Below are 60,948 nucleotides of genomic sequence, written 5' to 3' on the forward strand. Positions count from 1 at the left end.
ATCCCACAAGGAGGATCTCAACCGCAGATCCTACAGCAGGGATCACAAACGCAAATCCCACAAGGAGGAGGATCCCAAGCTCAAATCCCTCAACAAGGATCCCAAAGTCACATCCCAAAAGGAGGAGGATCCCAAAGGCAGATCCCACATGGATCCCAAACTCAGATCCCACAAGGAACATCCCAAAGTCGATCCCATGGACCAGCCTCCGCCCTATAACCGCCCCGATGGATGCGTGTGTATGAACTCGTGCGAGTGCAGAGAGGGAAACATGGGATAATTTAAACTTTTATCACTTTTTAATGATTATTTGAACTGCCGGGAAAGGCAGGGCTGCTCTTTGTTACCCAACGCCAAGACCAGGTCAACTCCTCCTCCAGATCCCTGCAGGTCCCAAAAGGAGGAGGATCCCAAAGTCACATTCCAAAAGGAGGAGGATCCCAAAGGCAGATCCCACAAGGAGGCAGATCCCAAAGTCATATCCCACAAGGAGGAGGATCCCAAAGTCACATTCCAAAAGGAGGAGGATCCCAAAGGCAGATCCCACAAGGAGGCAGATCCCAAAGTCACATCCCAAAAGGAGGAGGATCCCAAAGGCAGATCCCACATGGATCCTAAACTCAGATCCCACAAGGAACATCCCAAAGTTGATCCCATGGACCGGCCTCTGCCCTATAACCGCCCTGATGGATGCGTGTGTGTGAACCCGTGCGAGTGCAGAGAGGGAAACACGGGATAATTTAAACTTTTATCACTTTTTAATGATTATTTGAACTGCCGGGAAAGGCGGGGCTGCTCTTTGTTACCCAACGCCAAGACCAGGTCAACTCCTCCTCCAGATCCCTGCAGGTCCCATAGGGAGGAGGATCCCAAAGTCACATTCCACAAGGCGGATCCCAAAGGCAGATCCCACAAGGAAGAGCATCCCAAAGGCAGATCCTACAAGGAAGAGGATCCCAAGCTCAAATCCCACAAGGACGATCCTGAAGGCAAATCCCACAAGGAGGATCCCAAAGGCAGATCCCACAAGGAGGAGGATCCCATGAGGAGGAGGATACCAAAGGCAGATCCTACAAGGAAGAGGTACCCAAATTCAAATCCCACAAGGAGGATCCCAAAGGCAAATCCTACAAGGAAGAGGATCCCACGAGGAGGAGGATCCTTGGGCAGATCTCACAAGGAGGATCCCAAACTCAAACCCTCAAGGAGAAGGATCCAAAAGTCACATCCTACGTGGAGGAGGATCCCAAACCCAGATCCCACAAGGAGGAGGATTCCAAACTCAAATCCCACTCGGAGGATTCCAACTGCAGATCCTACAAGGAAGAGTATCCCAAAGGTAGATCCCACCAGGAGGATCCCCAACGCAGATCTCACAAGGAGAATCCCAAACCCAGATCCCTCAAGGAGGAGGATCCCAAACGCAAACCGCACAAGGAGGAGGATCCCAAACCCAGATCTCTCAAGGAGAAAGATCCCAAATGCAAATTCCATAGGAGAAGGATTCCAACCGCAGATCCTACAAGGAAGAGGATCCCAAAGGTAGATCCCACCAGGAGGATCCTAAACCCAGATCCCTCAAGGAGGAGGATCCCAAACGCAAACCGCACAAGGAGGAGGATCCCAAACCCAGATCTCTCAAGGATCCCAAACGCAGATCCCTCAAGGGTCAGGATCCCAAACTCAAATCCCACAAGGAGGATCCCATACGCAGATGCCTCAAGGATCCCAAACGCAGATCCCTCATGGAGGATCCCAAACTCAAATCCCACACGGAGGATCCCAAACGCGATCCCACGGACCAGCTGCCGCCCTATAACCGCCCCGATGGACGCGTGTGTGTGTTTGGGGTGTGAACTCGTGCGCGTGCAGGGAGGGAAACGCGATAATTTTCATTTTTATAACTTTTTACCCTGATCTGAGCGGCGGGGACGGGCGCGTGCCGGTTATTTCTGTCCAATAATTGGAATTTTGGTCATTTGTAACGCTGATCCGAACCGCAGGGAGAGAGGGGGCGCTCGTTATTTATGCCTAATAATTTGAATTTTTATCATTTTTAATGCTGATTTTGACCATGGGGTCAGACGGGGTGCTCGTTATTTCTGGCCAATAATTGGAATTTTGATCATTTCTACACCAATTTCAACCACGGGGACAGGCAGATGCTGGTTATTCCACCCAATAATTTGAATTTTGATAATTTCTATGCTGGTTTGAGCGGTGGGGACAGGCAAGGTGCTCATTACTTACAACTAATAATTTGAATTTTTATCATTTTTACGCCAATTTTAACCACGGGGGCAGATGGGTACTGGTTATTCCACACAATAATCAGAATTTTTTATCATTTTTTGCCAATTTTAATCATGGGGACAGGCAGATGCTGGTTATTCCACCCAATAATTTGAATTTTGATAATTTTTCACAAATTTTAAGCACGAGGACAGGCGTATGCTGGTTATTCCACCCAATAATTTGAATTTTGCTCATTTTTCACAGATTTTAAGCACGAGGACAGGCGTATGCTGGTTATTCCACCCAATAATTTGAATTTTTATCATTTTTTGCCAATTTTAATCATGGGGACAGGCGGGTACTGGTTATTTCACCCAACAATTTGAATTTTGCTCATTTTTCACAAATTTTAACCACGAGGACAGGGGCATGCTGGTTCTTCCAGCCAATAATTTGAATTTTCATCATTTTTTGCCAATTTTAATCGTGGGGACAGGCAGATACTGGATATTCCACCCAATAATTTGATTTTTTATCATTTTTACCCCCATTTTAACCGCGGGGACAGGACATTTGCGGTGGGGACACCGCGAGGCTCCGCTCAGCACAAAGCCGGGAAGAGGAGGCTGGAAAGGGAATTTTTTTTGGGGGGATTTGGCTGAGATGGATCCTTGTTTCATCTTTAATCACGCCGAGCTCGGCCCCATTTGTCATGTTTACTCTCCCGTACAAAGGATGGACCTTATGTCTGCTATTACCCCGACAGCCGCGCTCCTTTAATAAATGAGCCTCAGTTTCTTCCAGACCAACTGGATTTTCTCCACCAACCCCTTTTTCTTTCTTTTTTTTCCTCCTCTTTTTTTTCCCCCCTCTTTTTTTTCTTTTTTTTTCCTCCTTTTCCCCCCCTCCTTTCCCCCCATTTTTAATTTTTTTTTCATTTTTCCTTGTTTATATTTTTTCTTATTTTTCTTCGTTTTTCTTGGTTTATATTCTTTTTGTCCCCTCTCTTTCCCCCTTCCCCTCCCTTTCTTTAATTTTTTTTCTATTTTTCCCTTATTTTCTCTTTTTATTCTTTGTTTTTCTTTGGGTTTTTTCTCTTTTTTCCCCCTTTTCTTCAATTTTTTCATTTTCTTTATCAATTTTCTTCCCCCTCCTCTCTTTCCCCTTTTTCCCTGTTTTAAATCCTTTTTTCCCTTTTTTCCTTTTTCTCCTTGCTTTTCTTTCTTTATTTTATTTTTCCATTTTCTTTTTCAGTTTTCTTCCCTCTCCTCCTTCCCCTCTTCTCTTTCCCTTTTCTCCCCCTTTTTAAAAATATTTTTTCAATTTTTTCCTTTTTTCTTTCTTTTTTTTAATCAATTTTTTTCTCTCTGTTTTTCTTTCTTCATTTTCCTTTTTTTCTCTTTGTTTTTCTTTCTTCATTTTCCTTTTTTTTTCTCTCTTTCCCCCTCCCTTTTTTCTCCTTCTAAAATCAGTTTTCTCCCCTCTCCTCCTTCCCCTCCTCTCTTTCTTCCCAACCACGAAGTTTCTGCCCCTTCGTCCCAAAGAGACTGCATTGGAGAGACAAAAAAAAATTGAAAAACGCCCAAAACTCAACAAATAAACCCAAATTCTCCTCTGGGGAGTTGGGAGCTCTGCGATACCGAGAGGGAAAAAATGTTAAAAAAAATGAGAATTGGGTCAAGGAGGTGTTGGACAAAGAAATGAAAAAAATGGAGAGGGATCAGACCTTTTATTTTGGATTTATTTTGGATTTTTTGGGGTTTTTTTTTAAACCCAGCAGGTTCATTGTGACGGGGGAGGGTGGGGAGGGAGAGGGGAACTGGGGGGGTTTAGGGTCGGAACTGGGCTGAACTGGGAGCGCCCCCGAAGCTCCTCCCTGCCCCAATTTGGGGCTGAAAATGTGAATTTCGGGCCCGGGGGGGGAGGGGTGGCCCCGACCCCCACCTCCCCCCTCCCTTTGTCCGGATTTACCTGGAAATTCCCAAAAAAAAAAACCCAAAACCACGACTCAGAAATAAATTTTCCATCGCCAACCTGCCCCTGTGTGGTTTGTTCCGGGGGGGGGGCAGGCTGGATTTGGGTTATTTAATGGGAAAAATAAATATATTTCTTTCAAGCCGTGATTTAATCGGTTCATTTCGATTTTTTTATTCTTATTTTCGGGTTTTTTTTTGTTGTCGGCGGCGCAGCCCGCAGCCCCCTAATGAAAACAAAAGATGTTTGAGCAGCTTTAAGTAGTGCTAAGCCTGGGATATTATGATTTATTTGTTCAAAACCCACATTAATTCTCTTTTTTCCCAACCCCATTCAAAACAGGGGCGCTCATTAACGCTTTGCTGCCTTGGATTTCTCCGGAGATCTTTTTGCATTTCTTTATTTCTGGGGGTTTTTTTAATTATTTTTTTTAAATCCCTCCTTCTCGGCGGTAATTAATGCATTAATGAGTCTAATTTTGGCACAGATGTTTCTGGGTGGGTTTTTTTGTTTTTTTTTTTTTTTTTGGGGGTGTATTTTGATTTTCCAAAAGGAGCTCCTGCGATAGCTCATGGCCTGACAAGCAAATAGATAATCAAGAAGACAAATGGCTCCTTTTGTGAGCCGCAGCTCTTGTATTAATTTTCATTTTCTTTTCTTTTTTTTTTCGGGTAGGAAAGTAGCGAGGAAAAAAAAAAGAGAGAGGGGAAAAAAAAGAGAGAAAAAAAAGAGAGGGAAAAAAAGGGAGAAAAAATGAGAGGGGAAAAAGAGGAAAAAAAGAGGAGTAAAAAGAGAAAAAAAAAGAAAAAAGAGAGAAAAAAGAGAAAAAATATAGGAAAAAGGGAGAAGAAAAGAGAGGGGAAAAACACAGAGAGGAAAACAGAGAGAGAAAAACAAAGAGAGAAAAACAAAGAGAGAAAAAAGAGAGAAAAAAGAGAGGGGAAAAGAGAGAGAAAAAAGAAAGGAAAAAAGGGAGAAAAATGAGAGGGGGGAAAAAAGAGAGGGGAAAAAGAGAGAGAAAAAATGAGAGAGAAAAAAGAGGAAAAAAGAGGGAAAAAAAGATAGAGAGAAAAAAAGAAAAACAGGGAAAAAAAGGAAAAAAATAGAGAGAAAAAAAGAAAAATAGGTGAAAAAATGAGAGAAAAAGAAAAAAATCATAATGAAAATAAGGGCGCGGTTGTGGGGTAGGAATGGGGAGAAAAAAGCAAATTATTGGGATGATTGTCCTCCAGGGGGGGAGCAGCTGAAGGGGGGAATGTTCGCCTCTAAAATAATGGTGATGACGGCAATAAAATGATATTAAATGTGAATTTAAGTGCAAGTGTAAATGTGTGTGTAAGTGTAGGTATAAATATCAAGTGTAATTAGGAATATAAATATGGAAAGGTGTAGATGTAAAATAGAGCTATGCGTAAATGTAGAGATGTGAGTATGGGAATAAAGAATAATAAAAGGAGAAATAGAAATATTAAAAATAAAAGGGAAAATAAAAATAAAATATTAAAGGATAGAAGTGAATGCAGAAATGGAAATAAAAATATGAAAATAAAAATAAAAAATAAAAGGGAAAATAGAAATACCAGCAAAAATAAAAATAGAAAATTAAAATTTAAAAAATAAAAATAAAAATAAAAATAAAAAATGAAAATTTAAAAATTAGAAAATAAAAAATAAAAATAAAAATAAAAAATGAAAATTTAAAAATTAGAAAATAAAAATAAAAATAAAAATAAATAAAAATTAAGAATAACATTTTAAAAATTTTGAAGGGGCTTTGCTGGTTTGTTCGATATTCAGGGAATCCTCCAGAAATCCCACACTGGACCCAAATTTGGCCCCGCGTTCTCCCGAGACAAAGGCAGGGCTGGGAGCGTTTCAAACCCGCGCAGTCTGCAGGAGCTCCCCCCGCTCCGCGTGTGACTCAAATCGCATCTCCTGTTCAAACCAAACCCTGCTGGGCTTTCTTTTTATTTTAATTTCCCCCCTTTTTAATACTTTAAAATAAAAAATATTCCCGCGGTCACATGGTCTGGGCTCCGCACTGTGCGATGGAGAAAAAAAAAAATCGGATTTTTGGCCGGATTTTTGTTTAATTCTCGCGGTTTTAGAGGTGGCGACAGGGAAATCGCGAGTTTCTGCTTTAAATCGATTTCTTTTCTCGGCGAGGGCTGTAGTTTGTTCTGGCTCCTGGAGGTTTGGGGAGGTTCCTTTGGTCCTTGTCGCGTTTTTACTCCGCCGTTCCTCCCTTTGATCTGCTGCGCTTGGGCAGAGGGTGTGATTTTCGAGAGCGGGCTCCTAAGAATGGCCAAAAATGGGTGTTTTAAAGCAAAAAAAAAAAAAAAAAAAAAAAAAAAATTTAAAAAGAGGCATATGCTGGCAGGAATGCGGGGTCTGTGGGGGCAAATCCGAGCTGGGGGAGCGTGAATGGGATGGAAGGGGGAGAAAAGGAGATTTCTATAGGACCTCAAAGTTCACAGCCATTAGGAGCGGACAGAAGGCAAGAAAAATGCGGGAATTATACAGAAAAATCATTAATCACTTCTTTTCTTGAAATACTTATCCCTTTTCCCCATTGTTATTCAACAGCAAATCTCCGCAGACCGTCTGGCGGCAAAAAACACCCGGAGAACTCCAGGAAACCTTCAGGGGCAACGATGGTCATTAGAATTAATAATAACAATATTCAGAATATGGCTAAGAATAAAACCCCGAGCCCGAAAGGTGAAAGATTCTCTTTTTTTTGGGGGGGAGAAAAACCAAATTTGCCGCAGCCCCCCCGCCCCTTCCCCCAGAGTTTGGAAGAAACCACCCCAAGCGTGAGGGCGTTGGAAAAAGGATTTGGGAGCGAAGCAGGTAACGGAGCTGCTCTCTTGGCATGCCTTCGGGGTGGGGGTGCCGCCAGAAATTGGGGTGAAATTCAGAGAAAAAAGCAGTTAAAAAAAAAAAAATAGAGGAAAGAGAAACTCCCCGCGAGTTTTCCTTTTTTCCTCGGTTTTTGGGGCGGGTCTTGCTGGTGAGAGGGGTTTGGGGTTGGTTTTTTTTTTTTAATTCCGCCTCGATTTGGGGCTGGGCGTGGTTGGGCTTTTGCTGCGGGAGCTCGGCGTGCTGGTTCCGGGTGGAATTTGGGGGGTTTATGTTTAAAAGTCGGTTTTTTTTCCCGGTTTTTCCGGAGTTAAATCTCTCACGGGACGCTTTGGGGAGGGTGTGGTGGAGCGGCTGCTGGGTGTCCCAGGAAATGGGAATATTCCCTGTTCAAATTGTCCCGGGAAATGTGAGTATTTCCAGTTTAAACTGTCCCAGGAAATGGGAATATTCCCGGTTTAAACTGTCCCAGGAACTGAGAACATTCCCGGTTTAAATTGCCCCGGGAAATGTGAGTATTCCTGTTTTAAACTGTCCCAGGAAATGGGAATATTCCCGGTTTAATCTGTCCCAGGAGCTGAGAACATTCCCGGTTTAGGCCTCTCCCAGGAATATTCCTGTTTTTAGGCCGTCCCACGAACTCTGAATATTCCCGGTTTAAAAATGTCCCAGGAACTGGGAGCCTTCCTGGTTTAGGCCTGTCCCAAGAACATTCCCAGTTTAAGCCTCTCCCAGGAACGTTCCCGGTTTAAACCATCCCAGGAACATTCCCAGTTTAAGGCCTTCCCAGGAATATTCCCGGTTTAAGCCTCTCCCAAGAACATTCCCAGTTTAAACCATTCCAGGAACTCTGAACATTCCCGGTTTAAGCCTGTCCCAGGAACTCTGAATATTGCCGATTTAAACTGTCCCAGGAACATTCCCAGTTTAAGCTCTTAAGAACATTCCCAGTTTAAGCCCATCCCAGGAACATTCCCAGTTTAATCTCTCCCAGGAATATTCCCAGTTTAAACCCATCCCAGGACCATTCCCAGTTTAATCTCTCAGGATATTCCCGTTTTTAGGCCGTCCCAGGACCATTGCCGGTTTAAGCTCTCAGGACCATTCCCAGTCTAAACCCGTCCCAGGACCATTCCCGGTTTAAGCTCTCAGGAACATTCCCAGTTTAAACCCGTCCCAGGAACATTCCCAGTTTAAACCCGTCCCAGGACCATTCCTGGTTTAAGCTCTCAGGACCATTCCCTGTTTAAACCATCCCAGAACCATTGCCGGTTTAAGCTCTCAGGAACATTCCCAGTTTAAACCCGTCCCAGGACCATTCCTGGTTTAAGCTCTCAGGACCATTCCCAGTTTAAACCCGTCCCAGGACCATTCCTGGTTTAAGCTCTCAGGACCATTCCCTGTTTAAACCATCCCAGAACCATTGCCGGTTTAAGCTCTCAGGAACATTCCCAGTTTAAACCATCCCAGGACCATTCCCAGTTTAAGCTCTCAGGACCATTCCCCAGTTTAAACCCGTCCCAGGACCATTCCTGGTTTAAGCTCTCAGGACCATTCCCAGTCTAAGCCCGTCCCAGGAACATTCCCGGTTTAAGCTCTCAGGACCATTCCCAGTTTAAACCATCCCAGGACCATTCCCAGTTTAAGCTCTCAGGAACATTCCCAGTTTAAACCATCCCAGGACCATTCCCGGTTTAAGCTCTCAGGAACATTCCCAGTTTAAACCATCCCAGGACCATTCCCAGTTTAAGCTCTCAGGACCATTCCCAGTTTAAACCATCCCAGGACCATTCCCAGTTTAAGCTCTCAGGACCATTCCCAGTTTAAACCCGTCCCAGGACCATTCCCAGTCTAACCCACCCCATACCCGCAGTCAGCCGGCTTTAGACCGTGCCGGGGCTGTTTAATCCCGGGATTTTCGCTGTCCCGGTGCCGCCAGCGATGCGGGAATTTCTCTGGGAAAGCCGGGGGACAGCGGGGGGACAAACGCGGGCTGGGCCGGGCCGGGGTCACGCAGAGGACACCTCTTCTGGCCGATTAGCCGGCTTTTACAGCCCGCGAGTGACCTCGCAAACCCCTTGACCTCCCCGAGGCCGAGGCCGGACATTGTGCTCATCCCCCCGCCCAGCAAAACCTGGAGAATCCGCCAAAAAAACGGGGGGGAAAAGATCGGGCAAGTTGATTTATTTCTGCTTTCTCACGGTTTAAGCGTTCTGGGCCTGACGGTGTTGCTCGTGCGGTTTGGGTGTGTAAAAATCGGGTTTTTTTGCGCCTTGTTTGGAGTTGGGAGAGGGATTTTGGGCGATGGGGGCGGATTTGGAGCTGCAAATTTAATTTTTTTTTTTTTTTGGGAGGGGAAAAAAGAAAGCCAAAGGCAAAGCCCAAGCGGAGTGGAGCAGCCGCGGCCTGGTCTGGGTTGAGCTCTGCGCTGATTTTCAGAAATTCCTTTGTTTGGAGAATCCCCCTCCTCCTCCTCCTCCTCCTCCTCCTCCTCCTCCTCCTCCTGCGCCTCCTCCCGCTCCCAGGGCGCTCCGGAGCAGCGCGGGGATCCCCGCGGGACCCGGGAACCTCGGGGAGCCTCTCCCGGTCACCCCAAAATCTCCCCGAGCCCATCCGCTGAGCCCTTTGTTATCCCTGCCCAAAAACGGGGAAAAAAACAACCAAAAATCCCCGGACTGGGTAAAAAACCCAACCAAAAATGGCAAAATTGGGGCATAATAATGGCCCCAAAGATCGCCAAAAAAATCCCCTCAAAAATCCCTCCAAAGGTCCCCAAAACTTGACCAAAAAAAACCCACCCAAATATCCCCCAAATTGGAGCAAAAACTCCACCCAAAGATGGCAAAATTGGAGCAAAAAATCCCCTCAAAAATGCCCCCAAAGATCCCCAAAATCGGAGGAAAAAATCCCTCAAAGATGGCAAAATTCGACAAAGAAATTCCCCCAAAGATCCCCAAAGTGGAACAAAAACCCCCTCAAAATCCCCAAATTGGACAAAAAAAATGCCCCAAAGTTCCCTAAAATGGACAAAAAAACCCCAAATTGGACCAAAAATACCCCAAAAATGCCCAAACTGAACCAAAGATCCCCAAAATGGACCAAAAATTCCCATTAATCCCCGAAGTGGATCAGAAATCCCCAAAAAAATCCCCAAATTGGAGTAAGTATCCCCCCAGAAATCCCCAAATTGGACGAAACATCCCCAAAATGGACCAAAAATTCCCATTGATCCCCTAAGTGGATCAGAAATCCCCCAAAAAATCCCCAAATTGGAGCAAATATCCCCCCAAAAATCCACAAATTGGAGCAAATATCCCCCCAAAAATCCCCAAATTTCCCCCAAACATTCCCGAATTGGACCAAAAATCCCCAACTGATCCCCAAATTGGACCAAAAATGCCCCCAAAAATCCCCAAATTGAACCAAAGATCCCCAACCGGACCAAAAATCCCCCCAAAAATCCCCAAATTGGACCAAAAATCCCCGAATTTAACCAAAAAATTGGGACTGCATGCTGAAACCGCGGAGCTCACCCCCCAGCGGTCCGCAGGGGCTGCAGGGACGCGGTGAAAAATACAGAAAAATTCAATATATTCGCCTCCCGCTCTTCCTGCGCGGACCTGCGGGCGCGGGGGAGGCTCCGCCTGGCGCGGGGGGCTCGGGGACAGCGGCGGGGAGGGGGTGGCGGTGTCCCGGAGCGGCTCCGAGTCCCTTGAAAGGCGCTCGGGGAGTTTCTCAGCGCCGCTGACAGATTTATGAGGCGCGATGAGGAGGGCGCGTCTCCATCCCTAAATCAATCTCGCTCTCGCGCTGTGCAAACGCGCATTTTATCTTCACAAAGACGACGCCTTTGATCGCCGCAGCCCCGAGTTTGTGGCCGCGTTTCCGACCCTTTGAAGGGCTGGATTTTTTTTTTAAAAACCAAACAAAACCAAACAAAAATCGCCAAATCTAAAATTAGTTTTTTGGTTGTTTTTTTTTTTTTTTTTGTTTTTTTTTGTTTTTTTTTGTTTTTTTTTCCCCCATGAAACAAACCCAAAAAAGGCCGGCGGAGGGGAAGGCTCGGGGTTTCCCCGCTCCGTTTGCTGCCTGGGATGGGTCTGCTCCCTTTTGGTGCTGTTCTTTTTTTTCTTTTATCTTTTCTCTTTTTAAATGTGTTAAAAAAGGACCAAAAAAAAAAAAAAAAACAACACGAAGTTTTTCTGAAGTGAAAGTTGCGGCTTCTGAATTGAGCCGAAGTTCTCCTAAAATTCCCTCTCCTCCCCCGCGGAATTTCCGCTCCTGGAGCCCCCCCGGCCCCGGGAACTCTTTTCAATCGGATTTTTTATCCCTCCCAGCCCCGCACTCGATAAAATCGATGCAGAAGTCACCGGGGGCTTTTGAAAGCCGAGCGTTTCCCGGCCCGACCACTTCTCCTTCCAGCGAGCGCCAAAATTCCGCTTTTTTAGGCTTTTAATTCTTTTTTTTTTACCTTTAATTCCAGCTCCCTCCAGGCTTTATCCCGGCAGGGATTTGGGATCGGGGAATTTGGGGTTCTCTGGGCCGGGACCCCGAGGCTCTCGAGGCTTTTGGGCTCTGCTCGGTGCCAATTTTTGGGGGGATGCCTTCCAAAAATTGGTCCCCAAACTGGAACAAAGATCCCCAAAGTGGACGAAAAATCCCCCCAGAATCCCCAAATTGGACCCAAAATCCCCAAACTGGACGAAAAAATCCCCCTAAAATCTCCAAATTGGACCAAAAATCCCCAAACTGGACGAAAAATCCCCCACTGATCCCTAAATTGGACCAAAAATCCCCCTCAAAGATCACCAAATTGGACCAAAAATCCCCCTAAGAATCCACCAAACTGGACCAAAATTCCCCAAATTGGACCAAAAATCCCCCCCAAAATCCCCAAATTGGACCAAAATTCCCCAAATTGGACCAAAAATCCCCCCCCAAATCCTAAATTGGACCAAAAATCCCCAAATTGGACCAAAAAAATCCCCCCAAGAACCCCAAATTGGACTAAAAATCCCCCAAAAATCCCCAAACTGGACCAAAAAATCGGCATTTCTTGAGGAAACCTCAATGGGTTTCCCGCGGGCGCGGGCAGCGCACCCGGCTCCAGCTCCGCGGCTGCTCCGCGGCTGCTCCGCGGCCTTTCCCAGCGCTTTCCTTTGTTGCTCTCTCTCCCTCTCTGTGTCTCTCTGTCTTTTTTTTTTTTTTTATATTATTATTTATTTATTTCCCAAGATCCTCGCACTTGGCAGCTCTCCTCAGGCTCAAAATTGGATTTTTTCCCGTCTTTCTCCCCCCCGCCCGTTCTCTCCCTCTCTAACGCAATCGAGTCCGGCCCAACAATAACAGCGGCCTGGGAGTCAGGGGGGGCTGAGAGCTTTTAAAAATAGGAATAGAAATATTCTCAGCTGCTCTGGGGGTCTGGAACAGTGGTGCCATTCAGGGCGAGATTTGTGATCAAAATCTCGGCGTGGCGGAGGGAAAAAGAAAAAGCCGAAAATCGGGGGAAATCGGGATTTCCTCCGGCTGAGCCCAGGTCCAACAAAGCCAGCTTCCAGGAGGGGTTTAGGGAAGGGTTTGAGCGCTCTCAGGGTGGGGAAATCACCCCAAAATCGCGCTGTTTGACAGAGAATTGGGCGCCCCTCGCCACGGAGAAGGGTCCGCGGCCGCGTTGGGTCGGAAACTTCTTTTAAAAAGAAGAAGAAAAAAAAAAAAGCTGTTCCGGTGGAAGGTCACAGTGGTCCTTTGAGTGCGGAACGGAGAGACCCCCTTCCCCCTTCCCCATCACGTGATTCATTAAATAATTAATGCCGAGGTTGCAGAATAGATATGTATTCGTCAGGAAAATCGCAGCCGTGGTCTCCCCGTGTCTGACGTGAAATTCAACTGTCCTTTAAAAAACAGAGAGGAGAGGGAAGGCAAAGAGAGAGAGGGGAGAGGGGAAAAAAAATAAAAGGGGAGAGAAAAGAGCGAGAGGGAGAGAGAGAAAGAGGGGGAGAGAGAGGAGGAGAGAGGGAGAGGAGTCGGCAATAAAACAATTCTCAGGAAGCGCCAAGCCGCGCCGAGGGCTGGATTATTGTAAGTAGCAGGGGCTTCCCGGCTCCTAGCGCGTCTGTGTGTCCATGTAAATTTATTGTTTGTTATTAATGTTATTGTCGTAAAATGTGACAAATCGCCGTCTTCATTTCCTCCCATTCCTCTTCGCGCGGGGCTCTGTGTGTTTATACCCACCGAGGCATTTCATTGATATTTTTAGGAATATTCTCCCTCCTCGCAGCCTCTCTCTCTCTTCCCCCTCTCTCTTTTTTTTTTTTTTTTCTTTTCCCTTCTTCCCCCCTTTCTTGATTTATTACAATAAACATGTCAGCGGCGGCGCGGCTGCCATTGTGCGCGTGTTCGGGAGAGAGAGTTGTGTTGTTTATGGCGGTGGCCGAGATAAATCATTTTCCGGGGCGAAAATGATGCGCGGGCGCCGGTGTTTCAGAGCGAGGAGCTCTCCCCTTGCCCCGCTCCCCGGAGCTGATGATTTCAGCCGATTTACACTAATAGATCAGCCGCTAATATGAAAGCTCTGTAGCTGGGGGTCTTAAATTACGGCATCTGTGATTGCCAATTAAAGAAAGATTTGTATAAATTTGGGGAGAAGCGGGAACGCCTCATTGGCGTGTAAACCTCGGGAAAGAGCGCGACCTTAAAATCAAAATTACAGCGCGGCCGCGTCCCTTTATCACTCATTTTCTCCCCGCTTCCCTCCCGCGCAGCTGCTCCGGCGATTTTTACCCCCCAGAATATTGAATTTCCGGGGTGAAAAATGGAAATAAAACGAAATAATTTAATTGTACATTTATTTTTTTTTTTTTAACACCAAAGCGGGGCTGCGCTTTGATATGGTTTGAGGGGGCTCTGCCTCAGCCCGTGGAGCCCAGAACAAAGGGGATCCGGGGCGCTGCCGAGTGACCCCAGGTTGTCCCCAAAACCCCTGGCAAGGACAGCGAGGGGTCAGCGCCTTGTGGGGCATTCCCGGAGCTTTTCCAGGGATTTTTTTTTTTTTTTTTAGGCTCTCCGCTGGAGAGGCACGCGGGGAGGTTGAGGATCAAAGTTGGAGAAAGCGCCGCGAGGGTCGCATTTCCCTCCAGGAGCCTGGCCTGGGCTTCACCTCGGCAAAGAGCGAATTGCGAGGGGGAAAAGCGCCCAAAAATGGCTTTAAAAGCAGCAAAACGCGGCCGGGGCAGCTGCTCCTCGCTGCCAAACGCCGCCGGTGCCGCGGGGAAAAACCTCTGCCGGGCGGGGCAGCGGCGCCCGGGGCTCTGGGGACGGGATTTGCGTCCCGAAAGGAGCAGCGCACCCCCCGCGCATCCCCCGCGCATCCCCCGCGGGTGAGGAGGCAGCGCTGCCCTCCCCTCCGGCCGCTCAGGAGTGTTGAGAGGGAAGGGAGGAAGTGCGAGCTCGTGTTTTTATGGGTTTTTTGGGTGTTTTTTTTTTTTTTTTTAATATTTTACAAGCTCCGACATGCGAGGAGTCAATAAAAGTGACAACAGGAGCAAAGATTAAATGCTCGCAGCGGATTCTCGGGTGAGAATTCACCGCTTTTCCTCCCCCCCAGCCCGCCCCTCTGCTCGGCAGCGCCCGGCCGGGGATATTTAACTCTGTCTGCCAGAGTAAACCTTTATGTAGCAGAATTAGAGGAGCTCAGCGACTTTCATTAAATATTCAGGGAGATCCAGGGACGGTGACTGAGCCAGAAATACGGCATCACTCTCTGTCAAAGCCCCGTATTAATATGAGTTGTCGGCTTTCAGTGGAGGCAGATCCCCTTCCCACTCCCCTCCCTTATTTTATTTTATTTTATTTTATTTTATTTTATTTTATTTTATATTTTATTTTATTTTTTATATTTTATTTTATATTTTATTTTATTTAAAATAATAATAATGACAATATTTTTTTTTTCTCCTCCCGGTTTGGGACTGTGAGCGTGAGAAATCGATCCTGGGAGGGGGACCCAGACCAGAGCCCCCCGACCTTTAAATCGATGGCGGGGTCTGATTTGACCCCGGCGGGGTTTGATCTGTGCCAGTGCCGCCCCTCAAGAATGGGATGTCCCGGGGGGGCGCGGCCCGGGGGCTGCGGGGTCGCGGTGGCCGAGCCCTCGCGCTGGGGCCACTGCCCCGAGGGGACCCCGGACCCCCAAATGACCCCAGACCCACTGCCCGCCCTGATTCAGGAGCTCAGAGCCGGGGGGAGAACCCCGCGCTTCCAGCGGGACCCCCAGAGCCGGGGGGACACCCCAGAACGGGGGGAGCAGCCCAAAACTCCAGGGAAAACCTGGAGCCTCGCAGAGACCCCAGACCCAAAACGGGACCCGGAACCGGGAGGTGACCCCAGACCCAAAAAGGGACCCGGAGCTGGGAGGGGACCCCGAACTGGGAGGGGACCCCAGACCCAGAACGGGACCCGGAACCGGGAGGGACCCCAGACCCAAAAAGGGACCCGGAGCTGGGAGGGGACCCCGAACTGGGAGGGGACCCCAGACCCAAAAAGGGACCCGGAGCTGGGAGGGGACCCCGAACTGGGAGGGGACCCCAGACCCAAAAAGGGACCCGGAGCTGGGAGTGGACCCAGAACCGGGAGGGGACCCCAGACCCCGAACAGGGAGGGGACCCCAGACCCAGAGTCACAAGGGGACCCCAGACCCAGAGCCGGGAGGGGACCCCAGACCCCGAACCAGGAGGGGACCCCAGGTCCAGAGCCGGGAGGGGACCCCAGACCCAGAGTCACAAGGGGACCCCAGAGCCGGGAGGGGACCCCAGACCCAGAGTCACAAGGGGACCCCAGAGCCGGGAGGGGACCCCAGAGGCAAAGTGGCCGCAGGGGCTGTGGAAGGCAGAGCCCCCGGTCCTGCCCCTTCGGGACGGGAGGGGCTGGGCTGCCACAAAACCTCCCCAGAAGATTTTTTGGGGATTTTTTTTTTTTTTTTTTTTTTTTTTTTTTTTTTGGCAGCGCCTGGTTATTCCTCAGACCCTCAGGGCTCTGCCTCCCTCCTTCCCACCAGCTCCAAAATCCCACATTTTCCGCGCTGGTGCCGCCAGGGACGGGACCTGGTTTGGGTCGGGGGGTTCCGGAGCAGCGGCTCCGGCCCCACGCGGCCTCTCCCCGCTGCCGTCCCCTCTCAGCATCTCCTCTCCTTCCCCAAACCCCCTCCCTCACCATTTTTTTTCTTGATTAACTCACTAAAAACGACTTTTCCCCCCAGCAGCAGCCCCGCACGGCCGATAAAACTCTCGGGAGGCGGCGGGGGGGGGATAATTGGCTATTTCGAGTGGCTCGAGCGAGCGGAATTTCATTGATTCCTGGGCAATCAGCCCTTTCTCCTCGCCTGTCATCTCCTCGGAAGGTCCTGGTCCATCAGCGCCGCGTTCATCACCGCGCGGCCCCAGAAGAAATCTCCCTCCCCTTTCCCCTCCCGGGCCGATCTTTTCCCGGAGAGGAAGCGATTAACGCCGTAAATACGAGTCAACAGCGCCTTAATTCAGAATTTATTGCGGGCGGCAGGGGAGGCTTATTTCACATCAAAGCCTCGCGGAGGCGCGGGGAGAGGAGAGGAGCGAAAAAAACACCAAAAGAAAAGAAAAAAAAAAAAAGAAAAAAAGAAAAAAAGAGGATAAGGCGGAAATGTGAGGTTTAGGCGCGGGGCAGGAGCTGCTCCCACGCGTTTGTGATGTGGTTTGAGGAGTCTGATGAGTCTGATGAGTTTTTGATGAGTTTTGAGCCTCTCGGCATCACCGCGGGCTCGCGGAGCCGGGATCAGCCAGGCCCGGGGCCGCCTGGGTTTAGTTTGGTTTTTTTTTTTTTGATTTTTTATTTTGAAAACCCGAGGCCAACACGAGTCGCAGGCGGCCGAGACAAAAGGGAAGAGCTCGGTGGCTTCGCAGCCAAACAGCGAAAAGTTTGGCAGCGGGGAGGGTTTTGCTTTGAAGTTTTCTCTTTTTTTTTTTTTTAATTTTTTTTTTCTTTTGGCCGTGCGGGGAGGAGGGAAAGGAGAGGGACACGAATGAAATAAAAGGCAACAAGGGCGTTTCAACACTTCCCTGCTCGCAAGCATCCCGAGATGAAAAGCGAGGCTATAAATCAGAGGCGAGGGTGGCGATTTGCCTCCTTTTCTTTTTCTTTTTTCTTTATTTATTATTTTCTTTCCCATATCCTTTTTTTTTTTTTTTTTTTTTTTTTTTTTTTAGCGTAGATATGACGGGAGGGGTTAAGGAGAGATCCCCGCTCGTTGCTCCCGCGTCTCCTTTCGGGTGTGAAATTCAGCGGGGATTTCTCGGCGCCGCGCTCGCAGCTCGGGGGAGAAGCCGGGCGAACTTCGGGGGGAATTCTGGAATGGGAATCCGGGACGGGGCCCCTCCCTCCAACCCCAGCACCTGGAGGCTTTGGGGTGCCTTTTGTTAGGATGGGGGAGGTCCCGCCCCGCAATTCCCGGCGGGTTTAGGGGAGCAGCATCGCCCAGACCTGAATTCCCTCTCCAGGCGCTGAGCTCAGCTCTGGGCTCAAAATAACCCCAAAATAACCCCAAAATAACCCCAAAATAACCTCAAAATAACCCCAACATAACCTCAGAATAACCCCAAAATAACCCCAAAATAACCTCAACATAACCTCAAAATAACCTCAAAATATCCCCAAAATAACCTCAACATAACCTCCAAATAACCTCAAAATAACTCCAAAATAATCTCAAAATAACCTCAAAATAACCCCAAAAAAACCTCAACATAACCTCAAAATAACCTGAAAATAACCCCAAAATAACCTCAACATAACCTCAAAATAACCTCAAAATAACCCCAAAATAACCTCAACATAACCTCAAAATAACCCCAAAATAACCCCAAAATAACCTCAAAATAACCCCAAAATAACCCCAAAATAACCTCAACATAACCTGAAAATAACCTGAAAATAACCCCAAAATAACCCCAAAATAACCTCAAAATAACCTCAAAATAACCCCAAAATAACCTCAACATAACCTCAAAATAACCTGAAAATAACCCCAAAATAACCCCAAAATAACCTCAAAATAACCCCAAAATAACCTCAACATAACCTCAAAATAACCTCAAAATAACCCCAAAATAACCTCAACATAACCTCAAAATAACCTGAAAATAACCCCAAAATAACCTCAAAATAACTCCAAAATAACCTCAAAATAACCTCAAAATAACCCCAAAATAACCTCAGAATAACCCAAAAATAACGCAAAAAACCTCAAAATAACCACAAAATAACCTCAACATAACCTCAAAATAACTTCAAAATAACCCCAAAATAACCTCAAAATAACTCCAAAATAATCTCAAAAGAACCTCAAAATAACCCCAAAAATAACCCCAAAATAACCTCAAAATAACCTCAAAATAACCCCAAAATAACCTCAAAATAACCTCAAAATAACATTAAAAACCCTCCAAATAACCTCAACATAGCCACAAAAATAACCCCAAAATGACCCTAAATAACCTCAAAATAACCCCAAAATAATTTCAAAATAACCTCAACATAACATAAAAAACCCTAAAAATAACCTCAAAATAACCCCAAAATAACCTCAACATAACCCAAAATAACCCCAAAATGACCTCCAAATAACCCCAAAGTAACCTCAGAATAACCCCAAAATAACCTCAACATAACCTCAACATAACCACAAAATAACCTCAAAATAACCTCAAAATAACCCCAAAAATAACCTCAAAATAACCTAAAAATAACCCCAAAAATAACCCCAAAATAACCCCAAAATAACCCCAAAAATAACCCCAAAATAACCCCAAAATAACCTCCAAATAACCCCAAAATAACCTCAAAATAACCTCCAAATAACCCCAAAATAACCTCAAAAGAACATTAAAAACCCTCAAAATAACCTCCAAATAACCCCAAAATAACCCCGGCATACCCTCGGCGATCTGCTCTGGGGCTACCGGCCCCTCTCCCCCTCTCTCGTCCCCCAAAATTCCCCAAAATCCCTGGAAAAGGCGCGGGTGAAGCGCGGGGAGCTCAAAAACCCTGCGCGAACTCGAGTCCCTCCCTCCCTCCCTCCCCTCCCCTCCCCTCCCCTTCCTCCCCGCCTTTCCCGCTCTCCTTGGGGTTTTTATTTTTATTTATTTATTTTTATTTTTATTTTTATTTTTATTTTTATTTTTATTTTTATTTTTATTTTTTCATTTTCATTTTCATTTTCATTTTCATTTTTTTCATTTTCATTTTCATTTTTTTTATTTTCATTTTCATTTTCATTTTCATTTTCATTTTTTTTATTTTCATTTTCATTTTTTTCATTTTCATTTTCATTTTCATTTTCATTTTCATTTTCATTTTCATTTTAATTTTTTCTCTTTTTCCCCGAGCCATGTGGAATCGATTTCCAGGGAAAAGCAGAATTCCCCCCGGCCGCTCGCTCCTGCAGCGTTTTGTGTCCTCGACGCGAGAAAAAACTGCCCACAGGTCCCGAGTGGGGAAGGGTTTTTGGGGACTTTCCCCCCTTTTTTTTTTTTTTTATTTTTACTTTCCCCCTTTTTTTGTTTTTTTTTGGGGGGGTTTCCCCCATTTTTTTGGGGGGGGGGAATTTTTCCCCATTTTTTGGGAGTTTTCCCCTTTTTTTGGGGTTTTTTTGGGGGTTTCCCCCATTTTTGGTTTTTTTTTTTCGGAGTTTTCCCCCCTTTTTTGGGTTTATTGGGAGTTTCCCCCCCATTTTTGGTTTTTTTTTGGAGAGTTTTTTTCCCCCTTTTTGGGGAGTTATCCCCCACCCCTTTTTTTCTGGCAGTTTTTTTCCCTATTTTTTGGGAGTTTTTCCCCATTTTTGGGTTTTTGGGAGTTTTTTCACAATTTTTTGGGAGTTTCCCCCCCCTTTTTTGGGAGTTTTCCCTGCCATTTTTGGGGTTTTTTTCCCCATTTTTTTGGGTTTTTTAAGAATTTTCCCCCCCAATTTTGGGAATTCTTTTCCCCAATTTTTGGGGTTTTTGGGGAGTTTTTTCCCCATTTTTTGGGAGTTTTTTCCCCATTTTTTGGAATTTCTGGGAGTTTTTTCCCCATTTTTTGGGAGTTTTTTCCCCATTTTTTGGAATTTTTGGGAATTTTTTCCCCATTTTTGGGGAGTTTTCCCAGCTCGCCCTCTTTTCCCCCAGCTCGCCCCTCTGGGCTCGCTCTCTCCAGAAGGGCTCCTCATCGTCGCCGCAATTTGAATATTTTTCGCTTTTTTTTTTTTCCTTCCATTTTTTTCCCTCCGCCTCCAGCCCGTTCTCTTTGAACAGAACGAGTCCAAAAAAAAAAAAAAAAAACAAAACCCAAAAAACCCCCAAAACCCCAAAAATTAAAAAAAAAAACCAAACCCAAAGGAAACCCAAAGCATCTTTGAGAGGGGAGGGAAAAAAAATAAATAAAAATCCCAACCCGACCGAGATCCAGCGGGGCTGAAATAAATCCGATTTTTCTTGATTTTCCTGCTCCAGCGAGGAATCCTCTCCACCCCGAGGCGGCTTTTCCCCCTTCTCCTCGGATTCCCGGAGTCGCGCAGGTAAGAAGTTCCAAAAAAAGAAATTCATTAACGCGCGAGCTGCAATTAATCTCTCCCAAAGGCTTCACCAGGTGCCTCAAATTAACCCTGGTGCCCCCGGGGAAGCTGAAAAGGAGCAAAAAAATAACCCAGAACGCGATTTTTTCCCCAAAAAAAGTTTGTTTTTTTTTTTTTTTTTCCCCCCGAGACACATTTGTTAAAGATTTCGCACCTTCTGTGTGGTTTGAAAAAAATTTATTTTATTTTATTTTATTTTATTTTATTTTATTTTATTTTATTTTATTTTATTTTATTTTTTATTATTTTATTTTATTTTATTATTATATTATTATCTTTATTATTACTAATAATTTTAATTATTATTTTTGTCTTATTATTAATTTTATTATTTTATTATTATTTTACTTTTTCTTCTTCTTCTTCTCCTTCTTCTTAGTAGTATTATTATTATTACTATTAATTTTATTTTATTTTATTTTATTTTATTTTATTTTATTTTATTTTATTTTATTTTTCGAAAACTGCTCGGCCTCCCCGCTTGGGAATGATCCCCATTCGCCTCCAGCCAAACTTGAATTTTTATTTGAGTTTAATTGGATTTTTTGATTGGATTTTTGATCTTGATTTTGAACTCGACTCTTTCTTTGATCATTAATTAATTGATTAATTAATTGATTGATGGATTTTTAACCCGAGCTGCTGGCGAATGAAACCCGCGGAGAAACCCGCAGGCGCGCAGCGGCCGGGATTGAGTTGATTTCGCGCGGTCCGGTGGCAGGAAATCGACATTGAGGGGAGGATCTGGGGATCTGGGGATCTGGGGATGTGGATTTTGGGATTTCATGCCCCAAAATTCTGGTCCCTAAATCCTGGGGCTCCCCCAAAAATATTTGGGGATTTTTGGGCGTCCCAAAATTCTGGGGACCCCAAAAAATCCTGGGATTTTGTGCCCCAAAGTCCTGCGGCCACCAAAAAAATATGGGATTTTTGGGGGGGTCCCAAAATCCGGGGAATTCCCCTAAAATATTTTGGGACTTTTGGGTGTCTCCAAATCCTCTAAAAAATCCCGGGATTTTTCAGTGTCCCAAAATTCTCATCCCCCCCAAAAAATCACGGCATTTTTGGGTGCCCCACGTGCCCCATCCGCAGGTGCTTTTGGTTTGATTTTGATTTTTGGGCCGTTTTTTATGATTTTATTTCGATTTTGTGGCGGTTTTTTTTGGTTTTATTTTGATTTTTGTGACCTTTTTTAAAGTTTTATTTTGATTTTGCGACCTTTTCTTAAGTTTGATTTTGATTTTGTGACTTTTTAAAAATTTTGATTTTTGCGGGGGTTTTTTTTAGTCTTATTTTGATTTCGTGACGGTTTCATTAGTTTGATTTGGGATTTGGGATTTGGGGTCGGAGCTCGGGTCAGGATCCGGCCCCAAAGGGAGCCCAAAGCCTAAAGGGAGCCCCCAGTCAGGGAATCCCAAATCCGGGAATCCCAAACCCAGGAACCCCAAATCTGGAAACCCAAATTTGGGAACCCTAAAGGGAATCACAAACCCAGAACCCCAAATCTGGGAATCCCAAATCCAGGAATCTCAAATCTGGGAACCCCAAATCTGGAATCCCAAATCTGGAATCCCAAACCCTAAAGGGGACCCCAAACCCAGGAACCCCAAAGCCTAGAGGGAGCCCCCAAAGCCTAGAGGGAGCCCCAAATCTGGAATCCCAAACCCAGAACCCCAAATCTGGGAATCCCAAACCCTAAAGGGAACCCCAAACCCAGGAACCCCATATCTGGAATCCCAAATCTGGGTACCCTAAAGGGAATCCCAAACCCAGGAACCCCAGTTCTGGAATCCCAAATCTGGGAACCCCAAATCTGGAATACCAAACCCTAAAGGGAACCCCTAATCTGGAATCCCAAATCTGGAATCCCAAACTCGGTAGCCCCAAATCTGGGAGCCCCAAACCCTCAAGGGAACCCCAAATCTGAAATCCCGAATCTGGGAACCCTAAAGAGAACCCCAAACCCGGGAACCCCAAATCTGGGAATGCCAAACTCGGGAACCCCAAATCCGGAATCCCAAATCTGCAAACCCTAAATCTGGGAATCCAAAATCCGAGAACCCCAAACCCGGGAATCCAAACCCAGAATCCCAAATCTGGAACCCCAAACTCGGGAATCCCAAATGTGGGAATCCCAAACCCAAATCCGGAATCCCAAATCCGGAATCCCAAACCCGGAATTCCAGACCCGGAATCCCAAATCTCCAAAGCTCCCAAATATCCAAAATCTCCCAAAGCTCCCAAAGCTCTAAAGCTCCCAAATCTCCAAAACTCCCAGAGCTTCCAAAGCTCCCAAAGCTCCCAAATCTCCAAATCCCCAAATCTCCCAAATCCCCAAATCTCCAAAGCTCCCAAATCCCCAAATCTCCAAAGCTCCCAAATCTCCAAATCTCCAAAATTTCCCAAAGCTCCTAAAGCTCCAAAGCTCCAAATCTCCAAAATCTCCCAAATCCCCAAAGCTCCCAAATCCCCAAAGCTTTTTTCTTTTCCTTTCCAGAGTTAGCAGTCTGAAGGCGCAGCACACAAAAATTACAAAAATTAATAATAATAATTAAAAAAAACAGGAAAATGCGATGGGGCCTGGATGCGTCCAATGCCCCCGGCCGCTCCAGAAAGATTTTTTGGTGCCTTTTTCCCTTTTCTCCAGAAAATTCCAAAATTTTTTGTGCCTTTTTCCCCTTTTCCTCCAGGAAATTCCGATTTTTTTTGTGCCTTTTCCCCCTTTTCTCCAGGAAATTCCGAATTTTTTTGTGCGTTTTTCCCCTTTTCTCCAGGAAATTCCGAATTTCTTGTGCTCTAGGCCGAGCAGGGAGCGCCCGCAGTTCAAGGAGAGAATTGGGACAGGGGAAAAAAGCAGCGCTGGCAGAAGAAAAGGGGGGGAAATGGGAAAAAAAGGTGAAAAAAAGGGGAAAAAAAAGGAAAAAAAAGCCAAAAAAAAAAAAAAAAAAAAGAAAAAAAGCCAAAAAACCCCCCCAAAAAAATCCAAAACCCCCAAAAAAGCCCAAAAAGCCAAAAAATAAAAAAAAAGCAGAAAAAGCAATAATATTAATTCCCCTTTATTAGCACCAATAATAATTCTCTTTATTAACAGCAATAATAATAATTATCTTTATTAGCAGCAGTGATAATTACCTTTATTAGCAGGAGTAATAATTATCTTTATTAGCAGGAGTAATAATTATTGTTATTTGCAGCAATAATAATTCCTTTTATTAGCAGCAATAATAATAATAATAATCACTATTAGCAGGAGTAATAATTATCTTTATTAGCAGCAATAATAATATTTCCCATTATTAGCAGCAATAATAATTATCTTTATTAGAAGCAGTAATAATTATTATCTTTATTAGCAGCAATAATAATAATAATTCCCTTTATTAGCACCAGTAATAATAATCTTTATTAGCAGCAGTAATAATAATAATCTTTAATAGCAGGAGTAATAATTATCTTTATGGCCCTTTCGGTCCCCCCGACCCCCGTAGGGCCCTGTGGTGCGCTAAGTTCCACCGAAGTTACTCCGAGTTGTAAGAACAGCGGGAATTGCTCAATTGCTCAAAACACCCCCCAAAACCCCAAAGAATTTTTGGGTTTGGTTTTTCAGGTGGCTGCGGAGAAGGGAAATTGGGGGAGCATCCTCTGGGGTGGTGAAAGTTCCACCGAAGTTACTCCGAGTTGTAGCCACAGTGGGAATTGCTCAAAACCTCCCCTAGAAACCCCCCAAAATTTTGGGGTTTCGGTTTTTGGGGTGGCTGCGGAGAAGGGAAATTGGCTCTGGGGTTCTCAAAGTTCCTCTGAAGTTACTCCGAGTTGTAGGAACACCGAGCATTCAGACACCCCAAAAGTGGGGTTTGTTTTTCGGGGAGGCTGTGGAGAAGGGAAATTGGGGCAAGGCCCCTTGGGATGCGCAAAGTTCCACCAAAGTTACTCCGAGTTGTAAGAGCAGCGGGAATTGCTCAAACCACCCCAAAACCCCAAAGAATTTTGGGGTTCGGTTTTTTGGGGTGGCTGCGGAGAAGGGAAATTGGGGGAGCATCCTCTGAGGTGGTGAAAGTTCCGCCAAAGTTACTCCGAGTTGTAGGAGCAGCAAGCATTCAGACACCCCAAAAGTGGGGTTTGTTTTTTGGGGTGGCTGCAAGGAGCAGGGTAATCGGGGGGAGCCCCCTTGGGATTCCCAAAGTTCCTCTGAAGTTACTCCGAGTTGTAGGAACACCGAGCATTCAGACACCCCAAAAGTGGGGTTTGTTTTTCAGGTGGCTGTGGAGAAGGGAAACAGGGGCAAGGCCCCTTGGAATGCGCAAAGTTCCACCAAAGTTACTCCGAGTTGTAGCAATAGCGACCACTCAGAAACCCCAAAGACTGAAGTTTGGGATTTGGGGTGGCTGCGAGAAGGGAATTTGGGGGAGCCCCTTCGGAGTGCTTAAAGTGCTGCTGAAGTTACACCGAGTCGTAGCAACACCGAGCATTCAGAAACCCCAGAATTTCGGGGTTTGGTTTTTGGGGTGACTGCGAGACGGGAAATTGAGGGAGGCCCCTTGGGATGCTGAGAGTTCCGCTGAGGTTACTCCAATTTGTAGGAACAGCGAGCATTGCCCAAAACACCCAGAAACCCTCCCAAAATTTTGGGGTTTGGTTTTTGGGGAGGATGAGGAGAAGGGAAATTGGCTCCGGGGTGCTCAAAGTTCCGCCAAAGTTACTCCGAGTTGTAGCAACACCGAGCATTCAGACACCCCAAAAATGGGGTTTGGGTTTTGGGGGGGCTGCAAGGAGCAGTGAAACTGGGGGGAGCCCCCTTGCGGTGCTGAAAGTTGTGGACTTACTCCGCCGAAGTTACTCCGAGTTGTAGCAACACTGAGCATTCAGACACCCCAAAAATTGGGGTTTGGGGTTCGGAGTGGCTGCGAGAAGGGAAACTGGGGGAGCCCCCTCGGGGGTGCTCAAAGTTCCGCCGAAGTTACTCCGAGTAGTAGGAGCAGCGAGCATTCAGACACCCCAAAAGTGGGGTTAGTTTGTTGGGGGGGCTGCGAGGAGCAGGGAAATCGGAGAGAGCCCCCTCTGGGATGCGTAGAGTTCCGCCCAAGTTACTCCGAGCTGTAGGAACACCGAGCATTCAGAGACCCCAAAAATGGGGTTTGGGGTTTGTTTGTTGGGGGGGCTGCGAGCAGCGGGGAAACTGAGGGAGCCCCCTCAGGTCCTGGAAGAGCTGCGGAGGGGACGGGGGGACAGGAGGGGACAGGAGGGGATGGGGGGGGACAGGAGGGGACAGGGGGGGACAGGAGGGGATGGGGGGGGACAGGAGGGGACAGGGGGGGACAGGAGGGGACAGGAGGGGGGGACAGGAGGGAACGGGGGGGGACGGGGGGGGGCAGAAGGGGACAGGGGGACCAGAGGGGGGGACACGGGGGGACAGGAGGGGACAGGGAGGAACAGGGGGGGGACAGGGGGGACAGGAGAGGGGGGCAGGAGGGGACAGAGGGGAGAGGAGGGGACAGGGGGGGACAGGGGGGGGGAGGGGGGGAAAGGGGGGGACAGGGGGGACCAGAGGGGGGGACAGGGGGGACAGGAGGGGACAGGGGGGGACAGGGGGGACAGGGGGGACAGGAGGGGACAGGAGGGGGCAGAAAGGGACAGGGGGGACCAGAGGGGGGGACACGGGGGACAGGAGGGGACAGGAGGGGACAGGGGGGGGACAGGGAGGAACAGGGGGGGAAAGGGGGACATGGGGGGACAGGAGGGGATGGGGGGGGGACAGGAGGGGACAGGAGGGGATGGGGGGGACAGAAGGGGACAGGAGGGGATGGGGGGGGGACAGGAGGGGACAGGAGGGGATGGGGGGTGACAGAAGGGGACAGGGGGGGACAGGAGGGGGGGACAGGGGGGGACAGGGGGGGACAGGAGGGGGCAGGAGGGGCTGGGGGGGGACAGGAGGGGGCAGGAGGGGATGGGGGGGGAACAGGGGGGACAAGAGGGGGGGACAGGGCGCTGCTGCCGAGGCTCATTTGCATAAATTGACGCCTAATTGTTCATCCCGCGATCAAAGCGCGCCGCCGCCGTGCCCTGCGCGGGCCGTGCCCCACATTTCGCCCTTTCCCCCCCCAAGGCGAGCCCCCCCAATTTCTGGGGGTTCCCCCTCCCCACCCCCCCGCCCCATCCCCCCCTGTCCCTCCGACCCCCCACCCCCCCCGCCTTCCCGTCACCGTTTCAATTTTAATTTCATTAAAATTTCATTTTCATTTTAATCCCAGCGCTTCCAGGGGGGGGGTTCGGGTGGTGCCGATGCCGGGGGGCGGAATTTCTAAATTCCGAAATTTCCGAATTTCCGAATTTCTGGCCGCTTTTTTTGCCTTTTTTTTTTTTTTTTCCTTCTCTCTCTCTCTTTTTTTTTTTTTTTTTCCTCCCTTCTCCTCTCCCTTCTTCCCCTTTGCTCGAGCAGAGGCCATTGTTATCAGTGAGCAGCGCGTACCAGAGGCCAAGTGGAACCTCCAGCCTCCGGCCATTCCCAAACCCCCTCGGCTTTTCGGGAAAAGCTGGGAAGCATCCCGATTTTTTTAATTATTATTACTTTTTTTTTTTTTTTTCCCTCCTTCCCCCTCCCAACTAAAAAAAAGCGCAGAGCGAGCGAGACAATTTGAGCCGCCGCCGCCGCCTGCCTGAACCCCCCTCCCCCCTCTTCGCTTTTTATTTTTGATTTTTTTTGATTTTTTTCAATCCTTAACCCCATTTTTACCAACCCATCCCACCCGCCATCAAACCGGATTCGCTATATTAATTTTTTTTCTTTTTTTCTTTTTTTTTTTTTTTTTTAATTTCCATCATTTTAACGCTTCACCCCCGTAACGTTTTGAAAGGAGAGAAAGAGAGAGAGAGAGAGAGACCCAAAAAAAAAAAAAAAAGCAGAAAAAAGCGGGGAGTACCGGGAGGGGAAGGGAGGGGGGGTCACCCCTCGCTTATTGATTGCGTGGATGCTGGATGTGAAAATATATTATGTCTGCCTGGGCTTGGCTCGTCTGAGACTAAGGTAAGCCGGACTGAAATAGGCGCTCACTTTGTGAATGGCGGAGTGTATGTCCCGATGATTTATGACCATATGACTCCGAGCTCGGTTCAAGAAGAGTTCACAAGCTTTAAGCTTCCTTCCACGCAGAGCCTCTTTTGCAGCCCTCACCCACCGCCCGCTCGGGTTTTTTTTTTTTTTTAATTCCGCCACCCCCACCCTCTTTTTTTATTTATTATTTATTTAATTTTTTTTTCCCTCGCCTCTCCCGGCGTTTTTAAAATGTTTTGAATTTTTTTTTCCGCCTCTCCCCGCGTTTTGTAAAATTATTTATTTAATTTTCTCCGCCTCATCCCGCTTTTTTTTTTTTTTTTGATTGCTTATTTCATTTTTTCCGCCTCTCCCCCCGGTTTTTTAAATTATTTATTTAATTTTCTTTCCGCCTCTCCTTGCGCTTTTAAAATTTATTTCTTTTTTTTTCCCCGCCACCCCCACCCTATTATTATTATTATTATTATTATTATTATTATTATTAAATTTCTTTCCCGCCTCTCCCCGCGCTTTTAATTTTTAAAATTTTTTTTTCCGCCTCTCCCCGCGCTTCTAAAATTTTATTTATTTTTTTTTCCCGCTTCTCCCCGCGCTTATTTTTAAATTTTTAAATTTTTTTTTTCCGCGTTTTCCCAGCCGGAGGGAGTCGCTGGTTTGGGGCAGGGGGAGGGAGGGAGGGAGGAAGGGAAATTTGGGGAAAGCTCCGTTGTTCTCTGCTCCCCTCCCATTGTTGCAGGGCACGCTTGGGATAGTTCGGATTAATAAGAACCGGAATTAAGCGCCGGGGCTAAGGCCGGCCTGGGCGGGGGAGGGGAAAGGCGCGCTCAGGTCGGGAAATTCGGATTTTCCAGCATGGAGGGGACGCTTCTGCAGCAGAACCCGTCCGGCTCAGCTGCCTCCGACCCCCCTCCCCCGCCCGCCTGACTGTTCCTGTATTTTGGGATTTTCGTATTTCTGTATTTCTGTATTTCTGTATTTCTGTATTTCTCTATTTCTCTATTTCTCTATTTCTCTATTTCTCTATTTCTCTGTTTCTGTATTTCTCTGTTTCTGTATTTATTTCTCGATTTCTTTATTTCTGTATTTTTGTATTTCTTTATTTCTGTATTTCTGAATTTCTCTCTATTTCTGTATTTCTCCATTTCTCTATTTCTCTATCTCTGTATTTCTCTATTTCTCTATTTCTATATTTCAATATTTCTGTACTTCTATTTTTCTGTATTTCTATATTTCTATATTTCTATATTTCCATATTTCTATATTTCTATATTTTCTTTATATCTATATATTGCCATATTTCTATTTTTCTACTTTTCTATTTTTCTATACCTATCTTTCTATCTTTCTGTACTTCTGTGTTTCTATATTTCTTTATTCCTATAGTTCTACAGGTCTATTTTTCTATATTTTTTATATTTCTATCTTTCTATGTGTCTATGCTTCTACATTTCTACATTTCCATACTCCTATACTTCCACACTTCCACATTTCTATATTTCTATTTTTTCCCGCAGCATCCTCATCCTCCCCACAACCCTTTCCCTGCCTCACCTTTCCACCGCCCCATCCTTAATTTTTTTTTAAATTAATTTTTTTTTAAATTTAAATAATCCCGAATCCTCTCCCTCCAAAGTTGCAAAGAGTTTTTGGGGAATCGCTGAAAAAGTGAAACTCGGAGCGGGCTGGAGCAGCTCCCGCCCGCCTTTCATCGAATATTTATTATTCTGCCCGGGCTTTTTTTTTTTTTTTCCCCTTTTTTTTTTTCCTTTTTTTCTTTTTTTCTTTTTTTTTTTTTTTTTCCCTTTTCTCCCCTTTTTGTTTCGGGTTTTTTTTTACCCCTTTCCTAAGCAATTCCTTGGAGTAAATAATTAGGATTGCGGCCGTCGCGGGCGAAGATAAATGAGCGGCATTTGTGAGGCGCTGAGAGATGAGGTACAAAGCGGAGCCACGAGCGAGGCGGAGGGGGTTGTAAATTTATTTTATGGACCTTTTAAAACAGCGAGAACCATAAAAAAAAAAAAAAAAAGTTGAAAGGGAAAAAAAAATCGCCGTTATTTTTAGCGAGCCTCACAAGGCTCCGCTTTGGGTTTGTTTTGGGGTTGATTTTTGGGGTTTTTTAACGTAAATCTTTAGCAGACAGAAAGGCCTTGGAGAAATTCCCACCTCTGCCCCCTCGCAGATATTTTCCAGCAAACCTATTCATAATCAAGGCGCTGCTGTTTGTTAATTAATTAATTCACGGCTCGGGGAGCGGAGGCTACTTTTTAATAAGACAAATTTATCATGGCCAGGGAGGAGGAGGAGGAGGAGGAGGAGGAGGAGGAGAAGGAGGAGGAGGAGGAGGAGGAGGAGGAGGAGGAGAATAACTCGCAGCGAGGATCTGCCCTCGGCGCAGACAATAACGCATCTCCGAGGAAGATCCGATGCGGATTTGGGAATGCGGGAAGGATTTAATCAGGGTAAAAAATTAAATAAATAATCCTAAAAAAAAAAAAATTAAAAAAGCCGAGCGGTCCCTTGGCGGACGCTCGGAGGATGGGATGAAGGACGAAGCAAACGGAGCTTTGGTGTGACGTGACATAAAAACAGCAGCCAGGAAAAGGGGGAGAAAAAAACAAAACCCAAAAAAGTTATTTATTTATTTACCGTCGAGCTGTGGCTTCTGTTAAACCCCCGGCACTTAAAAATATCGCGCTGGGCTTTATCTCGGCGGGGTTTGTTTGGGTTTGTTTTCCAGGATGAAAGAGGCCCAGATAAAATTGAATATACAAGGGAGACGATTAAATATACAATGGATATCAATCCCCATGGCAAAGGCTCGGCGGGCTGCAGAGAGGAGTCTCTGCCTTTTCCAAAATCCCTCTGCTGATTATTTCCAGTTTTCCCCTTTTTTTTTTTCCGGGATATTTCTGCTCTGCTTGAACGAAGGAGAAAGTTTCTGCTGGGAGAGAAAAGAAAGAGATGGAGAAAAATAAGAGACGGGGAGAGGGGAGGGGGGGAAAAGGTTTAATTTTGTGATTTTTAAGCTTTGGATTGGGGGGGGTGGTTTCCGACTTTTCGAGCTTGGACTGAGGGAGGGAGGAAAATCCAAGGGGTGGAAAGTGAGGAGCAAATGGCCTCGTGAAGTGTTTGTTTTCCAAGAGAAAAAGAGAGAGAGAAAAAAAAAATAACGACAGCGATAAAACCCCACCGGGTTCGGGATCAGTGCCTCCCTGGATTTGGGATGGGAAACACAAAACCGTGCCCGGAAAAAAAAAAAAAAAAAAAAGGATTTATTCTCTAAATTCAACCTGTGCTGTCAGAGAGGGGAAGAAATGGCATTTTTGAATTCCTGCCGCTGCTCTGATCTGCCGGGAATCTTCACCCTGAATTCCAGAGGCGCTGGGAGTTCCTGTGTAAACAAAAAAAGGGAGCCAAGTGTGCCAGGACAGCGTTACCTGGGGGGAAAACACGGATTTTTGCTGTTACCTGGGGGGAAAACACGGATTTTTGCTGTTACCTGGGGAAGACATGCATTTTTGCTGTTACCTGGGGGAAAAAAACACAGATTTTTGCTGTTACCTGGGGGAAAAACACAGATTTTTGCTGTTTGCAGCTCAAAAGCAAACAAACCCTGGCGATGAACTCTGAATTTCTGCTGGTGGGAGGTTTGTGGGGGCTGCTCCGTATGTGATTTCAGTAGAAATAGCAAGGCTTCGGTTGTTTTTGGTGATTCTCGGCTCCGTGCTCTCATTTCTGTGCTGATTTGGGGTTCATCTGAGTGTGTAAATGTGTGAGCCCCCACAGGGGGTGTTTGAGCGGGGATTTGCGCGTGGGGATAAATCCGCAATAAATCAACGTACGGAGCGAAACGAGCCGCAACAAAAACGGCTCCGCCACCTCAAAAAACTCCTCGTAAAAACCAAAACTTGCCGAGCCTCGGCAGGGTGAAATCTGCCGGCAGCATCTGCTCCCCGCACCGTTCCGCGGGACCCTATTCATGTCACCGGCCTTTCAGGCCCAAGATGGATTCCTGGCACTATTATTGTGTTTTTTCTCCTAACCTTTCAGGTCAGCTCCCACCAGACAGCTGGAGAGGGGCCGTCACGTGGCCTCGGGGTGCCAATGTTCTGCCATAGGGGTGTCAAGACCCTGGTAGCCAAAAAAACCCTCGCGGAAGATGCAGAAGACCTCGTACTACGACAGCTCCGCGCTCTTCGGGGGTTACTCCTACGGCAGCGGCGCCGCCAATGGATTCGGCTACGAGGGCGCCCAGCAGCCTTTCCAGGCCTCTTCGCACGTGGAAAACGACTTCCAGAGGTCCTCCTGCTCCCTGCAGTCCCTCGGCGGCGCCACCACGCACGGCAAAAATAAAGAGCTCAACGGGAGCTGCATGCGGCCCGGCGAGCCGCCGGCGTCGCCCAACGGCGGCAGCACCAACGGCGCCGCGGGCGGCGGCAGCGGCCAGGCCGGCGGGGGGAAAAACACCCCTGGCAAAGCCAGTCTGGGCGCCAGCGCCAGCATCTCCAAGCAGATCTTCCCCTGGATGAAGGAGTCGAGGCAGAATTCCAAGCAGAAGAACGGCTCGCCCGGCGCAGGTAGATGGCCAGGCCGCGGCGGCACGCTCCGGCCTCGCCCTCGGTGAAGTGACAAGGTTGAAAAAGCAAAAAAAGAGTTGGTGAAAGAGGTCTAAGAATGGCAAAGGGTTGGAGGAATTGGTTTAGGGAAGACCCAAATTTCCATTTTCTGGCCCAGAATTCTTAAGAGACGTCTAAAGGTTGGAGGAATCAGTTTAACAAAGACCGAAATTCCTCTTTTCCCCCCAGCAGCCAAAATAAAGGTCTAAATATCCCAAAGGGCTGGAGAAATCAGTCTAGGGAAGGCCCAAATTCCTGTTTTCCAGCCCAGAATTCCAAAGGGAGGTCTAAGAACGGCAAAGGGTTGCAGAAATCAGTTTAGGATAGACCCAAATTCCTGTTTTTCAGCCCAGAATTACAGAGACGTCTAAGGGTTGGAGAAATCAGTCTAGGGAAGCCCCAAATTCCACTTTCCCTGCCCAGAATTCCAAAGAGAGGTCTAAGAACGGCAAAGGGCTGGAGAAATCTGTTTGAGGAAGTCCCAAATATCTAGTTTTTCTCCCAGCAGTCCAAAGAAAGGTCTAAGAATCACAAAGGGTTGCAGAAATCAGTTTAGGGAAGGCCCAGATTCCCATTTTCCGACCCAGAATTCCAAATGGAGGTCTAAGAATGGCAAAGGGTTGCAGAAATCAGTTTAGGACAGACCCAAGTTCCTGTTTTCCTGCCCAGAATCCCAAATGGAGGAAGGAGGAGCTGGCAGGTGTGAACATTTCCCGTCTCCTCTGCCCAGGGGAGGTCTCAGGAGTGTTGGATCCGCCGGGCAGGGTGGGTTTGTTTGGAGCTGCAGGGATGAGGAGAGGACCTCACAAGACCCCTGGGAGGGTCCTGGCACCGGGCACTGCCCATCCACACCGGGTTTAATTATTTATGGGTTTATTTCAAACGCAACCACGGGTGATGAAGCCAGCCCTGGTCCCGCTGGTGGACACAAATTTGGGGAAAATGTTCTCCCAGGTGCTCAACCCGCAGCTGGAATTCTGTTTGGTGCCCTCCCGGCGCTCAGAGAGAGCAGTTGTGGTGCCCACGTCCAACTTCTCCTTTTGTCCCACCAAAAGTTCAGATGAATTCAGATAAAAACCAAAAATTCAGCTTGGATTTGCCACAATTCAGTTTGGAGTTACCAGATCTCAGATGAATTCCGATAAAAACCAAAAATTCAGCTCATATTTACCACAAGAATCACAAAGGGTTAATTCAGATGAATTCAAGTAAAAATCAAAAATTTCAGTTTGGATTTGCCACAGTTCAGAAAAATTAAGATAAAAACCAAAAATTCAACTTGGATTTGCCACAGTTCAGATAAATTCAGATAGAAACCAGAAATTCTGTTTGGATTTGCCACAATTCAGATAAAAAAATCAAAATTTCAGCTCAGATTTACCACAAGAATCACAAAGGGTTAATTCAGATAAATTCAGATAAAAACCAAAAATTCAGCTTGGATTTACCACAATTCAGATAAAAAACAAAAAATTTGGCTCAGATTTGCCACAATTCAGATAAATTCAGCTAAAACCAAAAATTTCACAGATAAATTCAGATAAAAAACAAAAATTCAGCTCAGATTTGCCACAATTAAGATAAAACCCAAAAATTTGGCTCAGATTTGCCACAGTTCACATAAATTCAGATAAAAAAAAATTCAGAGATAAATTCAGATAAAAATCAAAAATTTGCAGATAAATTCAGGTCAAAACTAAAAATTAATCTGGAATTTGCCACAACACAGATAAATTCAGATCAAAACCAAAAATTCACAGGTAAATTCAGATCAAAACCAAAAATTCATCTCGAATTTACCACAACTCAGATAAATTCAGATCAAAACCAAAAATTCACAGATAAATTCAGATAAAAATCAAAAATCCGCAGGTAAATTCAGATGAAAACCAAATATTCCATCTCGGATTTTCCACAATTTTGACAAATCAATTCACACAAACCTCGTCATCCCCCACCCATGCAATTTCCAGAGTTTACCTCTCGAAAAGGTCGGTGCAGAGGCAAATATTTGGTGTTGCAAACCAACCCCCTCCCGACCCTGGATTAATTGACCCTGCAGCCGCCCTGCCAAGCGTCATTTTCCGGAAAATTATCCACTGGAAATAATCTCCTCCTCAATAACGGGCCCTGGAATCCTCTCCTACATGACATGATCAAATTTTCATAAAGCAGGGGCAGCTCTGGAGAACAGAACTCTTAATAAATGACACGATTATGGAGCGCAGGCTGACGCGGCGGGGCGAGGGGAGGATTTATTAAGAAGCGACGCTTTCAATTTCTGCGCGTAAGTAATTCTCTTTTATTTCATTCCGGGGGCCCGACAGAAACCTGCGGCGGCGGCGGCGGCGGCGGAGGAGAGAAAAGCCCCCCGGGCTCCTCGGCCTCCAAGAGGGCGCGCACGGCCTACACCAGCGCTCAGCTGGTGGAGCTGGAGAAGGAATTCCACTTCAACCGCTACCTGTGCCGGCCGCGGCGCGTGGAGATGGCCAACCTGCTGAACCTCAGCGAGCGCCAGATCAAGATCTGGTTCCAGAACAGGAGGATGAAGTACAAAAAGGATCAGAAATCCAAAGGCATGGGCGGCTCTTCCTCCGGAGGGCCTTCCCCGGCGGGCAGCCCCCCGCAGCCCATGCAGGCCTCGGCGGGGTTCCTCAACGCCTTGCACCCCATGAGCGGCGCCTACGAGGCGCCGTCGCCGCCTTCCTTCAGCAAACCCCACCAAAACGCCTACGCCGTGGCCACCCCCGGCTACCAAGCGCCCCTGAAAGGTTGCCCAAGCCAGCAGAAATACGCCGGGGCCGCCGGGGCCGCCGGCGCAGCCGAGTACGAGCCGCACGTCCTGCAGGCCAACGGCGTGGCCTACGGGCCGGCCGGCATGCAGGGCAGCCCCGCGTACGTCGGAGGGAACTTTGTGGATTCTCTGCCCGCCTCGGGCCCGGCCCTTTACGGCCTCAACCACCTGCCACACCACCAGGCCACCGGCATGGACTACGGAGGGGTCCCCCCGGGCCAGCCCCACGGACCGTGCGAGAGCCACGCCGCGTACGCGGAGCTCTCGTCGCACCACGCGACTTCTCAGGGCAGAATCCAAGAGGCGCCCAAGCTCACCCACCTGTGAGAGGGGAAGCTGGTTTTGGGGAGAAAAAGGGGCGGTTTGGTTTTCAGGGATGTTTGTGTTGGGTTTCTTTCCAGCCTCGCTGGTTTTGGCGGGGCTGTCGCGCTCGGGGTTTTGGGGTTTGTTGTGAGCACAAAATCCAAGAGTTTTTGGTGGTTTCGGAAGGGAGGAACCTCCTGGGTTTCGACACAAATGCTTCTAAGCGGGCTCGGGGTGGTTTTGTAGGAATCCCGCAGGGATGAAGTGGCCAAATCCGTCATTTCCAAGCCACATCCAGATCGTCACCGATCATTCCCGGATGCTGGGAAGGAGGAGACTCTGCCAGGCAACTTTTGGGGTCTCTGCATCCAAAAAAAACCCCAAGAGATCAACCAGGAAGTTCCTCACTCCTCCGAGTCCTTCTCCAGATCCACCTGTGCTTTCCTTCCCAGCCCTCAGGGGAAGGGCTGTCCTTTTCCTCTGGAAAAGGGAGAAATCCAATTTCTGACCGGAAAAGGGATAAATCCGATTTCCCACCGGAAAAGGGATAAATCCAATTTCTGACCGGAAAAGGATAAATCTAATTTCCCACTGGAAAAAGAAGAAATCCAATTTCTGACCGGAAAAGGGATAAATCCAATTTCCCACCACAAAAGGGATAAATCCAATTTCCCACTGGAAAAAGGAAAAATCCAATTTACCATCGGAAAAGGGATAAATCCAATTTCTCACCAGAAAAAGGAGAAATCCAATTTCCCACTGGAAAAGGGAGAAATCCAATTTCCCACTGGAAAAAGGATAAATCGAGTTTCCCACCGGAAAAGGGAGAAATCCAATTTCTGACCGGAAAAGGATAAATCCACTTTCCCACCGCGTAACTTCCCACCGAAGCCCCCAAGATCCTGCGGATATCCACACCTGCCACGCTCGTCCCTCCAGGCCCTGCTCCACCTCTCCAACGCAGCACCACGAAAAAAATGCTAAAAACTTTGGGATAAAAGCGGTCTAACCCCACCAAGGGCTGAGGAAACCCTTGGGAACGCCTCAATCCCCTTTTATTCCCCCCTCCCAAAATTCCAAAGAGAGGAAGAAAGAGTTGACAGGTCTGAATATTTCCCTTCCTTCGCCTCTGCTGAGAGGCGAAATCTCCATTTCTCCATTTGGGGAGGGTTTTATTTTTAATATTTTTTTTTGGGGGGGTGTTTTTTTAGGGTTGACGAGCAGAAAAAACAAGAAAATCGGGGAAATCCTGAGGTTCTTTCCTCCTCTCCTCCTGAGCTGAGGTGAAAACAGGGTATATTTGAGCAGAGGGAATGTCCTCCCACGGAAGCAGACGCCAACGGGATCCCTGGGATCCGCTGACGCTTTCCTGCCTGGACGTCTTTGTTGCACTTAGAGTTTACATATAATGGGTATTAAAAGCAAAAATAATAATAATAATAATTAAAAAAAAAAAGCAACTTTGAAGGGCTCTCAGCTCCGTTGAGGCGCCCTTCAGTTAGGTGTGTGTTCTGGTGAACATTCAGATATATTTATTGGTTATAGCCAGTTGAAAATATTTTACTGTTTTTTTCCCTTTTTTTTTTTTTTTTGGTATTATTTATCCCCCCCAACAGTATTTATATGAGGAAAAAAAAAAAGTCAAAAATAAGAATGAAACGGTACTTTTTTAGTATTCCCTTCTGAAAAAAAGAAAAAAAAAAGCCGAAAAAAAGTAAAAAATAAATAATAATCATAAAAAAAAAAGGACGTTTGTGTTCCCCTTGTCACTGTACCTTCTTTTAGTTATTGTAATTTAGGGAGAAGCAGTAGTTTTATGTTCCCTTGGTACTTATGAGTAATGTAATTAGTTCTCCTGGAGGCATGAGAGCAGCAGACTGTAATTGTTTAGTCCTGAATTAGAAGAATTTCATCGCGGCTCCCTCCCCTCCCGCCCCTCCTCTCGGAGCTCTTCCTTTGTTCTTACAGTAATTCTTTTCTTTCCTCGCTTCAAGGGTTGTCCGCGGAACAATTCCTGAATAAAACTTTCTCTTATCGCTTTCATCTCGTCCTATCCGTGGGGTTTGGAGGTGGAAAAAAAGTAAAAGAAAAAAAAATTAAAAGGGAAAAAAAAATTATTTGTGTAAGGGAGGAAGGAGAGGGATGGAGAGAGGAGCCTGGTTTGGGGTGAAATCCTGGGAATTCGGGCGCCCACAAAGGGGGATCACGTGGAGGCAGGGCCGGGCTGCCATTGGAGAGGGAAGGAAAACAAAGGAAAAGGGATTAATCGCGGAAAAAAAAATAAAATACATAAAACAAGGAGAGGAAAAAAAAACAAAACAAAACAAAACAAAAATAGAGATAACAAAATGTAAAAATGGCCCAGAGCTTCCATCCGGGACCCTGGGGAGTGAGGAGGAATTAAATCCATAATTTCTCGGCTATTGAATTGAATACTAAATAATTGAATTTTGGCGAAAATAATTGAGTTCTGGCTAAAAGAACGGAATCATTTCTGAAGCGGCAGAGTGTGGCACCCACGTGCGCCCAGCCGCGCCTCCCCGGGCCCCCCAAATTTGGATTAAAAGAAGGGAAAAAAGCCCCCAGAAAAGGCGAAAGCAAGAGGGGAGAACAAGGCAGCGCCAGCAGCGAAAGCGGGCGGAGAACGCCGTGAATAATTTGCTTTTTATGCTCTCAAGGCCTAAGAAAACTCGCGTTAAAGCAGCAATAAAAGTTTTATGGCGCTGGGAAAGCTGGAAAGGCCGGGGGGAGGAGGAGGAGGAGGAGGAGGAAGGGGGAAGGGGGAAGGTCCCCTCCGCAGGGAAGGAGAGGGGGATTTTGGATTTTCGTTTTGGATTCCATTCCAGTTCCATTTTCATTTCTGCAGTTTCATTTTCGCGAGAAAAAGGTGGAAAAGCTGGGAAAGGTACCCAAAAAAAGAGGGGAAAAAAAAAAAGGAAAAAAAAAAAAGGGGGTTGGGGTGTAGAGGCAGCGTGTGGGTTTTGTGTTTTGTGCTTTATATAGTTTTATATTTTTTATATATTTTGTGTTTATATATAATATATATTATGTGTTATATATATATTATATAACATGTATTATATAATATATAAAATATTTTATATATTATATACAATATATAATATATAATGTATATAATATATAATATGTAATATATCATATATCATATATCATATATCATCATATATATTAATATATTATATATTATATATTATATATTATATATTATATATTATGTATTATATATTATATATTATATATTATATATTATATATTATATGATATATGATATATTATATATGATATATGATATATAACATATATCATGTAGCATATAGCATATATGATACATATTATATAGCCTATAGCCTATAGCCTATAAAGTAGATTTATATTTTATATATTTAATATTTTTAATTTTAAATTTTTTTATGTTTATATTTCATTTTTATATTCCATATTTTACATTATTTTATATTTTGCGTCCAATACCCGCTGCTTCCTGCCCCGCATTTTCCATCGCACACTTCCACATTTCAGATATTTGACATTTTACTCTTTTCATCCCCCTGTGTGCCCAGCCAGGACAAATCCCCAAGGGATTAAAAAAAAAAAAAAAAAAAAGCTCTGCTGGAGAAAACCTCTCATAAACCAAGTTCCACGTTACTAATTAAAAATTATAATTATAACTGATGATAAACCAGACCGGGATCGGGAGCACCGGGGCCGCAAGGAGCAATTTCCCATCCCGGCCTGTGAAATATTCGTCGGAATTTAAACGCGCAAAACCGCGCGGGGCCGGCTCGGGATGCTCCCGCAGAACATTTCCCTCCTTCCTCTCGCATTCCCAGATTTTTGCCGGGCGCCATGTTGTGCCAGGGATTCCCAGGAAATGGTTAAAAGCAGGGGAAAAGGGAAAAAAGGCAATTCCGGGGCGCGCCCCGCGCCCTGCCAGCCGCCTTAAAGCGGCGGGGCCGCGCTGCTCGCTCCCAGCCCGTCGGGGCTCTGTCCTTCGGCAGCTCTGGGAATTCCTCCCGGGGACGCGATGTCTTTCCATGGAATTAGGAGATTTTTTCCCCTTTTGTGCCTCCGTGTGATGCGTGGGAAAAAAAAAATCCCGATTTCCCAAGAGGTTTTTTTTGTCTTTTTTCTTTTTCCTCTCTTTATTTCCCCCCCTCTTTTCATATTCCCCTCTTTTCTTTCCCCCTCTTCTAATTTTTTCCCTCTTTCCATTTCTCCCCTCTTTTCATTTTTCCATCTTTTCATTTTTCCACCTTTTAATTTTCTCTCCATTTTAATTTTTTCCCGCTTTTAATTCCCCCCTTTTCATCCCCCACTTTTCATGTTTCCCTCTTTCCATTTTTCCCCTCTTTTCATTTTTCCTCTCATTATTTCCCCCCATTTTCCTTTCCCCCCTCTCTTTTCATCCCCCACATTTTTCCCCCTTGCCATTTTTCCCTTATAATTTTCCCCTCTTTTCATTTTTCCTCTCTTTATTTTCCCCCATTTTCATTTCCCCCCCATCTTTTCCCCCCTCACTTTTCTTTTTCCCCCCTTTTTAAATTCCCCCTCTTCTCATTTCCTCCTCTTTTCATTTCCGCCCTATTTTTATTTTTCTTTTCCCCTTTCACCTCTGAGTGTGAGCAAAAAGCAGAGACAACTTTTGGGAGCGGCTGGGAAGAATTTTACATCCCAAATTCTTCCTCTTCATCCCAGCTCCTCCATCCCTCCAAACCGAGGAATTACCAGCCGCAGACAAAAATCCACTTTTGGGAAAGAATCCCATTTTTGGGAACCCCAAAATTCCACTTCCAACCGGCCAGCAATGAGCACAACCCTAATTATTTCCTTTTTAATCCTTGATCTGATATTAAACACATTTTTTTGGGTGGTTTGGATGCGCGAATCCGCAAAAATACTCCGGGGAACTTTGGTTTTGCGCTGGGTATTTTTTAAATTATTATAATTATTTTATTTACCCCCGCTTGCTAAATGAGCTTTAGATTTATTCTGTGGCCCTCCCGAAGCCTCCCCACCCACGCAGATGCTTGAAGTGACAAAAGTTTCCAGGCTTCTCCCTGCGGGATCGGAGCCTCCCAGGCTGCAAACTGGGACAACTGGGGCTCCAACAAACCCCAAAAGTCAACCCCAAAAATCTCCTTTTCCATCCTCTGCAGGCAGATTCATTTTGATTTCTCTCTCTCACTCTCTTTTTTTTTTTTTTTTTTTTTTTTTTTTTTTTTTTTTTTTTTTTTTTAGTTTCTACCCGGATTAAAGTTTATAAATCTGCCCCGGGTTAAAAAAAAAAAAAAAAAAAGGAAAAAAAAAACCCAACCTCCGTGGCAAAAGCCAAATTTCTTTGCTGAGTGAGTCAGGCCGAGCTGTCAAAAGTCTTTGGAGGAAAAGATTGATGGTTTCTCTCTTCTTTTCTGGTTGTGTGGACCTGGGGCGCTTTAGAAAGGGGAGAGAAGAAAGAAAGAAAGAAAGAAAGAAAGAAAGAAAGAAAGAAAGAAAGAAAGAAAGAAAGAAAGAAAGAAAGAAAGAAAGAAAGAAAGAAAGAAAGAAAGAAAGAAAGAAAGAGAGAAAGAGAAAGAAAGAAAGAAAGAAAGAGAAAGAAAGAAAGAGAGAGAAAGAAAGAAAGAGAGAGAGAAAAAAAAATCTTGGGAAAATACTATTTCATATTATTTATCTATTTTGTAAACTCTGGAAGTGGCGCTGCTTTATTGGAGATGAAGTGGGGGGAAAAAAGAGATGGGAAGGGAAAAATGCGATTTCAAAGATTTCTGTGACCTTAAAACGTGTTTGGCCTTTAAGCGAAGTGCAAAGGGTCCGTTGAGCCTGGCTTGGGAAGGAGAAGGATTAAGCTGTTCTTTCAGAGCCATTTAAAGCGGTACATCGGGCCGGTTTAACTAAACTTAGCTCAAAAGCTCGCTTGATTTCCTCAGTGTTCGCACCCAGACTCCAACACCAACTGCGGGGAAAAGCCGCAGGAGACGGGAGAGGTGCGAGCAGGAGCGGGGAGGGGAAGGAGGGAAATCCCATTTTCCCCTTTTCCCCTTCTCCCGTTTTCCCACGGCTCCCAGGGATGAGCCCGGGCTGGGAGCGCTGGGAGCTCGGCTGGAGGCACCGGGAGCGGGCGGGGAGGGCACGGGGCCGGAACGGGGCCGGAACGGGGCCGGAACGGGGCTGGAACGGGTTTGGAGCGGGGCTGGAACGGGTTTGGAGCGGGGCTGGAATGGGCAGAGAGTGGAATGGGGCTGGAACGGGTTTGGAACGGGGCTGAAACGGGCAGAGAGGGGAATGGGGCTGGAACGGGGCTGGAACGGGGCTGGAACAGGTTTGGAATGGGGCTGGAAAGGGCAGAGAGGGGAATGGGCAGGGAGGGACGGGGCTGGAATTGGTTTGGAACGGGGCTGGAATGGATTTGGAACGGGGCTGGAATGGGTTTGGAACGGGGCTGGAATGGATTTGGAACGGGTTTGGAACGGGGCTGGAATGGATTTGGAACGGGTTTGGAACGGGACTGGAATGGGTTTGTAACGGGGCTGGAATGGATTTGGAACGGGGCTGGAATGGGTTTGGAACGGGGCTGGAATGGGCAGGGAGGGACGGGGCTGGAATGGGTTTGGAACGGGGCTGGAATGGGTTTGGAACGGGCAGGGAACGGGCCGGGAAAAGGCAGGGAAAGGGAATAGGCAAGGAATGGACACGGAACGGGCAGGGAAAGGGCAGGGAATGGGCAGCGAAAGCGGGAGAGGGAAGGCCGGGAAGGACAGACAGGACAGGCAGGACATGGGGCAGGGAGAGCAGGAGAGGGAACATCGGGAAGGACAGGGGACATCGGGAAGGACACGGAGGGCAGGATAAGGAACATTGGGAAGGACAGGGAGCATCGGGAAGGGTGAGAGGCACAGGCTGGACAGGCAGGAGAGGCAGGGCAGGGAAAGCAGAACAGGGAAAGCAGAACAGGCAGGACAGGGGACATCGGGAGGGACAGGGGACATCGGGAAGGGCAAGACAGACAGGCAGGATGGGAAGCATCGGGCAGGAGAGGCAGGACAGGGAACACCAGGAAGGAGAGGAAGGGCAGGCAGAACAGGCAGGGAAGAAGAGAAGCACAGGCAGGACAGGAAGGACAGGGAACAACAGGCAGGGCAAGAACCACCAGGAAGGACAGGGACCTCCAGGAAGGACAGGGAACATCGGGAAGGACAAGAACCACCAGGAAGGACAGGCAGGGCAGGCAGGGAAAGGAGCACAGGCAGGGCAGGGAGCAGCAGGCATGGCAAAAAGGAAGGAAGGAAGGAAGGAAGGAAGGAAGGAAGGAAGGAAGGAAGGAAGGAAGGAAGGAAGGAAGGAAGGAAGGAAGGAAGGAAGGAAGGAAGGAAGGAAGGAAGGAAGGAAGGAAGGAAGGAAGGAAGGAAGGAAGGAAGGAAGGAAGGAAGGAAGGAAGGAAGGAAGGAAGGAAGGAAGGAAGGAAGGAAGGAAGGAAGGAAGGAAGGAAGGAAGGAAGGAAGGAAGGAAGGAAGGAAGGAAGGAAGGAAGGAAGGACAGGGAAGGCAGCATCTCCCTGCCCAGAGCCCACAGCCAAGGAAGGATGTTGATTCTGGGGTGCTGGCTTTTCTGGGGCTTCTGTCTCTCGCTTTCCCCCTCCCCACCCCCCCCCCCCTTTTTTTAAATCAATTTAAGAAAATAACGCTTTCTGTTTGCCACCGGGCCCCGCCTGCCATTGGCCAGGGCCGCCCACGTGGTGAGGAATTGGCTGCAATTTCGCCCCAGCCTCGAGTTTAGCAGAGCAAGGTCCCCCTCCGCCTGTATGATCAGCAATATAACAATTATAGAAAGCCCGAGACCGTCATCATCCCCGCCATCAAAAACCCGAGGCCCTCAGATTCCTCTCCCTCTCCCCCTCCTCCTCCTCCTCCTCCCTCTCCCCCGCCTCCCTCCCGCTTTTTAAACCCCTGGAAAAGCCATGAATTTTGAATTTGAGAGGGAGATCGGGTTTATAAATAGCCAGCCTTCGCTCGCTGAGTGCCTGACGTCTCTCCCCGCTGTCCTGGAGACATTTCAAACTTCATCAATCAAGGACTCGACATTAATTCCTCCTCCTTTTGAGCAAAGCCTCCTCCAAAGCCTGAATCCTTGTTCCGGCAGCCGGGCGAGAGCGAGGAGCCAACCCCGAGCATCCCATGGCCCGGCGCGGCCGCAGCCCCCGGCCCGGCCCGGCCCCCGGGCAGCGCAGTTCCCGTGGATGAAGGAGAAGAAATCGTCCAAGAAAAGCGCCCAGGCTCCGTCCTCTTCGTCCCCACCATCCTCCTCCTCCTCCTCCTCCTCGCTGCCGGTGCCCGCAGGTTCGTACGGCCGGGGGTGGGGGGTGCGTGCGGGAAATGAGCGATTCTCCTCGCGTCGCCCCAAAACAGCCCGAGCCCATCCCCCCCCGCCCAGAGGGGCTCCCCCGGGGTTGTGTCACGCGTGGGGTTCACGGAGCGACGCCCCCAGCCCGGGGCTTGGGGGGGTTCTGCCTCCCCCCTCCCTAAAAGGAACAGATTTCTGCGACTCCTGCCAAAAGCCCGAGCGAGAAGGGTCCGGAGGTGAGGGGGGGGGTTCGGTTTTCTCCGCCAGAGCTGCGGGTTTTTACAGCCTACGGGGGAAAAAAGGAGGAGAAATCAAAAAAAAAGGGAAAAAAGAGGGAAAATAAAAAAAAAAAGGGAAAAGCAAAGACAACAAAAACCCCCAAGAAGCGCAAAGGGGGGGAGGAAAATGGGTGGGGAAGGCGGGGGCTGCTGGCAGCAGGGTGGGGAGGTGAAAGAGGGGGGTTGATCCTCCAAAAAATGAGGTGATGACCCCCAAAGCCCTCCCCGAGCCCCCCGAGGAAAAGGAGCAGCCTCTGGCTGCTCGGCCTCTTTCCCTCGGGATAAAGTGCTGGAGGAACAATTCCAGGATTTCCACGGCTCCGGTAAAATCGGGCAGGGCAAGGGCGGACACCGGAGCTCACTGGCCGGGGAAAAGTGGAGTAGTGGGATAAAAAAAAAAACAAAAACAAACCAACCAACCAAATAAACAAACAAAAAACCCCCCACCCCCCCCCCCCAAAAAAAAAAAGCCCCAATGAAACAAAACAAAACAAAAACGGAACCAAAACAATTAAAAAAAAAAAAGGAAAGAAGGAATTTAGAAATTTAGAAATTCCCTACATTTTAGGGATTCAGGAAGTTAGAAATTCCTTTTCTCCGCCAGAGCAGCAGAGAGAGAAGAGCCCTAAAGGGAGAGGCCAAGGAGCAAAATCCCTTTTTCCCTCGAGGCAGAGAACTTCTCCAGAGTGGGAAAGAAGGAATAATTTGAGAATCTGAGATTCCCTTTAACCGCCAGAGCGGCAGAGAGGGAGGGGCTCTCAAGGGAGAGACCGGGGGCAAAATCCCTTTTTGCCTCGAGGCAGAGAACTTCTCCAGAGCGCTAAAAGTTGAATTAATCTTTGATTTTCCCAAAAAAAATTCAATTTTCCCCCGATGGAGCCTCTGCCCCGGCGCGGAACTCCTCCAGCCCGCTGCCTTTGGTGCAGATAATTCTAATTTTTAATTATTTTTTTTAATTTTTTCCCTTCCCCAGAGGACAGCAGCGGCTCCAGGAGGCTCCGCACCGCCTACACCAACACGCAGCTGCTGGAGCTGGAGAAGGAATTCCACTTCAACAAATACCTGTGCCGGCCGCGCAGGGTGGAGATCGCGGCGCTGCTGGACCTCACCGAGCGCCAGGTCAAGGTGTGGTTCCAGAACCGCCGCATGAAGCACAAGAGGCAGAGGCAGCACCGGGAGGAGCCGCGCTCGCCGCGGGATGAAGGCGGCGACCCCCGGCGCGGCCCCGCGGAGCGCGGAGGGAGCGCGGGGGCGAGCGCGGAGCGGCCCGGGCTGGCCACGGGGGAGGAGGGGAGCGAGTCGCCGCTGCTGCCGCTGCCGGAGGAGGAGGAGGAGGAGCTGGGGCTGCTCCCGGAGCTTGCTCAGGGCCCCGGCTCCGCGGGGAGCCCCCTGCGCTTCTCCGAGGAGGAGCTGGAGCTGTTCAGCAGCGCGCTCTGCTCCATGGAGCTGCAGGACTGGGATCTGCCCTAGCGGGGCAGGAGAGCTCCCTGCCCGGCTGGAGGGTGTTTTTGGGGGGGTCAGTGCCGGAGCAGCTGCTGGCAGCACCCCAAAATCTGGCCTGAGAGAAGGGGAGCCCCCAAAATCTGGCATGAGAGAAGGGGAGCCCCCAAAATCTGGCCTGAGAGAAGGGGAGTCCTTAAAATCTGGTCTGAGAGAAGGGGAGCCCCCAAAATCTGGCATGAGAGAAGGGGAGTCCTCAAAATCTGGTCTGAGAGAAGGGGAGCCCCCAAAATCTGGCATGAGAGAAGGGGAGTCCTCAAAATCTGGCATGAGAGAAGGGGAGCCCCCAAAATCTGGCATGAGAGAAGGGGAGTCCTCAAAATCTGCCCTGAGAGAAGAGGGACACTCAAAGTCTGGCATGAGGGAAGGGGAGCCCCCAAAATCTGGCCTGAGAGAAGGGGAGCCCCCAAAATCTGGCCTGAGAGAAGGGGAGTCCTCAAAGTCTGGCATGAAAGAAGGGGAAGTCTCAAAGTCTGCCCTAAAATAAGGGGAGCCCCCAAAATCTGGCCTAAAATAAGGGGAAGACCACAAATCTGCCCTAGAAGAAGGGGATCTCCCCCAAAATCTGGCCTGAGAGAAGGGGACCCCCAAAATCTGACATGAGAGAAGGGGAGCCCTCAAAATGTGGCCTAAAATAAGGGGAAAACCACAAATCTGGCCTAAAATAAGGGGAACACTCAAAATCTGGCCTGAGAGAGGGGGAACCCTCAAAGTCTGGCCTAAAATACGGGGAGGCCCCAAAATCTGGCCTAAAAGAAGGGGAACACCCAAAGTCTGGCCTAAGAGAAGAGGAACTCCCCAAAATCTGGCCTAAAATAAGGGGGAAACCCCAAACTCTGCCCTAAAAGAAGGGGGGAAACTCCAAAATGTGGCCTAAAATAAGAGGAACCCCCCAAAATCCACCCTACACGAATGAGAACCCCCAAAATCTGCCTTAAAAGAAGAGGAAATCCCCAAAACCTGCCCTGAAACAAGAACTCACACCCCAAAATCTGCCCTAAAGGAAGAAGAACCCCCCAAAATCGCCCTAAAAGAAGGGGAACCCCAAAATCTGCCCTAAAATAGAAGGACCCCCCAAAAATCGGCCCTAAAGCAAGGGAACCCCCCAAAAATCTGCCCTAAAAGAGGAGGAACCCCCCCAAAATCGGCCCTAAAAGAAAGGGAACCCCCCAAAAATCAACCTCAAGCCATTTCTCCCTCCCATCCGAGAGCTCCATGCGCCCAAACCTCCTCCCAATTTTCATTTATTTATTCCAGGAGGTGAAAGAGCGGCCCGAGTTTCGCTAAAATTCAGGTATTTCGCGATCGTTTTATTTAATTTTATTTTTTTTTTTTTTTTTGCCCCCTTATTTATTTCCCAGGAAGCAGCCGGTGGCTCTCACGCACGGCGGCGATTTCAGCCCCTCGAGAGAAAAAAAAAAAAAAAAAAAAAAAAAAAGAAATAAATTTATAAATCCTCCTCCCCAGCGACTTTCTCAGGAATCAGAGTGAGACTTTTAGATTTCGTAATAAAATTAAAAAAAAAAAAATTAAAAAAAAAAATCAGGGGAATTTTCCTTCCTCTTTTTACGTTTTAGATGTAGATTATTTATTCAAATCCTTTCGTAGCAAAGGGCAAATTATTTATTGTATATTATTTTCATAGAGTAAATAAAAGTCTTTATAAAAGAGACCAACTCGTGTTTGTTCTGGATTTCATTCCAAAAAAGCGCCTTTTTTTATGTTTTGTGGGTTTTTTTTTTTGTTTTGTTTTTGTTTTTGTTTTCCTCCATAAATCATTCGCTTTTTCCCTGCTTTGAAATGAGGTTTAATCATCTCCTCGTGCGCCCTGAGAGGAGACAAAAGAAATCGCTCCCAGCCAACAATTCCAGATGAATTCCGGGAAATACTCCCTGGATCCTGGTTGCATTTTCCTCCAGCTTGGTGTTTATTTATTTATTCATTTATTTATTTCTTGTATTCAATCAGAGCGGGGCGGTTTTTTTTCCCTAATTTTAGCATTTTGCGGTGCTGCTTCGGCGACGGGAAAAATCCTCTCATTTAAGGGGAAAGAACAACAACAACAAAAAAACAAATTAAAAAAAAATAAAACAAAAAAAAAAAAAAGGGGATAAAGGGGTGGGAAAGCAGCACAAAGCAGCGCGGAGCCCACGCGAATTCCGGGGCCATTCCCGACCTCCCACATCCCAATCCCGCCCTTCATCCCGATCCTCCTCCTCCTCCTCTTTTCTCTCGGAATCCACCGCAATTCCCGGGCTCTGGAACGTCTGGAGCTAAAAAAAAAAAAAAAAAAAAAAAAAAAAAAAAAAAAAAAAAAAAAAAAAAAAAGAGGGGGGAAAAAAAAAAGAGCATTTTGGCTAAAAGCTCAAAAAAAAGAATTTTTTTTTTCCACTCGTTGGGGTGAGGAAATGAACGTGAGAGGAGGAGGGGTAAGGATGGGTCTGGGGGGAGCTTTCTTTATTCCTCCCATTTCCACCCCAAAAACCCCAAAATCCCTTTTATTCTTCCTCTCTTTTCCACCCCCAAAAACCCCAAAATCCCTTTTATTCCTCCTCTCTTTTCCACCCCCAAAAACCCCAAAAATCCCTTTTATTCCTCCTCTTTTCCACCCCCAAAATCCCCTTTATTTCCTCCTCCCTTTTCCACCCCCAAAAACCCCAAACCCCTTTTATTCTTCCCCTTTTCCACCCCCAAAAACCCCAAACCCCTTTTATTCTTCCTCTCTTTTCCACCCCCAAAAACCCCAAAATCCCTTTTATTCCTCCCCTTTTCCACCCCCAACATCCCCAAACCCCTATTAGTCTTCCTCTCTTTTCCAACCCCAAAATCCCCAAAATCCCTTTTTATTCCTTTTTTTTTTTAGGGTGAAGCAAGCCCAGGTCGCTCGTTCGGCTTTTTGGGGTGTGTCCCCCCCCCCCAACACCCACACAGATTTTTGGGCTGAATTTGGTGTTTTCAGTGCCTGGGTGGGGTCATTCCCCCCTCTCCAGGGAACTTGGGATCTTTTATTTGGGGTTAAAAGCAGCAGAGCCGGGGCTGGGTTGGCCCTAGAAAAAAAAAAAAGAAAAAGAAAAAGAAAAACAAAAACAAAACTTTGGGCCCTAAAAAAAAAAAAAATACTTCGGGCCCTAAAAAGATAATAAAAAAGGAGAAAATTTCGGGCCCTAAAAAAAAAAAAGAAAAAAAAAACAAAGAATAAATACTTCAGGCCCTTAAAAAAAAGTAAAAATAAATACTTTGGGCCCTTAAAAATAATAAAAAAATACTTCGGTCCCTAAAAAAAAAAAAAAAAGAAATAAAAGGAGGCGAAGGCTCGACAGATGTTTTGGGAATTGCTGTGGATGATCTCGCTCGGCTCTAACAAAGAGGAGGCGGGGTGATTTTACGGCCACCTTTTGACTCCAAATCATCTTTTTTCCCCCCAAAAATCTTCTCTCCAGGAAACGAGCCGGCGATCACGAAACCTCGCTCCGGGAAACGTTTTCATCCGCATTCAACACCCGCGAATATTTCAATTTTTAAATGCCGGAACCGCCTTCCCACGGGGGGGAAAGGCGAGTTTTGCTCCCGGGAGCCTTCAGCTGCGCCCTGCCCTTCTCTCACCGCTCCGAGAGTCCCCGAGCCGCGAGTTTTGGGGGGAAGAGGAGCCCGGCAGGAGAAAATTCATTTTTTTGGGGTTCATTTATCACCCCCGGCTGCTGCAGAGCGCTCGGCGGCCGCCCTGGAGCTGCCAGACTTTGTCTATCAAAGCGCCATTTGTTCCAGCGCTCCCCACATTTCTCCTCCTGCTCCTCCTCCTCCTCCTCCTCCTCCTCCTCCTCCTCCTCCTCCCCCTCTCCAGCCCCATTCCAGGCGCGCTGGCAGTGGGAGGCTCGGGGAAAGCTCGGCCCCGCCTGCTGCTTCTGGGGTCTGAGCATCCTTTTGGCCTCCCCAGGGACGGCCCCTCCTGTGTCCAGCTGAAAAATGAGAGGAAAAAAATATCCAAAAAGCGAAAAGCGGCGGATTTCCATTTTTAGATGCTCTAAAAATGAGGGGAAATATCCCAAACAGGCGGATTTCCATATTTAGATGCTCTAAAAATGAGGGGAAATATCCCAAACAGGCGGATTTCCATATTTGAATGCTCTAAAAATGAGGGGAAATACCCCAGCCCGGTGGATTTCCATATTTGAATGCTCTAAAAATGAGGGGAGATATCCCAAACCGGTGGATTTCCATATTTAAATGCTCTAAAAATGAGGGGAAATGTCCCAAACAGGCGGATTTCCACTTTTCCACGCCCTTTTCCCGTGGGGAAGGGTGGAGGGGAAGGGCGAGGCCGAGGGAGGGACAGGAGAGACTCCTGGCAAAGGGATGGGAAAGGGACCCCGAAACTCCCCAAATCAAACCCCGAGTTCTTATCGATAGCAATCCCTAACGAGGGGGGCAAAGGGACCCCAAAACCCCCCAAATCAAACCCCGAGTTCTTATCATTGAAAATCCTTCATGAGGGTGGGAAAAGAGACCCCAAAAACACCCCAAAATCAAACCCCGAGTTATTCTCTCCACAAATCCCTAAGGAGGGTGGGAAAGGGGTCCCCAAACACCCCCACATAAAACCCCGAGCCCTCATTGATACAAATCCCCAATGAGGGTGGGATGAGGGACCCCAAAAACCACCCCAGAATTAAGCCCCGAGCCCTCATCCATACCAATCCCTAATGAGGGTGGGGAAAGGGGTCCTAAACCCCCCAGCCCCCAAATAAAACCTCGAGTTCTTATGGATAAAAATCCCTAATGAGGGTGGGGAAAGAGACCCCAAAACCGCCCCCAAATCAAACCCCGAACCCTCGTCGATGGCAATCCCTAATGAGGGTGGGATGAGGGACCCCAAAAACCACCCCAAAATTAAACCTGGGGTTATTCTGGCTACAAATCCCTTATGAGGGCGGGGAAAGAGACCCCAAACACCGCCCCAGATTAAACACCGAGTTATTTTCCCTACAAATCCCCCATGAGGGTGGGGAAAGGGACCCCAAACTCCCCCAAATCAAAGCCTGAGCCGTCATTGATAGCAATCCTTAATGAGAGTGGGGAAAGGGACCCCAGAAATCGCCCCAAATCAAACCCCGAGTTCTTATCATTGCAAATCCTTAATGGGGGCGGGGAAAGAGACCCCAAAAACCCACCCCAAACAAACACCGATTTCTTATCATTGCAAATCCCTCATGGGGGTGGGAAAAGAGACCCCAAACTCCCCCACATCAACCCCCGAGCCCTCATTAACAGCAATCCTTAATGAGGGTGGGATGAGGGACCCCAAAAAACCACCCCCAATCAAACCCCGAGTTCTTATCATTGCAAATCTCTCATGGGGTGGGAAAAGAGACCCCGAAAACCACCCCAAAATCAAAGCCTGAGCCCTCATCGATGCAAATCCCTAATGAGGGGGGGATGAGGGACCCCAAAAACCACCCCAAAATCAAAGCCCGAGCCCTCATCGATGCAAATCTCTAATGAGGGGGGGATGAGGGACCCCAAAAACCACCCCAAAATCAAAGCCCGAGCCCTCATCAATAGCAATCCCTAATGAGGGGGGGATGAGGGACCCCAAAAACCACCCCAAAATCAAAGCCCGAGCCCCCCTCGACACCATCCCTAACGAGGGCCCCGTAACGAGCTCCCGGAGCGGCCGCAGGGCCGCGGGAGCGCGGCCGGCGCCGGGCAGCGATCAATCCTCCACCCGCGGAAGGCACTTCAGAACCAGCAGGGCCCTCCTTATTTGTCCTAATTAGCGAGGCTGGAGCTAATCGGGAGGAGGGGAGGGGGAATATTCAATAAAATCTGAATTATTGAGCGGCTGCGAGGTTCCGCCATCAGCTCGGCCGTTCTTCACCTCCTCCAAAATGTCAAACGAACGCGGGGAAGCGAAAATTTGCAGCCCTGCCCTTCTGTTCCGCGCAACTGGAGGGCATTAATTAAGCGAATTAAGCGTATTAAGCATATTCAGGGCCTTGATTGTTGGCAAAACACGGCGATTGCCTGGCGGTAATTAAGCAGGGAATATGCAAATGAGCGGCGGGTTGAGGAAATATTGATTTTGCGCTGCTCCGGGAGGGGGGATGCGTTTGCTGAGGAGCTCCTGGAAGCTCTGGAGATGTTGGGTCAAGCGTGGGAATCTTCCCTGGAGGAGAAGCCAAGCGGGAATGGGGCATGGGAGGGGGAGAGTTCCCTTTTCCTGGGAATTCTGCAGCTTTTGGGGGATTTTTGGGGGGATTTCCCTTTTTTCTCTTTCATTTCCTTCTCAGTTTCTCCTTCCGTTCCCCTCCCATGGATTTCCAGTTTTTCATCCGAAGGGAGGAGCTGGCAGAGGGAACCTTGTCCTGGAAGCTCCCGGGTTTCTCCCGTCTCGTTTTCCCCGCTGGGAGCTGGAATTAGGGGGGGAAAATGGGAATAAAGGCGGGATTTGGGTCTCCTGTTCCCTGATATCGATAAACCCCAGCTGCCGATATCGGCCATTGATCACGGCCTGCATGGATCCCTGATATTGATAAACCCCAGCTGCCGATATCGGCCATTGATCATGGCCTGCATGGATCCCTGAAATCGATAAACCCCAGCTGCCGATATCGGCCATTGATCATGGCCTGCATCAATCCCTGATATTGATAAACCCCAACTGCTGATATCGGCCATTGATCACGGCCTGCATGGATCACTGATATTGATAAACCCCAGCTGCCGATATCGGCCATTGATCACGGCCTGCATGGATCCCTGATATCGATAAACCCCAACTGCCGATATCGGCCATTGATCACGGCCTGCATGGATCACTGATATTGATAAACCCCAGCTGCCGATATCGGCCATTGATCATGGCCTGCATGGATCCCTGAAATCGATAAACCCCAACTGCCGATATCGGCCATTGATCACGGCCTGCATGGATCCCTGATATTGATAAACCCCAACTGCCGATATCGGCCATTGATCACGGCCTGCATGGATCCCTGATATTGATAAACCCCAACTGCCGATATCGGCCATTGATCACGGCCTGCATGGATCACTGATATTGATAAACCCCAGCTGCCGATATCGGCCATTGATCATGGCCTGCATGGATCCCTGAAATCGATAAACCCCAACTGCCGATATCGGCCATTGATCACGGCCTGCATGGATCCCTGATATTGATAAACCCCAACTGCCGATATCGGCCATTGATCACGGCCTGCATGGATCCCTGATATCGATAAACCCCAGCTGCCGATATCGGCCATTGATCACGGCCTGCATCAATCCCCACACCTGCCAGAGCGTGGAGCAGGGCCTGGATTTGGGATCGGAGGGGTCCCCAGGGATTTGGGATCAGAGGGGACCCCCAGGGATTTGGGATCTGAGGGAATCTCCAGGGATTTGGGATCGGAGGGGACCCCCAGGGATTTGGGATCTAGGGGAATCCTGACTGATTTGGGCCCCCTGGCTAAATTTGGGATCTGGGGGAATCCCCAGGGCTTTGGAACCTCAGGGAATCCCCAGAAATTTGGGATCGGAGGGAATCACCTGGGATATGGGATCCTCACTTATATTTGGGGTCTGAATAAACCCCAAGGGTTTTGGGAATCCCCAGGGATTTGGGAACCGAGGGGACCCCCAGTGATTTGGGATTGGAGGGGATCTCCAGGGATTTGGGATCTGAGGGAATCCCCAGGGATTTGGGATCTGGGGGAATCCCCAGGGATTTGGGATCTGAGGGAATCCCCAGGGATTTGGGATCCAAGGAATCCCCAGGGATTTGGGATCTGAGGAACCCCCAGGGATTTGAGATCTCAGGGAACCCCCAGGAATTCGGGACCCCCCAAATCCCTGCCCGAGGGCAGCAGCTCCAGACCCCGCCTCTCCACTCTGGCACAGTAATGAATATGCAAATGACCCTAATTAATGACGCGGGGCGGGTCCCCGCCCATGGAAAAGCCGCTGGGATTCCCAGGGAAGCAGCGCAGGAGTGCCCAGGCCAGGGCCAGGAACCTGACCCCTGAAATAATTCCATTTTATCCTAATTCTCTAATTTGATCTCAAATTATCCTAATTTCCCCCTTTTTTTTTCCTCTATTTTATCTGAACTATCTGGGCTTTTTTTCCCAGTTTGTGGTTTTTTCCCCATTTTATCCTAATTATCTGGGTTTTTTTCCGTTTATTTTTCCTATTTTACCTGAACTATCTGGGCTTTTAACCCTTTTTAAAAATTATTTTATCTGAATTATCTGGGCTTCTTTCACTAATTTTTTTTCTATTTTATCTGAATTATCTAGGTTTTTTCCGTTGTGTTCTTTTTTTTTTTTTTTTTTTTTTTTGTGTGTGTGTGTGTGTGTTTTTTTTTCTTCACTATTTTATTTGAATTTTCTGCCTTTTTTCCCTGCGGATGACCCGCTGTCTGTGACTCATTAAATCCCTCCTGCACTTCTTTTCTCTCCCGTCCCGTCCGACCTTTCCATCCACCAAAAAATTAAAAAAATTTAAAAAATTAAAAAATCAAAAAAAAAATTTTAATTTAAAAAAAAATTAAATAGGATTTTTCACCTCAGCGCCGCCTCAGCTCTAATTGAGACTTCCCCAAAAAAAGTTACATTTAACCCCAAAAAAGTTCTGTTTAACCTCCAGAAATTTATATTTAACCCCAGAAAAGTTATATTAAACCTCCTAAAAGTTCTATTAACCCCCAAAAAAGTTACATTTAACCCCATAAAGTCCTGTTTAACCCCCAAAAATTTATATTTAACTCCAAAAAAGTTCTGTTTAACCCCAAAAAAGTTCTATTTAACTCCAAAAAAGTTACATTTAACCCCCAAAAAGTTCTGTTTAACCCCAAAAAATTTATATTTAACCCCTAAAAAGTTATGTTTAACTTCAGAAAAGTAATATTAAACCTCCAAAAATTCTATTTAACCCCAAAAAAAGTTACGTTTAGCCCCAAAAATGAAGCATCTGGAGACTCCGTGCACCTTTGGAAATGCCTCGTTCCTCCTCCGTGGCCTGCACAAAAACCTCCCCAGGGTCAAGATTAAAAACACAGATTTAAAATTTAAAAAACCCAAAAAATTAAAAAAAAAAAATCAAGATTTCAAATCAAGGTTTCGAATCAAGGCTCAAAAATCAAGATTCAAAGTGCTTTAAATAAAGATTAAAATTTAAATGAAGATTCCAAGTAAAGATTTCCAATAAAGGCTTCAAATAAAGATTTCAAAATAAAGACCTAAAGATTCTAAAATAAAGACTTAAAGATTCTAAAATAAAGACTTAAGTGTTTTGAAATAAAGACTTAAAAATGGAGATGCTTCCATAGGCCTGGAACAAGAGCTGTGGGTTCGAAATTATTCCAGGCTCAAATCCCTCCTCTGAGCCTTAGGAACCAAAAAAAAAGCGATATTTTCCAAATTCCCGAAGTCATCCCAGCCCTAAATCCCTCATGTGAGCGTTACGAATCCCAAAAAAAAAGGGATTTTTTCCAAAATTCTGAAGTTATCCCAGCCCTAAACCCCTCATTTGAATCTTAGGGGCCAAAAAAAAGCGATTTTTTTCTAAAATCCCGAAGTGATCCCAGCCCTAAATCCCTCGTGTGAGCATTAGAAACCCCAAAAAAAGCGATTTTTCCCAAAATCCCGAAGCGATCCCAGCCCTAAACCCCAGCCCCGCCGCCCGTCCCCATTGCAGGCTGAATTTTGCCCAATTTCACCAATTCCGGCTCCAATTTTGCGACCCCTGTCCCACCCACAGAAAATAAAAAAACCCGAAAATCACCTCAGCGCTAATTGAGGCTCGGCTTAGAGGAAAAGCTTCCCTGCCACGACTGAAAAAATAAAATTAAAAATCGCGATTTCTCGTGATTTTAATTAAAAAACAAAACAAAATCCCCTTGATGCAACAGCTGCGGAAAAGCAGCAGAAAACACCAACCCATGATGCCGGGCCGGAATAAACAAACAGATAAATAATTTAAATTTTCCTTTTTTTTTTTTTTTTTTTTTTCGTTTTAAAGCCATAAATCATCCATTTGAACCCGAACGCAAGGAAATATCAAAGGAATCGAATTAAAAATCGATTTTTCCGGCCGGGGGAATGACGGGAACGCCGCTTTGAATCACGAAAAAAAAAAAAAAAAAAAAAAAAAAGGAGTTTTGAAGAACGTGTATAACCCAAAATATTTTCATTTAGGGGCCTTTCAGCCTCAGCAAAGTAAACGGAAATTTTAATTTTTTTTCAGTCAAAACGGCAGCTGGAAGTGGCAAAAAAATCAAATTTTGCATGGAAAAAAGGAGGGGGACGTCGCTACCAGGCGGGAATTTGTCACCAAATGTTGCCCCCGGCGCAAAGGGATTTTTTTTTCCTTTTAATTTGGCTTTCAAGGTGAACTTTTGGCCCGGGGAAAAGCGAGAGGAGCGGGAGCGGAAATAAATGAACGAACAAACGGAAATTTTAATTTTTTTCAGGCAGAACGGCAGCTGGAAGTGGCAAAAAAATCAAATTTTGCATGGAAAAAAGGAGGGGCACGTCGCTACCAGGCGAGAATTTGTCACCAAATGTTGCCCCCGGCGCAAAGGGATTTTTTTTTTCCTTTTAATTTGGCTTTCGGGGTGAACTTTTGGCCCGGGGAAGAGCGAGAGGAGCGGAGCGGAGCCCTCGCGGCGCTCCCGGAGCGTGGCCGGGCAGTAAATCCTCCTGACAAGTAACAAATGGCTGTGGGCGTCCGATGGCTGCGCGCCCTTGTCTCCCTGCTCGGAACAAGTAAATAAATGTTGCCCACCTCTGTTCCCATTCTCTGAGCCCGGCCTGGAGGCAGGCTCTGCCCTCCTCCTCCTCAGCTGGACCCCGCTGCAGACGGGCTCAGCCCGGCAAAGCCCGGCTTAGCGCCCCAGAACTGCTTAGGACGCCTGAAAAATGGTTTTGGTAGGGAGAGTGCGGGGAGTGAGCCCCTAAACCCGGGTTTAGTCGGGAGTGTGCGGGGAGTGAGCCCCTAAACCCGGTTTTGGTAGGGAGAGTGCGGGGAGTGAGCCCCTAAAACCCAATGAACCCCTAAAAACCGAATTCCCGAAGTGAATTCCCGGTTTTGGTAGGAAGTGTGCAGTCCCTGAGCCCCTAAACCCGGTTTTAGAAGGGAGTGTGCAGTACCTGAGCCCCTAAACCCGGTTTTAGAAGGGAGTGTGCAGTACCTGAGCCCCTAAACCCGGTTTTAGAAGGGAGTGTGCAGTCCCTGAGCCCCTAAACCCGGTTTTAGAAGGGAGTGTGCAGTACCTGAGCCCCTAAACCCGGTTTTAGTGGGGAGCGCGCGGTGCGCGGATGGATGGGAAGATCCCAGGTGGACGCAGGGCTCGGTTTCAGTTCCCATCCCGGGGTTTGCCAGGCCGGGCCTGGCACGGCTCCAACAAAGGCCGCTCTGTCCTTGCTGACTTTATTTGGCCTCCTCATTACAATGTTGGTCTGATCACGGCGCTTTTGCCGGGCACAAAGCCCGCGCGGGGGAAATCGAAGCGAAAAACGGAGCGGGTTTTTCTCGGGCAGCTTTTTCAGCAGCCCGGAAAACCCCGAACCGCTTCGGTGCCAGGCGCTTCGAGGGGAAAAGCTCCCAGATGAATAAAAGAGCATCATCCTTTTGTGCCTCACACCTCCCCATCCCCTCGCCCTCTTTTCTTTTTCTCACACCGAGCCGGCATCGGGGGGGGGTGCAAAAAAAAAAAAAAAAAAAAAAAAAAAAAACCAAACCTTTTAAAGTCAGAACTTGTGCCTGAAACCGGCTCCTCGCATAACTCGGGGCCCTTTTTAGCACTTAAAAAACACTCGCGGGTCACTGCAATCCTTCCCCGCACCCCACCTCGCCCCTGTCTCCTTTAAAGTCTTTGAGGAGAAGGTTTTGACGCGTCCGTGTTGTTATCAGATTGATGGGCCGGGTTTGATTGAAGCCCCTTTGTCATGCAAATGCCAGGCCCGTGATGGATGAGCCCGGAGCCGGCCGCAAACTTCGGGAGCCCCGCGCTCATTGGGCTGGGCCCGCTCCGCCCGCGGGGTCCCCCCCGCTCCGGCCGCGGTTCCGCGGGGTCCCCCCGTGCCCGGCAGGAAGTTTGCCAGCTTTGACATACTGCCCAAAGGTTGTAGGGCAGGCGGCGTCGCCCCCAAAACGCGCTGACCCTCCTCCATCACTGGCAGATGGACAATACCGCCATGAACTCCTTCTTGGAGTTCGCAATTTGTAACCGCGGCACCGCCGCCTTCCAGCACCACCCCGAGCCGGCCTCGCCTTCCTTCCCGCCGTGCTCAGGTAGCCCCACTCCGAGCGCCGATAGCCACTTCGGCCTGCCGGCCACCTCGCCCGCTGCCGGGCATCTCCCCCAGCACAACTTCCACCCTCCCTCCTCCTCCTCCTCCTCCCGCTTCGCCACGCCGGGCTACCCAGCCCAGTCGGGCTACCAGCAGCTCTACCTGGGCCAGCAGGACGCGGACGGGCTGTACTTCCAGACGGCCGCCTACGGCTCGGGCTCGCTGGCCGAGGGCTACTGCGGGCCCGCGGGGCAGTTCCAGCAGCCGCCCGTGTTCGGCCAGGAGCAGCCTGGCTACCTGCCCGGCCTTTTTGGCGACCTCCTGCACGAGGAGCCGGAGCCTCCGGGCCACCCCGAGCCGGGCGCCAAGGCCGGGGCGGCGCAGACTTTCGAGTGGATGAGGGTGAAGAGGAACCCCCCCAAAACAGGTGAGTTTGGGGTGCTGGGGGTGGCCCCACCGCGAGCCCGGGGGGTGACGAGCTCCCGAGGCTTTGGGCTCATCTTCCAGGGGAGCGCGGCTTTGGGTCGGGTTTGGGGTTTGGGTTGGGTTTGGTTGGGTTTTGGTGGTTTTGGGGGGGATTTTTTTGAGTTTTGGTGTTTTTTGGGGGGGTTGTTCCAGTTTTGGGTTTTTTTTGGGAGGTTGTTTGGGTCTTTTTTTTGGGGGGGGTTGGGTTTTGGGGTTTTTTTGGTGTTTGGGTTGGGTTTGTTTGGGTTTTGGGGCCTTTTTCTTAAACCCCACCCAGAGATTTTTCATCAGTTCCCACGGAGCCTCCCTGAGCTCGGTTTCCCGCAGGCCCGAGTCTGATTTAAGCCCAGCTCGGAGCAGGAAACGCTCGACGCTTCCTCCTCCTCCTCCTCCATTGTTCCACTTCCTTCCTCATCACCTTCCCTCAAACCCCGGCCTTCCTCCTCCTCCCCCGCCATCATCACCCTCTCCTTCCCCTTCCAGCCCTTCCCGCGGGGTCCGGGGATGGATCCCGGGGGAAAACCCAGCCGGGAGGATGAGGGGATGGATCCCAGGGGGAAAAGCAGATCCAGGAGGATGAGGGGATGGATCCCAGGGGGAAAAACCCAGGCGATGGATCCCAGGGGAAAACCCAGGCGATGGATCCCAGGGGAAAACCCAGGAGATGGATCCCAGGGGAAAAATTCCAGGCGATGGATCCCAGGGGGAAAAACCCAGGCGATGGATCCCAGGGGAAAACCCAGGAGATGGATCCCAGGGGAAAATTTCCAGGAGATGGATCCCAGGGGATGGATCCTAGTGGGAAAACCCAGGAGATGGGTCCCAGGGGAAAAATCCCAGGGGATGGATCCCAGGGGAAAACTCAGAGGATGGATCCCAGGGGAAAACCCAGGGAATGGATCCCAGGGGAAAAATTCCAGGAGATGGATCCCAGGGGATGGATCCTAGTGGGAAAACCCAGGGAATGGGTCCCAGGGGAAAACCCAGGGAATGGGTCCCAGGGGAAAACCCAGGAGATGGGTCCCAGGGGAAAACCCAGGGGATGGATCCCAGGGGAAAACCCAGCTGGGAGGATGAGGGGATGGATCTCCGGGGTCTCTGGAAGGATCTCCAAATGGATCTCCGGGAAAAGCGGAGCCTGGAGCGGGATGCGAGCCGGGCTGAGGCCGAGAGGGGCCGGGAGGGAGCACGGAGCTCGGCGCGCTGCAGGAGGAGGGAGAAGGGGAGACCCCTTCGGGAGAACATCCCTCCGGCCGCTCCTGCCCTGGTGCTTTTTGGGTCTTTCTCAGGCAAAACGTCCGAGCTGGGGCTCCTGGGGCAGCCCAACGCCATCCGCACCAACTTCAGCACCAAGCAGCTCACCGAGCTGGAGAAGGAGTTCCACTTCAACAAGTACCTGACGCGGGCCCGCAGGGTGGAGATCGCCGCCACCCTGGAGCTCAACGAGACGCAGGTGAAGATCTGGTTCCAGAACAGGCGGATGAAGCAGAAGAAGAGGGAAAGGGAAGGGCTCGCCCCGGCCGCCGCCCGCAGGGCGGCCAAGGAAGCGGCCGAAGGCTCGGATCCATCCTCACCTGAGGCCTCGCCCAGCTCCAGCTCCTCCTGAGAGCTCCCGGCGGTGTCCCCGAGGGGCTGCGAGCCCCCCGCAGGACCCTCAGCACCCCCGGCTGTCCCCACGGCTCTCTCTTTATTTATAGCCCCTCTGCTGGACTCCCAAGGAGCGGCCGTGGCCGGTGGCCGGAGCGATTTCCGTGTCTCAGGGACTTTTCTGCCTTTTCCCTTCCCCTTTAGGAACTGCACTTTCAACTCCAGGGGAAAAAACAAAAACAAAAACAAAAACAACAAAAAAACCCCTGTAATTTAGTTCGCTCCCCTCTGGAAAAACGAGCGCAACCATTTTTTCTTTCCTCCCCCTCCTCTGCCCGATGCGTTTTTCCTCCTTGTGAGAATGTAAAAAAAAAAGAAAAACCCAAAAAAAACCCCACGAGAAAAAAAAAAAAAATTCGGGCATTTCCCCCCCTCCTTCTTTTCCCTTTTTATTTCCTGATTGTAGATCTTGAAACGAGACCCGAGGCGCCCAAGACGCTCGAGGCCTCTGCAAAGACCCAAATCCTCAGGAAAAAAAAAAAAAAAAAAAAAGGCAAAACAAAAAAAAAAGAAAAATCGCAATTTTCTGCTCCCGTTTTGCACTATTTCTGCTTTACAGGGTTTTTTTTCCACGCTATTTTTGCTGCTGCTGGCGGAGGAAGGGAGGGGATTTTTGCTGTGGGAGGAAAGGAGCGCGCCTGCCCTCGGGGCACTCGCAGGAGGTGCGAGGATGGATGGGGACGATTTTTGGGAGCTCCCGGCAGCCCCAAAGCCTGGAGCGCGCTCCTCGCACCCTCTCGGGCTTATCGGAGCCAGATAAAGCCGAGATTTAACCTCGGCCTAACGCCCTCCCTCCCTCGCGAAGATTCAGGACTGAAAAGCTGCTGGTAGAAATGGAATTTTCCGGGAATCCCGAGCGGTTCCTCCGTCGGAATCTCCTGTTCCCCCTCCTGCCCCCCACCCACGGAACTACCTCAGCCCAATAAAGTTGATGTTTTTTTT

At 48.0% G+C, this 60,948-nt stretch overlaps 4 protein-coding genes across 4 annotated transcripts in view; all 4 read left to right on the forward strand.

The window, feature by feature from the left end:
- HOXB4 (homeobox B4) overlaps positions 1-219 on the forward strand; it is a 3,691-nt gene extending 3,472 nt beyond the window's left edge. The window contains exon 4 of the mRNA XM_068211982.1: positions 159-219. Coding sequence (XP_068068083.1) covers positions 159-219 — 61 coding nt within the window. The remainder of the gene's footprint in view (positions 1-158) is intronic.
- A 29,851-nt stretch (positions 220-30,070) lies between these two features.
- HOXB3 (homeobox B3) lies at positions 30,071-35,765 on the forward strand. The gene is made up of 3 exons (XM_068211955.1): positions 30,071-30,214; positions 31,806-32,332; positions 34,699-35,765. The coding sequence occupies exons 2-3, from the start codon at positions 31,915-31,917 to the stop codon at positions 35,490-35,492; spliced, it is 1,212 nt and encodes a 403-aa protein (XP_068068056.1). The 5' UTR covers positions 30,071-30,214; positions 31,806-31,914; the 3' UTR covers positions 35,493-35,765.
- Positions 35,766-43,142: 7,377 nt separating this feature from the next.
- Positions 43,143-45,571, forward strand: HOXB2 (homeobox B2). The gene is made up of 2 exons (XM_068212697.1): positions 43,143-43,819; positions 45,075-45,571. The coding sequence occupies exons 1-2, from the start codon at positions 43,441-43,443 to the stop codon at positions 45,569-45,571; spliced, it is 876 nt and encodes a 291-aa protein (XP_068068798.1). The 5' UTR covers positions 43,143-43,440.
- An 11,902-nt stretch (positions 45,572-57,473) lies between these two features.
- On the forward strand, positions 57,474-59,968 carry HOXB1 (homeobox B1). The gene is made up of 2 exons (XM_068211981.1): positions 57,474-58,321; positions 59,649-59,968. The coding sequence occupies exons 1-2, from the start codon at positions 57,784-57,786 to the stop codon at positions 59,963-59,965; spliced, it is 855 nt and encodes a 284-aa protein (XP_068068082.1). The 5' UTR covers positions 57,474-57,783; the 3' UTR covers positions 59,966-59,968.
- Positions 59,969-60,948: the final 980 nt, after the last annotated feature.

This window comes from Anomalospiza imberbis, chromosome 22 (genome assembly GCF_031753505.1).
Source record: "Anomalospiza imberbis isolate Cuckoo-Finch-1a 21T00152 chromosome 22, ASM3175350v1, whole genome shotgun sequence".
In the NCBI taxonomy this organism is placed as follows: domain Eukaryota; kingdom Metazoa; phylum Chordata; class Aves; order Passeriformes; family Viduidae; genus Anomalospiza; species Anomalospiza imberbis.

Bases quoted from the DNA above. Each gene is read 5' to 3' on its own strand.
- HOXB3 (XM_068211955.1), top strand. From the start codon at position 31,915: ATGCAGAAGACCTCGTACTACGACAGCTCCGCGCTCTTCGGGGGTTAC. The intron at 32,333-34,698 runs GTAGATGGCCAG...GGGGCCCGACAG, and splicing joins GAACGGCTCGCCCGGCGCAG to AAACCTGCGGCGGCGGCGGC.
- HOXB2 (XM_068212697.1), top strand. From the start codon at position 43,441: ATGAATTTTGAATTTGAGAGGGAGATCGGGTTTATAAATAGCCAGCCT. The intron at 43,820-45,074 runs GTTCGTACGGCC...TCCCTTCCCCAG, and splicing joins CTCGCTGCCGGTGCCCGCAG to AGGACAGCAGCGGCTCCAGG.
- HOXB1 (XM_068211981.1), top strand. From the start codon at position 57,784: ATGGACAATACCGCCATGAACTCCTTCTTGGAGTTCGCAATTTGTAAC. The intron at 58,322-59,648 runs GTGAGTTTGGGG...GGTCTTTCTCAG, and splicing joins GAGGAACCCCCCCAAAACAG to GCAAAACGTCCGAGCTGGGG.